At 38.4% G+C, this 72,089-nt stretch overlaps 1 protein-coding gene across 1 annotated transcript; it reads right to left on the reverse strand.

Moving 5' to 3' along the window:
- Nucleotides 1-17,860: 17,860 nt before the first annotated feature.
- Nucleotides 17,861-51,985, reverse strand: LOC127212836 (vomeronasal type-2 receptor 116-like). Its single transcript, XM_051173025.1, has 6 exons — nucleotides 51,885-51,985; nucleotides 45,006-45,297; nucleotides 43,422-44,228; nucleotides 42,158-42,385; nucleotides 26,367-26,496; nucleotides 17,861-18,762 (listed from the first exon to the last, which is right to left on the reverse strand). Exons 2-6 carry the CDS (start codon nucleotides 45,267-45,269, stop codon nucleotides 17,861-17,863), a joined length of 2,331 nt encoding a protein of 776 aa, XP_051028982.1. The 5' UTR covers nucleotides 45,270-45,297; nucleotides 51,885-51,985.
- Between the last annotated feature and the right edge of the window lie 20,104 nt (nucleotides 51,986-72,089).

A 72,089-nucleotide genomic window follows, 5' to 3' on the forward strand; every position in this document is an offset into this window, starting at 1 on the left:
TTGTCCTCCCCTTCCTACAACCCCCAACACTACCAAGTATTTCCTTTGAATACAGCAGATGAGTAGGTTAGCAAAACAAGCAACACACAGCCATCACACTCTGAAAGTCTAGACAGGCAACATAAACCAAAGAACAAAACACCCACCAAACAAAGACAAACCTAGGAAGAAGCATTTACAGTTATAATCACCCCAAACTCAGATACATAGACCACAGCACAAGAATATAATCAATAACATCCAGGGCAACAAGTCTCCACCACAGCCTGTTATTCTACCACAGCAGGCACTAATAGCCCAATATAGCAAAAGCACAAGATAAAAACCTTAAAACCAATTATATGAAGATTATGACATTCTTAAAGAAAAAAAAAGATAAATCCCTTAAAGAAAACCAAGATAAAACAAACAGTTAAATAAAATGAATAAATACCTCAAAGGAAGCCAGGAAAACACAAACATACAGTAAAAGGAAATGGATAAACCCCTTAAAGAAAACCAACCATACAAAAAGTTGAAAGAAACAAAACTGGTCAAGATCTGAAAATGGAAATATAAGCAAGAAGAACAAAACAAAACAAAACAAAACAGATGAGGGAATTCTAGAAATGAAAAATTTAGGAATGCAAATAGGAACTGCAGAGGCAAGCTTCACCAACAAAATATACGAGATAGAAGGAAGAATTTCAGGCATGGAAGGGATGATAGAAGGAATGAATACATCTGTCAAAAATGTAAAGTCTATCCAAGGATCCGAGATGGTAGTGTCAACCACACACAGTATTTGATCTTCAGGTTGGAGCCTAGGCACCCAGTGGAGAACTACAGACCACAGGACCTGGTGAGAGGGGTCCACATAATGCAGAGCACAGGTGGGTCTGGCCTTGTGCTATCCAACTGGTCCATGAAGAACAGATGCCCAGTCAACAGAGACTGGCTGTATACCCATCTGATAGCTTCAGCCATACTCTATATCACTGACTCAGCATCTATATCTGTTGGTCTGGGAAGAACCCAGGAAAAAAATACAGGAAGATGCAGACAAACAGATTGAGGTCATTAATGAGGCCATGACAAAAGCATATAAAGAGGAAATGAGGAAATCACTGGAAGAAATTCAGGAAAATGCAAACAAATGGATAAAAGAAATCAATAAAATGGTTCAAGATCTGAAGATGAAAATGGAAACAATGATAAAAGAACAGACACCAAACAGCTAGGAATAAGAGAATTTAGGGAAGAAACTAGGAAATGCAGAGGTAAGCTTCACTAACAGAATTTAAGAGATGGAGAAAAGAGTCTTGGGTGTAGAAGATACAATAGAAGAATTTGATTCAACTAGCAAAGAAAATGTTAAATCTGAAAAATTCCTTACACAAAATATTCAAGAACTCAAGGACATCCTGAAAAGACAAAACCTAAGGATAAAAGGAATTGAGGAAAAAAGATTCTGGCTCCACAACCCAGAAAATGTACCCAATTTAAAGAAATAAATGCAAATAAACCTACAAGAGGCCTACAGAACACCAAATAGAATAGAGCAGAAAAGAAAATCCTCCCATGACACAATAAGTAAAACAAAATGTACAGAGCAAAGAAAATATTAAAAGTGGCAAGGGGAAAAGGTCAAATAACATATAATGGTAAACCTGTCAGAATTACACTCGACTTCTTAGCAGAGACCATAAAAGCCAGAAGGGCCTGGGCAGAGGTCCTGCAAACCATAAGAGAGCACTGCTATACCCAGTTAAACTTTCAATAAACATAAATGGAGAAAAGAAGATATTCCATGACAAAAACAAATTCAAACAGAACTTATCCACAAATCCAGCCCTACCAAAGTTACTAGAAAGAAAACTCCAACCCAAAGTGAGAAAATACAATCAGGATAATACAGGAAATGGATAATTTAACTGCGGCAAAACATAACGAGACAAATACAAAAACACTCTACCACAACCAACATGAACACCAAGGGACTTAGCAGTCGCTGGGCATTAATATATATCAACATCAATGGTCTCAATTCTCCAATGAAAAGACACAGACTAACAGAATGGATACATAAACAAGACACAATATTCTTCTGCATTCAAGAAACACATCTCAGCCACAATGAGAGACATTGCTTAAGGGTAAAAGACTAGAAAAAGATATTCTAAGCAAGTGGACATAAGAAACAAGCTCGTGTGGCCATTCTAATATTTAATAAAATAGACATGAGGAAGGACACTGCATATTCATCAAAGGAAATCTTGACCAATGCAACATCACAATTCTGAACATCTACACCCCAAATACAAGGACACCCACATTTGTAAAAGATACTTAAAGCTCAAACCACACATTGATCCCCACACATTAATAGTGAGAGACTTCAACGCCCTGCTTTCATCAAAGGATAGGGTCAGTGAAATAGAAGCTAAACGGAGAAATAATGACCAACTAATGCCATGAATCAAGTGAATCTACAGAACTTTTCACCCAACAAAAAATTATACCTTCTTCTCAGCATCTCATGGAACCTTCTCTAACATTGACCATATAGTAGGTGACAAAGCAAGCCTCAATAGATACAAGAAGATTGAAATAATAACTTGTATCCTATCTGACCACAATGGACTAAAGCTGGACTTCACAACAACAACAGAAAAACAAAAAGCCTACACACATGTGAAAGTGAACAACTCTCTACTCAATGACAACTGGATCAGGGACAAAATAAAGAAAGAAACTAGGCACTTTATAAAATTCAATGAAAATGAAGGTACAACACACCCAAATTTATGAGACACATTGAAAATAGTGCTAAAAGATAAGTTCATAGCACTAAGTGCCTTCATAAATATATTGGAAACATCTAATATAGGCAGCTTAAGCCACAGAAAAAAAGAGGCAGAAACACTCAAAAAGGAGTAGATGGCTAGAAATAATCAAACTCAGGGCTGAAATCAATAAATTAGAAACAAAGAGAACAATTCAAAGAACCAACAAAGCCAAGATATGTGTTTTTGAGAAAAACAACAAGATAGACAAACCATTAGCTAAACTAACTAAAAGACAGAGAGACACTATCTAAATCAACAAAATCAGAAATGAAACAAGGGAGACGTTACAACAGACACTGAAGAAATACAAAGAATCATTAGGTCATTCAAAAGTCTATATGCCACAAAAATTGAAAATCTTAAGGAAATGGACAATTTTCTGGATGGATTCTACTTATCAAAGCTGAATCAAGATCAGATAAACAAATTAAATAGTCCTATTTTTCCTACAGAAATAGAAGTAAACATCAAAAGTCTCCCAACCAAAAAAAGCCCCGTGCCAGATGGTTTCAGTGCAGAGTTCTACCAGACTTTCAAGGAAGAGCTAATATCAATTCTCTTCAAACAAATCCACAAAATAGAAATGAATGGAACATTATCAAAGTCAATCTATGAGTCCACAGTCACCTTGATACCTAAATCACAGAAAGACTCAACAAGCAAAGAGAATTTCAGATTAATTTATCTTATGTACACTGATTCAAAAATACTCAATAAAATACACTCAAACTGAACCCAAGAACACATCAAAGATATAACTCACCATGATGAAGTAGCCTTCATTCTAGGCATGCAGGAATGGTTCAATATATGAAAACTCATCAATCTAATCCACCATATAAACAAACTGAAAGAAGAAAAACCCCACATGATCTTATACTTAGAAGCAGTAAAAGTATTTGACAAAATCCAACACCCAATAATTTTTAAAGTCTTGGAGAGATCAGGGATACAAGTCACATACATAAACATAATAAAGGCTGTATATAGCAAGCCAATAGCCAACATCAAATTAATTGGAGAGATAGTAATGGAAATTCCACTAAAATCAGGAACTAGAGAAGGCTGTTCATTCTCTCCATATCTCTTCAATATAGTACTTGAAGTTCTAACTAGAGCAACAAAAGGAGATCAAGGGGATCCAAATGGGAAAGGAGGAAGTTAAATTATACCTATTTCCAGATGATATGACAGTGTACACAAGTGACCCCCCAAATTCCACCAGAGAACTCCTATAGCTGATAAGCACCTTCAGTGAAGTGGCTGGATACAAAGCCAACTCAAAAAATCAGTAGTCCTCCTGTACACAAACCACGATAATGCTGAGAAAGAAATTAAGGAAAATACACCCTTCGCTATAGCCACAAGTAATATAAAGTATCTAGGTGTAACTACAACCAAGCAAGTGAAAGAATTGTATGAAAAAAAGTTCAAGTCTCTGAAGAAGGAAATTGAAGATGACATCAGAAGATGGAAAGTTTTCCCTTGTTCATGGGTTGGGAGAACTAACATAGTAAAAATGGCCATCTTACCAAAAGCAGTTTACAGATTCAAGGCAATCCCCATCAAAATACCAACACAATTTTTTAAGGACTTTGAAAGATCAATTCTCAACTTCATATGGAAAAAACAAAAAGCACAGAATAAGCAAAACAATCCTGTACAATAAGAGATCCTCTGGAGGAGTCTCCATCCCTGATCTCAAGCAATGGTAATTAAAACAACATGTTACTGGCATAGCAATAGGATGGTGAAACAATGGAATTGAATCAAAGACTCAGAAATAAATCCACACACATATGGATACTTGATTTTTGACAAATAAGCCAAATCTTTACAATGAAAAAAAGGACAGCATCTTCAAATGGTGCTGGTCTAACTGGATGTATACATGTAGAAAAATGCAAGTAGATGCATATTTATCACCATAACTCAAAACTCACACCCAAATGGATTAAAGATCTCAACATAAAACCAGAGACATTAAATCTTTTAGAAGAAAAGGTGGGGAAGAAACTTGATCTCATTGGCACAGGAGACAACTCCCTGAACAGAACACCAAGAGACCAGGCTCTAAGGTCAACAATTAATAAATGGGACCTCATGAGGCTGAGAAGCTTCTGTAAGGCAGAAGACACTGTCAACAGAGCAAAGTGACAGCTACAGACTGGGAAAAGATCTTCACCAACTCTACATCTGACAAAGGTCTAACATCCCAAACATATAAAGAACTCAAGAAATTAAACATCACCAAACCATATAACCCAATTAAGATACGGGTTCAGAGCTAAACAGAGAATTCTCAACAGAGAAATATTGAAAGGTTGAGAAACATTTAAAGAAATGCTCAACATTCTTAGTCATTAGAGAAATGCAAATCAAAATGACTCTGAGATTCCATTTTTACACCCATCAGAATGGCTAAGATGAAAGACATGCTGGAAAGGATTGGAGAAAGGGAAATACTCCTTCATTGCTGGTGGGAGTGCAAACTTGTACAGCCACTTTCGAAATGAATTTGGTGCTTTCTCAGAAAATTGGGAATAGGATTACCTCAAGGCCCAGCTATTCTATTCCTTGGAATATACCTGAAAGGTGTTCCACAAAACAGCAAGGACATTTGCTCAAGTATGTTCGTAGAAGCCTTATGTGTAATAGTCAGAATCTGGAAACAACCTAGATGCCCCTCAGTCAAAGAATGGATAAAGAAACTGTGGTACATTTACACTATGGGATACTACTCAGCTATTAAAAACAAGGGAATCTTGAAATTTGCAGGCAAATGAATGGAGCTAGAAATGATCATCCTGAGTGAGTTAGCCAAGACCCAAAAAGATACACATGGTATATACTCACTTATAATTGGACACTAGCCTAACGTGGATGTCATCTCAGAATCTTCACTCAGTAGGGGATTGAGACAGATCCTGAAACTTCCTATTGGAACTCCAGGTGAGTGAGATATGGGAGAATGGAGAAACAGATGGACCCAGAGGGCCATTGAACCCTACAAGGAGAGCACCAAGGCTGTCATATCTGGACCCAGGGGGCCCTGTACAAACTACTATACCAACCAAGGACAATGCATGTAGTAAATATAGACCCCCTAATCAGATTTATACAATGGACAGCACATTCTCCACAGTTGTGTGGAGAGTGGGGACTGCTTCTGACATGAACTCTGGTGTCCTATATTTGACCACTTCCCCTTGAAGGGGAGACCTGGTGGCACTCAGAGGAAGGATAAGCAGGCTACCAGGATGCGACCTGAAATGCTGTGATCATATGGTGGGGGAGGAGGTCTCCTTCTGTCACAGGGCTAGGTGAGGGGAATAGGGTGAAAGAGGGAGGAAGGGAGGAATGGGAAGATACAAGTGAGGGGATAACAATTGAGATGTAATCTGAATAAATTATTAAAAACTGTCAAGTCTAAAAAACTTCTCACGCAGAACACCCAGGAAATTGAGGACACCATGAAATGACCAAACTTATGCATAATAGGAATACAGAAAAAGAGAAGCTCAAAGGTCCAGAAAATATTTTCAACCATTTCATAGAAGGAAAAATTTCTATCCTAAAGAATGAGATGCCCAGAAATGTGCAATAAGCATGCAGAACATCAAGTAGAAAAGAAAGCCCCCTGGCCACATAATAATCAAAATACTAAACATACTGAAAGAAGAAGAATATTAAAAGCTGTAAATGAAAAAGGCCAAATAGCACATAAAAATAGCTCTATTAGAATTTACCTGATTTCTCAGTGGGGATTCTAAAAGCCAGAGGGCTTGAACACACGTGGTGCAGACTCTAAAAGACCACAGATACAAGAGCATATTACTATTCCCAGGAAAATTTTAATCACGGAGATGAAGAAAATGAGATATTCCATGATACATTCAAACTAAACAATATTTATCTATGAATTCATATTCACATAAGGTGATAGAAGGAACTGACAAACCAAAGTTAACAATATCTGAGAAAATACAAGAAATAATCTCACACCAGAAAATCTAAAAAAATGGGAAACACACACACACACACACACACACACACACACACACACACATGCGCGCATGCACAGATATCGCCACTACCACCACCACAAATAACAATACTGCTCATTGATATCTCTCAATCAATGGTCTTAAGTCTTCAGTAAAGATACATATACTAACATAATAGGTGAGGATTGTTTAGTCTCCATGACTTTGTAGGCATTTTGTTATTTCTGTTGCTATTGAAGTCCAGCTTTAATCTATGATGATCTGATACATTACAATGGGTAAATTCAATATTCATGTATCTGTTGAGGCTTGCTTTGTGACCAAATATAGGGTCAGTTTTGGAGAAGGTTCCATACAATGCTGAGAAAAAGGATATTTTTGTGTGTGTGTGTTTGGATGAAAAGTCCTGGACATCTATTAGATTCATTTGATTCATGACATTTCTTAGTTTCGTTATTTTTCTGTTTAGTTTCTGTCTTGATGGTCTGTCCCTTGCTAAGATTGGGTGTAGTGTCTCCCACTATTTTATTTTTTATTTATTAATTAATTAATTTATTCACTTTACATCCCAATCATAGCTCTCTCCCACCTCTCCTCCCAGCCCCACCCTTCCCCCATTGCACCCTCCCCTATTCTTTGAAAAAGGAGATCCATCCTAATTGCCCACCCCAGCTCATCAAGTTACATTAGGATTTAGATTGTCCTTTTCCTATGTGGCCTTGCAAGGCAGTCCCATCAGGGGGAAGTGATTGAAAAGAAGGCAATAGTCCATGTCAGAGACAGCACCTACTCCTTTACTAGTGCATCCACATGAAGCTTGAGCTGCCCATTGGCTGAATCTATGTAGAGGACCTAGGTCCAGTCTATGCATGGTCTTTGGTGCTTTAGTCTCAGCAAGCCCCTCTGGGCCTTGGTTTGTTGGCTTCTTGTGGCACTCTTGTCACCTACATGTCCTTTTATATTTCTCCTCTACTTTTCCATTAGACTCTATATGCTTTGCCCAATGTTTAGCTGTGAGTCTTAGCATCTGTTTGGAAGTGCTGCTGCATGGAACCTTTCCATGAACAACTCTAGTAGGTTCGTTTCTGCAAGCATAGCAAAGTATTCTTAATAGCATCAGGGCTTGGCTCTCTTCCATGGAGTGGGTCTTGGGTTTGACCAGGCACTGGTTGGACATTTCCTCAAGCTCTACTCTATTTGTTCTATCATTATCCCTGCATGTCTTGTAGGCAGGGTGAGTTTTGGATCAAAGTTTTTGTGGGTTGGTTGGTGTTCTTGCCTCTGCAATAGGAGTCTTGTATAGTTAGAGGTTGTCCTCTTCAGTACCCATGATCTCTGCTAACAGGATTCTTAGCTATGGTTCCTGTCATATCCTCCAAGAGGACTATTCTGATATAGGTCTCCAGCTAGTCACAGAGATGGCCTGACCTAGAGTCTCTCTTTTCTTTTCAGTCCTTCAATTCTCCTGCTCCAGTTTTCTCAGAGCAGATCTCAACCCTTATTTCTTTCTGCACTCTATCTCCTACCTTTCCCCCGCTCTTCAACCACTATCTCTGTATATTCTCTTTTCCTTTCTGAGTGAGATTTAAACATCCTACCTTGAGTCCTCTCTGTTACTTATCTTCTTTGTGTCTGTGCATTTTAGTATGTTTATCCTGTACTAAATGTCTAAAATCTGCTTTTAAGTGAGTACTGGATTTGCTGTGGTAGATTAGTTGGGGAGCTTCCCTTTTCTGAGGAACAGGGGAGGAGGTATAAGGAGAAGAGGGATAGATGGAGGGGAAGGACCAGAAGGAGAGGGGCTAGGGAACTACAATTGAGATGTAAAGTGAATAAATAAAAAGAAACACACACACCTAAAACATACAAATATACATGTATATATGCATATATACACATAAATTATATATATATATATATATATATATATATATATATATATATATATATATATATATTTTTTTTTTTTGGTAGTGACCCAAGCCTTTAATGGTGGTGTAATCTTTCCAGCCCCAAAGAGAAATATGATTATTCTCTTGTTCAGCCATCATCAAGGAAACTTCTTCCTGCAGAAGATGGGAACAAATACAGAAATCTGTAGCCAGACATTATGCAGAGTGAGAGTCTTTAATTCTATTTCTGCAATAAATGCTTCCCTTCAGGCTCAGGAAACCTTGACAAGGATGCAGAAAGACTGTAAGAGCTAGTAGGGGGAAGGATGAAGGACACCAAGGAAACAGGGCCCTCTCAATCAAGATAATGAAAGATCATATGAGCTCACAGAGACTGCAGCAGCATACCAAGAGCCTGCTGGGGTCTGCACCAGATGGGCTCTCTCTCCCTCTCTCTCTCTTTCTGTTTCTCTGTCTCTGTGTCTATTTCTCTGACTGTCTCTCTCTCTCTCTCCCCACCCCCCATCTGTCTTCCAGATTTGTGTTTATGGGATTCCTTAGTGTGGGAATGACTGAGTTTCTGTTTGGTTTCTTTTTACCAAAAACATCTTTTTTTTAGGTTTAAAACTACAAAACTCTTCTTTTCCCAAAATAACCATAACTAGCTTAGAAAATTGGATGTATATCTTCAAAATATTTCCTTTTAATGGAAAATTCATTTTATAATCATACACAGACACCCATTTGCATATGCAATGAAAGCTGTGCTCCTGGAGTCAGGACTTGAGTTTTGGGCAGAGTGATAGATATGGATGTATTTGTGTTCTATATGTAGACATACAGTTAAACCAGCACCATTTCCTGAAGTTGCTTTCTTTTCTTTTCTTCCATTGTACGTTTTTAGATTCTTTGTAAAACATCAGGTGTCCATAGGTGTGTGGATTTACTTGTGGGCCTTTGACTCAATTTCATTGATATACTTGTGTGATTTTATTCCAGCACTATGTGGGCTTTTATTACTATTATTCTGCAGCACAGCTTGAGATCAGGGATGATGATACCTTCAGAAGTTCTTTTATTGTACAGGATTGGTTTAGCTATACTCCCTGCCCCCATTCTTCCTTATGAAGCTGAGCCCTGACCTTCAATGGCTATAAATAATTGTGTTGAAAATTTTATGAGAATTGTATTGAATCTGTAGATTCCTTTTGGCAGGATAGTATTTTGCTATGTTAATTCTACTGCTCCATGAATGTGGGAGATCCTTCCATCATCTGATATCTTCTTTAATTTCTTATTCAGAGACTTGAAGTTTTTCTTTCATGTCTTTCACTTGTTTGGTTAGAGTTACACTAAGATACTTTATGTTTTTTGGTAGCTATTGTGTGGGGTACTATTTCCCTAATTTCTTTCTCAGCCTATTTGTCTTTTGTATAAAGGAGGGCTTCTGATATTTTGCATTGATTTTGTATGCAGCCACTATGCTGAAGATGTTTATTACTTGTAGAAGTTTTTTGATAGAATTTTGGGGTCACTTATGTATACTATCATACCATCCATGAGTAGTAATACTTTGACCTCTTCCTTTTTTATCTGTATCCCCTTGATATCCTTTAGTTGTCTTATTGCTCTAGCTAGAACTTCAAGTACTATATTGAATAGCTATAGATAATAGACAGTCTTGTCTCCCTGGTTTCAGTGGAAGTGATTTCAGTTTCTCTCCATTTAGTTTGATGTTGGTTATAGGATTGTTGTATATTGGCTTTACTATGTTTAGGTACATACCTTGTATCTCCAATCTCTCCAAGATTTTTAACATGAATGGGTGTTGGATTTTGTCAAATGTTTTTTTCAGCATCTAAGGAGATGATGATGTGTTTTTTTCCTTTCAGTTCGTTTATATGGTAGATTACATTGAAAGATTTCTGTATATTGAATATCCTTGCATGCCTGGGATGAAGTTCATTTGGTCATGGTGGATGAGATTTTTGATTTGTTCTTGGATTCAGTTTGTGAGTGTTTTATTGAGTATTTTTGCATCAATGTTTATAAGGGGAATTGGTCTGAAATTCTCTTTCTTTGTTGGGTCTTTGTGTGGTTTAGGTATAAAGGGGACTATAGAGTCATAGAATGAGTTTGGTAATATTCCTTCTGTTTCTATTGTGAGGAATAGTTTGGAGAGAATTCTATGATGTCTTTAATTTATTTTTTATTTAATCCCCTACTCAGAGGTCATTGAGTATGGAGTTGTTCAGTTTCCATGAGTTTGTAGTCTTTATGTTGTTTCTATTATTGTTGAGTTTCAGTTTTAATCCATGGTGGTCTGATAAACGCAAGGGGTTATTCCAATCTTCTCGTATCTGTTGAGGTTTGCTTTGTAGCCAAGTATATGCCCAATTTTGGAGAAGGTGCTGAGAAGAAGGTATATTCTTTTGAGTTTGGATGAAACTTTCTGTAGATATCTGTTAGGTCCATTTGATTCAGGATGCCCATTAGTTTCATTATTTATCCTTTTAGTTTCTCCCTCGATGATCTATTTATTAGTGAGAGTGGAATGTTGAGGTCTCCCAGTATTAACATGTGGTGTTCTGTGTGTAGTGTAAGCTTTAGTAATGTTTCTTTGGTGAATGTGAATGATACTGTGTTTGGGACATAGATGTTTAGGGTTGAAATGCCCTCTTGGTGTATCTTTTCTTTAATGAGTATGAAGTGCCCTTCCGTATCTCTTTTGATTAATTTTGGTTGAAAGTCTATTTTATTAGATACTAGAATGGCCACTACCTGTTGCTTCTTGGGTTCATTTGCTTGAAATACTTTTTCTAGTCTTTTACTCTGAGGTAATGTCTATCTTTATTGTTGAGATGTGGTTTTTGTATTCAGCAGGATGATGGGTCCTGTTTTCACATCCATTCTGTTAGCCTGTGACACTTTTTGAGATTTGAGGCCATTAATATTGAGAGATGTTAATGATCAACGGTTGTTAGCTATTGATTTTTTGATGTGGTTGGTGGTACAGTGTGTGCATGGGTTCTCTTCTTTTGGTTTTGTGAATACGGGGTTATTTATTTACTATGTTTTACTGAATGCAGATAGACTCCTTGAGTTAGAATTTTTCTTTCAGTATCTTCTGTCAGTCTAGATTTGTGGCTAGGTACTGTTTAAACTTGGTATGGTCATGAATGTCTTGTTTTGTCCATTTATGGTGATTGAAAGTTTTGCTGGGTATAGTAGTCTAGGTTGGCATCTGTGGTCTCTTAGTGTCTGCATAACACCTGTCCAGACCCTTATTGCTTTAATAGTCTCAATTTAAAAGTCAGGTGTAATTTTGATAGGTTTGCCTTTATATGTGACATAGCCTTTTTTTCTTGCAGCTTTTAATATTCTATCTCTGTTCTGTAATTTAGTGTTGATTTTATGTGGTGAGAGGGTTTTCTTTTCTGGTCGAATCTATTTGGAGTTCTGTAGGCTTCTTGTATGTTTATGGGCATTTCTTTCTTAGGTGAATTTATTTTTTTATGTTTATTGAACATGGTTTCTGGGTCATGGAGCTTGGAGTCTTCTCCTCTTCTATTCCTGATATTCTTATGTTTGGTCTTATGTTTGGTCTATAAAGTGTGCCAAATTTCTTGTGTCAGGAATTTTTTATTTTTAACTTTGTCAGTAACTTTAACTGGATCTTCTACACTTGAGAGTCTCTCTTCCATCTCTTGTATTCTCTTGGTGTTGCTAATGACTGCAATTCCTGTTCTTTCCCTAGGTTTTCCAACTCCAAGATTGTCTCAGATTGTGTTTTCTTTTTTGATTCTAATTCTCTTTTTAGGTCTTAAATAGTTTTACTCATTTCTTTCTTTTCTTTATCCTATTTGATTTTATTTTCCTGTAATTCTTTATAGGATTTATTCAATTCCTACATCTGTTTGAATGTATTTCTCTGTATTTCTTTGAGTGATTTATTTTTTTCCTTCAAGGCTTCTATCATTTTCATCATCTCAGATTTAAAATATTCTCACACTTTTTGGGTGTTAGTATCTCCAAGGCTTGCTGTTTTAGGACCACATATTTTTGGTGGTATCACATGAATCTGAGTTTGTTGATTGTGTTTATGTCCTAGCCTCTAGCCATATAGTTGTCTCTGTCGTTGGCAGGCCTGGAGGTTCCTCCAATTGAGTCACTGTGTTCCAGGTTGACCAGACAGGTTGAGAGAAGGCAAAGAGAGTTATAAGACAAAGGCTGTTTATTAAGTTTCCTCAGAGGTTTCCTCAGGATGGTGGAAATTGGGTATTGGGGTCTGCACCCCGCTCAGCTCTGCTGGGTTCCCTGTCTATATCCCAGTTGGGTCAGGCAGGAGATCAGCTCCAAGCTGAAAGCTACTTGGTTGCCCCTCAGGCCTCCTTGGTATGGTGGATAATGTGGGTTGTGGCCAGAGCTTGACTGACCTCTGCTGGTTCATCTTTTGTGACCCAGATGGGCCAGGTCAGTAAGCAGTTGGCAGAGAGAGAGATAGAAGCTCAAAGCTGCTTGAGTGTACCACAGGCCTTTTTTGGAGAGCAGCTTTTGTGGATTGTGCCCGGTGCCCCATTCACCTTTGTTTGTTAGTTCTCTGGGTCCTAGATGGCCCAGGCTGGTAAGTAGCTGGTGGGTGAAGAGAGATATAAGCCCAAATTTGCTTGTGTGTCCCACAGTCCTTCTCAGGGTGGCAGCTAATGTAGGTTGTGGCCCATGGAAGACTGAGCTCTTCCTGTTTGCTCTCTGCATCTCAGATGGGCTAGGCTGGTAAGCAGTGGGCAGGTGGAGAGCAATTCAAGTCAAAACTGCTCAGTTATCTCACAGGCCTCTTTGGGATGGCTGGTATTTCTTTCTTTCTTTCTTTCTTTCTTTCTTTCTTTCTTTCTTTCTTTCTTATCTGTTGAGACTTGACTTGTGAACAAGTATATGTTTGAATTTGGAGATGGTTCTGTGAAGTGCTGAGAAGAATGTATTTTCTATCATGTTTGGATGAAGTGCTCTGTAGGTATCTGTTAAGTCCAATTGAGTCATAACATCTATTCACTGCAATTTTCTCTGTTTAGTTTTTGTCTAGATAACTTGTCAATTGGTGAGAATGAGTGTTGATGTCTCCCAATATTGATATGTAGCATTTGATATGTGATTTAATCCTTAGTAATGTTTCTTTTACAAATGTGGGTGCTCTTAAATTTGGGACATAGATGTTCAGAACTGAGATTTCATCTTAGTGGATTTTTCCTTTGACACGTTCCTCATCTCTTTAGATAAATTTTAGTTGAAAGTCTATTTTGTTAGATATTAGAATGGCTATACCAGTTTTCTTCTTTGATCCATTTGCTTGGAAAATTTTTCTCTAGCCCCTTACTGTGAAGCAATGTCTAGCTTGAATAGTGAGGTATGAATTTTTCCACACATCAAAATGATGCATCCTGTTTTTGCCTCCATTCTGTTAGTCTGTGTTTTTTTATTGGGTAATTGAGTCCATTGATGTTGAGATATGTTAATGACCAATGACATTTATATCGGTTATTTTGATATTGCTGGTGTGTGTGTGTGTGTGTGTGTGTGTGTGTGTGTGTGTGTGAGAGAGAGAGAGAGAGAGAGAGAGAGAGAGAGAGAGAGAGAGAGAGAGAGAGAGAGAGAGAGAGAGAAAATGAAAGGTTTGCTAGGTATAATAATCTGGTCTGGAAGTTGTGATCTTTCAGAATCTTTATGGCATCTGTACAGGCCCTTCTGTTTTTTTGGGTCTCTATTGAGAAGTCAGATGTAATTGTAATAGGTCAGACTTTATATATCATTTGTTTTTAATATTCTTTTTTGTTCTGTACATTTTGTGTTTTGATTATTATGTGATGGTGGGGAGATTTTTTTTCTTATCCAATCCATTTGGTGTTCTTATATATTTATAAGCATCTATTTCTTTATGCTAGGTAATTTTTCTTCTATGATTTTATTGAAAATATTTTTCTGTTTGCTCAAACTGGAAGTTTTCTCATTCCTCTATTCATATTCTTTTTAGGTTTGTTCCTTTAATACTTTGTTCCAAAATTTCTGGATGGTTTATGCCAGAATTTTTTTATATTTAACATTTTCTTTGACTGATGAACCCATTTCTTTTATCATGTCTTCAATGTTTGAGATTCTCTACTCTATGTCTTTTTTTCTTTTGGTGATGCTTCATCTGTAGTCTTGTTCACTTATTTAGGTTTCCAATCTGCAGGATTCCTTCAGTTTGTGTTTTCTTTATTGCTTCTATTTCCATTTTTCATACATTGAACAGTTCCGTTTATCTGCTTGTTTGTTTTTCCTTTGGTTTCTTGACATTCTTTAAGGTATTTATTGGTTTCTTCCAAAAATTTTGATAGTCTTTCCCTTTACATCTTTAAGGGATATTTCCCTTTTTTTAAAAGTATGTCTATCATCTTCTTAAAGTTAAGTGTGTGTGTGTGTGTGTGTTTGTGTGTGTGTGTGTGTGTGTGTATGTGTTTTAGCTGTACTGGAATATTAAGACCTTGGTGTTGTAGGATAGCTAGCCTATGATGCTGCCACATTACTGGCTGTTGTTAATTTTGTTTCTACATTGATGTTTAGGCGTAAGAGTTTGGGATGATTATTGGCTTAGGTGTTGATTTCTGAATATGTTTGTTGAAGGGATGTTTCGTCCCTTAGTTTCTTTTTCTTCTTGGTCTTTTTGACTTAGTGGCCTGAATTTCTTGGAGCTGCTTGACCTATAAACCACTAGGTAGTCTCTGACTAGGTTGAGGGCTTGACTTCTGACAACATTTTTGGCCTTTGATGCAGTAAAGGGTCTCTGTTCTTCTGGCTGGTGTAGTAGTGCACATAAGCTGCTGGAGTCTGTTCTTTTGACTAGTGTGACCTACATCTGAGAATGTGTCACTTCTGGAATTTGGATCATGGACCCAGTCATGGGACAGATGTTGAGGTATGTGTAGGGGAGGCTGTGGAATGGGTCTTGTGGAACTGATCCTAGGGAGTGGGGTAGTTCAGCTGGCCGGGCTCACTCATCTGTCCTTCTGACTGGTTTTGCCTGCATCTGAACAGGGGAGTCTACCAGAATTGGGGGCAGGGGACAATCTGTAAGGCAGGCAATGAGGTGGAGTGGAATGCAGTAGAATGGGTATTGAGAAACTGAGTATAGAGAGTGTTTCAGTTCAGCTTGTAGCATCCTCACTTGATTGTTCTTCTGACTGGGTTGGCCTGCACTTGAGTAGCTAGAGTCTTCCAGAATTTGGGTAAGGTGTCCATCCATATGGAAAGTAGTGGGTGGTCTTGGTGAAGCAGAAGAATCAAACAGTTTTTTTATAGAGCCTGTTACTACTCTCTGTCAGCTCATGAGATGGGCCTCTGCTGTTTGCATGGATTTTGGTATCCTCATATGCTAAACTCTACCCAAATGACCAGTTAATTTCTGTGTGTCACATTTCAGGACTTCTGTATCTTGAAGCTCCAAAACTATTCAAAATTCCTCTCAGAAACCAGTTCCAAAAGCCTAACAGACACAAATCCAGGTTTATCAACAAGACCTCACTACTCACAGCCAGTGTTCTCTATGAACTTCTGCTCTGTTTTCTGTGAATAAATACTTAGTGAGAGCAAGTTCAAGAACAAGGTTGGTATTGAATAACCAATTGATGTGCTCTGTCCTGAAGACTATTTCTCCCACTTTTAGCATTCCTCAATTGCCTCTAGTTACTTGTGTAGATTTGAGGCCTCCTATACTTTACCTCATCTACTTTGGCATGTCTGTTTTTGTCATCCTTACTCAACTCTTGTTTAGGCAGTCTCATTGGTGAGACTCTAATGGTATAGCTCTGATTTTACTAGAAGACATAATCTTACAGCAAACTTCTCCATTATCTGGCTCTACCAAAGTTTCCACACCTTTTATACAATATTCCCTGAACCTTAGATATAAAATTGATTTGTAGATGTATCTGTTGGGACTATGCTCTAAAATGAGCAATTTGATTGGTTGTGGTTTTCTGTAATGATAGCATACATACAAGTAACATTATATCAGTTGAGAAGGGTATATTTAGAAATATAAATTTATGTTCATGTACATAATTTATACAAAAAGAAATGATCAAAATAGATGCCAAGGATGTGAAATATAGCAAGGACCTGAAATATAAGAATACTATGCTATAATTTCAAAAAAATGAAAGACAGAATTTTTAAAAGGACCTCAATATTGGGAGAAGTACATTAAAGTAGGAATATTATGGCAGCAAGAGTCTAAAGGAGATTGTTCTGTTGTATATAGGTTAGGAAACAGAGATTCTTGAATACTGGTGCTTTGGTTACTTTCTCTTTATATTCTCCAGATGACTCTTGCCCATGGAATATAGTTCCCCAGATTTAGGACGAATTCTTCCCATTTTAGTTAATCTTATCTTTCAATACAAGCATAGATGCACCAGACTTGTGGATTTATGATGATGTTATGTTATAGCTAAACTAATAATCGGGAGTAGTCATCACTGATGGTACAGTTCATATCCTATCACCACCCATGAAATATTTCATAATATTTGAAGGGAGAGCTAATTTATTTTTTTACTTAGTTGCTGATGTTACAAAAAGACAAACAATAACATAGACAAACGTGCTGTGGTCATTTGTGAGTGCCCATGGGCTGAGAACACAAGTTACCACAAATACTAGCCTAAATTATGACGATGCTTTCATGAAGTTGTAATACCAACGGAACAATTTAATCCATAAATCAGACACTTTGAAAATATATTTCGTGGGAAAGTATTGAGGCTGAATTTTAGCAAATATACCTAGGAATTCTATGTTACAATAAATGTCTGGTGTTATCCTGTAATGTCTTGACCTTTGGTTTAATGTTAAAAATATTTATATGAAAGTCACATTCAGAGAAGAGTTATAACTGGCTCATTAGAAGGCTAAAACAGCCAAATATTATTTAGCTCTGTACTTAAAACATTCCAGTGTAACACAAACACCAGATATCTAACTAGTCAATCATTGTTGTGGGATATCTAATGTATTTGCAGCAGGCTAACCTGAGAATTTTTGTTGGCACTACTCAAAAGCCTAAAAATATTACATGAGATATTTTAAAGACCATTTATTTTCACTGAACTCTATCTCTAATGGTTTTGAATGAGTTCTTATCAGGTCTCATGAGAATAATATAGCACTTGGGGATAAATATACATCCTAGGAGCCCCATACTGGAGGACAAGATGGAGAAAACCTCCACAGCTACCATGACCTTCCCTTTAGTACTGTGGTAGACAGGGAGAAAGGTTATCCAGACACTGCAGAATACCAGCATGCTGAATGTCAGGAATTTGGTTTCATTGAAAGTGTCAGGTAGATTCCTGGCCAAAAAAGCTACTGTGAAGCTTCCTATGGACAGGGTCCCCAGGTATCCTAGGACACAGTAGAAAGCTATGACTGAGCCCTTATTGCACACAATGGTGATCTGACCATGCTCAGAGTATACATCTATGTCCACAAATGGAGGCGATGTTCCCAGCCAGATTCCACAGAATGTAATTTGTATGAGTGTACAGATAGGAATGATGAATTTGGGTGCTCCTGATATAAGCCACCCCTTCATCCTTCTTGCTGGAGTTGTGATCTTGAAGGCCAGGACCACTGTAATGGTTTTAGCCAAGACAGTAGATACAGCCACTGTGAAAACAATTCCAAATGTAGTCTGTTGCAGGATACAGGTGGCTGTGTTGGGATGACCAATGAAGAGCAGGGAACAAATAAAACAGAAGTTGAGAGAGATGAGCAAGATATAGCTAAGAGTCCTATTATTGGCCTTCACAACAGGAGTCTTTTGATGCTTTACAAATATCCCAAGGACAAGTATGGTGAGTGTAGAACAGCACAGGGCTGTGCTGGCCAGTGTCATCCCCAAAGGATTTTCATAAGCCAGAAATGTCACAGCTTTTTGGATGCAGTACGTTCTCTCTGTGTTGGCATACTGATCATCTGGACACTTGACACACTGATCATTATCTGGCAAGAAATGCAATGTGACATCAGTAAACTTTCAGTGAATTTCTCTCATTTGTCACACACTCCACACTGTGAAAATTAGGTCAGGTTTTCTTCTTGTCATTGTATAAAATTAATAATGAGCTACTTCTTTGAATGTTTCAGCCAGTTAATATTACATATCTTCTTTAGAATTCAGTAAATAAATGATGTTTTCTTTTGTCTGGTATTCATGACTCCTTGTATTATGTCCATATAAAGACAACATATTTATTATCATAGTATATTTTGTATTCTATGATAATTTAGTCTGGGGATTTCACAAAAGCAAGCATTTATTACTCTATATCAAGAACATTAAATGTTCATGGTCTCCTTGAATCATGAGTCTTTGTGTCTGTTGAACAATAGTACTCTCTCTTCCCGTGGCAGAGAAAATGAAAACGCTCAAAACATGCTGAGAACTGTGTGAATGCCTCTGATGGACGTGAATGCATTCTCAATTAACATCATCTAAGTTTATGTTTTAAAAATATCACCTCTGTGTTGGTTTATTCCATTTAATGCAAACTGAAATCATGTTGGAAAAAGGAATTTCAAGTGAGAAAATATCTCCATGAGAGTGGCCAATGGGCAAGTCTGTGGTGGTATTTTTAAACTAATGATTGTTATAAGAGGATCCATCCATTGGTTGGCAGTGCCAACTTGGGATTTTTTTCCTAGTTTGTCTTAACAAAATAAGATAAATGAGACATGGGGAGCAAGATAGTAAAACAACAACAACACCAACACCATTCCATGATTTCTGCTTTATGTTTTGCATCTAAGTTTCTGCCCTGGATTCCTTCAAAAACTTTTCTTCATGATAGACTATAAGTTGTAGGGTGAAGTAAACTCTTTTCTTCTAAAGTTGTTGATACCCTATGAGAATATATAGGGGGACGTAATCCCCCTCAGGAACAGTCATAGGGGAGGGGAATAATGGGAAAATGGGGGGGGGGAGGAATGGGAGGATACAAGGGATGGGATAACCATTGAGATGTAACAAGAATAAATTAATAAAAAAAAGTTATAAAAAAAGTTGTTTTTGGCTAAGGTCCTTACAAAATTAATGGAATGTTAATTAATGAGTCACCTTTGGTGCAAGACAAAGTCTAACAGAAAAATTTGGAGAATGTTGAGCACATTTATATTGCAGCAAATCAGACCTCTGGAACCTATACCCTGGTTATTTCATTTACCTAGTGTGTAGTCATCAAGACCATCCCATGAAAGATGATTTGAAAATTACCAAGAAAATATATAATCATGATATACAGTATGATTTCTTGGGTACCATGACTTTTATGTTTTAATTTCCACAACAAAAAATGTTAAATATTTGAATTTAGTCACATAGAAACAAGGTTTTCAAAGCTTGTTTATCTTTCCAGCTTTCCTGTTTCCTGGTTTCAGCTTGCCACAGTTCTTTGTGTAGGGCTGAGACTTCCTGTGCTGTCTCCTATTTACCTTAGTATACCCATTGGTGTCATCTCATTTCAGTTCACATTTGATTGGCCATGCTGATGAGCATTTATGGGTGCTCATAAGATGAATTTTCACAACACTTTTAGTTAAGATTCCTCAGATGCTGAAAGTAATTTAAACATAATTAAAATTTTTCTATTAATATGTGTTTCATCTTCTGATGAAACCCTGTGTTTAGTTCCTTGCTACAATTTTAATTGGGTTGTTTGTTCTCTTGATTTTAGTTTTTAAAGTTCTTTGTACATTTTAGATACTAACCTTTTGTCAAATGTAATATCCATAACATTTTCCACCATTCTGTAGGCTTTCTTTTTACTAGAATAATGGTTTTGTTTGCTTCACAGAAATAATACTAACCTCTTTAAGCCTGGACTAGTCTTCTCCCCTGTCAGCAGTAAATAAAGATTCCCCACTGTGCAAATTCCCATCATAATCTGCTGTTAGTTATTTTTTTTTGAATGACTGCAATTTTAGCTGGTGAAAGATGGAATGTGAATGAAGCTATGATCTGCAGTTATCTGACTGCAGTTGTCTGAACATTTTCCCACTGTTTATAAGTAATTTCTAGTTCATATTTTGAGAGAAATTATTGCTTCTTCAATGAACCTATTTCAGAGGCTAAGAGAAAGAAGTAGTGACAATATTTCTGGATATTAGTTATGGTCAGTAGTGTCAACTTAATACAGGCCAGGGTAATTTGGGATAAAGAACTCTCAAATGATAAATACCCTCATATTTTTGTCTATTGATAAGTCTGTAGTGTATTTTATTCACTAATGGCTTTTGATGGAAATTCCAGCCTTGCACTCCTCCATGGCTTCAGTATCAGTTTGTGAGTTTCTGCTCAAGCTTCTCACCATGGCGGGCTATAAATGTAAGCCAAGTAATCCTTAACTTTTTGAATTATTTTGGTCATGCTACTTTATCTTAGGAATAGTAAATTTAACTATGACGTACGCATGAGTCTTTTCAAACAGACTTGTAACCACTCATGAAATCCTTCCAGTGACTAACAGCAGGACCTGATGAAATTATGAAGACAGTGCACAGTAAAGCAGACAGTGGATTTAGTGAAGAGACATCTTACAGAATGTGAGAAAACCTTAGCTTGATGTATATCTGAGAAGTTAATACCTGGAATGTATAAAGAACTCAGAAAAATTAAGAAGAAATGAAAAACTCAGTTCATTTCAGTCAAGAAATTGTGTGCGTGTGTGTGTGTTTCAGTAATTCCTGGATCTTAATGTGGGTTATGAGTAACCAAACCCAGGTTGCAAACTTGCATGACAAATCATTTCTCCAGCAATGCCATCTCCCCATGCCCTACAGTAATTGAACATTTGTTTCTTTCTTGATGGGAAATTTCATAAACAGATAATGTGTTTTGATCAAACTACTTCCTATTTCCTCCCATCCACTTAATTTCTATTCTCCCCAAGCCTTTCCCCTCTGAACTTCATATGCTGATTTTTGAACTACACGGGTTTATTTAATGCTTTTTGTATATACCTGGATCATCCACTGGAGCATTTATGGCCTCTCAGAAGCCACATGTGCAAAGAAACTGACTCCCTGTTTACCAGAAATTGCTACTCATGTAGTTATGGCTCTTCATGACCCATGCAATAGCTCACCCATTCAAGTAGTTTGCCTGCCTGGACTATGTCTTGCCTTGTGCATGCAGTCGCAGCTAGTTTGAGTCCATGTGTGCAGGACCATTGTAACACTTGACAAACAGTCTTTTGCCATGACAATGGCACCAGATATAAATTTCTCCTTGTCATCTGAGCTTTCCATGCCATCAGAAAATGGTTAGCTACTTCTATCACTATTATATATCAATGAACTTATCTTCCAAGGCCAATCATTATTCCAGCTCAAAGGATTCAAAGATAGATATGTGTTGTGTGATAATATTACAAACAAACAAGCTACTCATCACAGATAGGGAACCTCTGGCAGATGCAGTTAAGGATAGCACCAAAATCTATGTTGGTAAACCAGTGAGCTTTACTGAGGCCATTAACATGAGTGACTGCTTACAGGAGAAGATAAGAATAATAATGGATTGAGTGAAAATGGGTTCCATAGCTGAATGCTTGGTCTGTGCTTAGTGATATTATTTGGGTTTAGCAGATGACACAATGGCAGAAGAGATGTGTTACTATGATGGTCTTCAGTTTTAAAAAGATCATGCCATTGAACATTTCCTCTGTCTCTATCTCACTCTCTCTATTTCTCTTTTTATCCACTTGCATGTAGAGCAGATATACGCTCTTATCCATGACTAGAAGTTTGTGACAGAAGCATACTTCTTGCTGCTCAACATGTTCATGGACTCACTAACCCCTGTACCATGAACCCTAAAATTAAATTCTTACTGTTATAAGTTGCCTTGGAAATGGTATAATATCTCAGCACTAGGACAGTGACTAAGGTAGGACTCAAAGTTATCTACCACTATAAACTGAGCCCAATAGGGATGATCTCTTACAAAATCTCTGTCTCATAACACAACTTTCAGGCAGTTTCACAGATGCTTCATGCCTCAGGCATCTTGACTTTCCACTTTTTTCTAGAAAGTTTGTCTTCTTTTATATTTTCTCTCAATATTCCTTCCTGCTTGTATTTACTTTGAGAAAGAGGTCTCTAGTGAATCTGCTCAGTGTTGGGGAATTTCTGAAGCCTCTGTGTACTTTCCCTCCTAAATTTAAGGAATTTTGCTGTGTGATGGGTCTTTTACCACCTTTAGAGCATTTTTTTTCTTCCCTCCATGTTGGCACTTTCATCTTGAAAGAAACTGTTGCACTACATTAAGTCTATTAATCAATTATATCCATAGTATTATGCACAAAACCCTTCCAACTCCCTGTCAGCTAATAAGTAGAGAAAAAGTATGCAGGTCAGTTCCTATTTGCTTTTTGCATCTCTTATGACTCAGATATATGGTGCCCACAACAACAATTGCATCTTATAGTCAGGTCCTGGAGAATGACCAAGAATCATAGAAATCACTTGCTGTATTTGGAGTTATCTATGTGATCTCATTGACAAATATATTGAAACAAGGTAGCACATGTCTGGGACTTGGCTTTTTATTTTAATTCCTGTGGTGAATCAGTGAGGTGTTATCTCTCCACACAGTGTCATTCATCTGAAACTCTCCTCATGTCTGCAAACTACAGCTTTTGACTCTTCTACAGGAGTAAGCTTCATTATGTTATTGTCAAATGTCTTCAGTATTAACAATCCCACCTCAAACTCCTTCCTAGACTCTGACCATCAAATACTGACTCCACTCACTCAATATTTCTTGTTCCATTATCTCCCCTTTTCAGCTTTACAGCATCTATATTCTGTTGCCTATTACTTAAGTCTACCTGCTCAGGGACTCTTTCTAGATTTCTGACTTCTGTTGTTATCCCAATTTAAAAACATATCTAAATTTTCAAAGGTAGTGTCTAAGTATAAGAGAGTGAATCCATGTTATTTTTTTGGATCTGTATTATCTTTCTTAATATATCCATTTCTATTCATATACCTAGGAAATTAATAATTTAATTTTAATAGCTTAATAATTCTCTGTTGTGTATATGTATAAAATCTCCTCATCTATTCACTGGTTGAAGGAAATGTGCACTATTTCCTTTGCCTGAGTCTTGTGAGTAAAACAGCAATAAACTTGGATAATGAAGCATACTTGTAGTAGGGTATAGATTATTTGAGTTCTGTTGCTTTGGTAAGATAGCTGTGCTGGTTGGTTTTTGTCAACATGACACAAACTTCGACATATTAGAAAGAAGTATCTTAATTAAGAAAAAAACTTTTAAAGATTGTTCTGTAGACAAGCCTGTGGTGCATATTCTTGATTGATGTGGGATGGGACATATCAGTGTGTTTTCGGTCACTCCTGGGAAGTTGGTACTTGGCTGTTTAAGAATGCATGCATGGCAATCTATGTAAACCAGTCTGTAAGCAGCATTGTTTGTGACTTATTACCTCCAGCATTATGATTTCAATTTCTCATTGACTTCCCTGTGTGATGGAGCTTAAGCTCAGAGCTGTAACCTGAAATAAACCATTTCTCCACTTAGTTGCTCATTTAATGTTTTATCACAGCTATAGTATCCTAAAGCAATTTTCACAAGATTGAGGGAGCTATTTCCGTCTTCTGTTGTATTTTTCAATTTATTTATTTAGTGTTTAAAAGGTTTCAGTGTACTAGTGTTTCTACTCCATGGTTTGATTGATTATAGTATTTTTTTAGTGTAATAGTATCATTCACCAGATTTCTTTCTTGGTGTGCTGGTTGCTGGTATTTTCTTTTTTTTCCACTTTATTATTTTATGCATATTACATCTCGATTGTTAGCCCTTCCCCTGTTTCCTCCCATTCTTCCCTCCCTCCCACTTGCCCCCTTCTCCCCTCCCCTATATCTGTGATTGAGGGAGACCTCCTCCCCCTATATATGCTGGTGTTTTCTAAGACCTTCCTGAATTTATTTCCTTTTCTGTTACCTTGCTGGCTCTACTCATCAGCTGTAGGATTTTTGTGGTGAGATATTTATGGTCTTTTATGCATACAATCTTGTCATCTGAATGTAAAGATACTTTTACTTCCCTGTTTCCATTTCACAGCCCCCTTATTTAATTCCTTGTCTTATTTCTCTGGCTAAGATTCAAGCACTATGGAACAAAAATATAGATTGTGTATAACCATTCCTAGTTAGAGAAAACACTTCAAGTCTTTTTTTCTGTGAAGCTCATGTTTGTGACAGGCTTATATTTTTGCCATTTTTAGGTAGATATATATCTTTTATATGCCTACATTCTCCAGAAATTTATCATGAAGAAATTTTGTGTTATTTCCAATACATTTCCAGTCCCCAATTAGATGATTGGCAATTTCTGTCCTTTAATCTATTTATTTGATGAATTTCAAATAACAACCTTGTATTGTGAAGCATCCCTGTCTATATCTCAGAGAAGAAACCAACATTATCATGTTGATGATAGTTTTCTACATGCTTTTTAATTGATTTTGTAAAAGCTTCACTTAGATTTATTGTTCATATGTTAGTCAGGATTTCTTATTATCTATTTGGGGGGATTAAATTACCTGATTTTGGACAAATAACCCCAAGTAACTCATTATGCACTGGATATTACATGATGTGGTAGTTCATATACCCAGCAATTTCTAACAGTACCAACAACCATTTGCCCTGCCCTTTGCTCATCATAATTTTTGGCACAAATATATTTAAATATTGATGATTAACTCCCAAAATATATTTAGCATCAATGATCTCATCCTGCATAACTTTGGGCATATAGTTATTCAGCTTTATGGCACAGTCCTAAATGTACATCTCAGATCTTGTTCTCTATCTGTGAACTAGAGATGAGGAAACATAATTTTTCCAATTCAACACAATATATGCCACATGATTTTAGAAACGAGACACCTGAATTTCTTACCCTTTATGTGGTTTTTTTTTTTTTTTTTTGAGTATTTTGCCTGCTTGGAGATCTGTATAACATGAGTGTGTATTGCACACTGACAATAATGTGTTATCAGATCTCCTGGAGAACTGATTGGAGGTACAGACAGTAACAATTATGGGAGCCAAACTCAAGTCTTCTGAAAGGACAGTCTGTGTTCTTAATTAGTAAGATACATCTCCAGCCCTTTAATTTCTTAAGACAAGTCGATTAATATCTGATCTATTTCAATAATAGTTCTGGGCACTTTGAAGCTGGTCCTTTGGCAGATTAATGGATTCAATGTGAGGTTAATATAGCTCCAAAAGGATTGGACATAGATATATGGATAAAGATTCCACATGTTAAATCCTGTGGAAGAAATGAATCATAGTTCCTTTCTCTTTATCAAAAAATACTATGTGAATAAAAAAATAGCTTGTTTTCATGTAAACCACCAAATATTGATGATTGCAAGGAGTTATGTTGTTGATTATAACTATAATTATGAACACACAATCTTAAGAATATAGTCTGTGTAGTTCTCTTGTCCATAATTTCTACTTCAGTATGTGGATTAAATACAGTGGTGTGTACCTCATTTGTATTGCACACACTTGCCTGTTCCATTAGAAATTTCATTTTCTGGGCAGAAGCTACAATCAAAACAGCAGGCAGCCTTGCCTTCTTGAAGAGATTTTCTGAATCCAGGACCACAACTTTCACTGCATACAGAGATGGGAGTCTGAAAAAAATCAGAGATGTGGGTACATACAAGGATTAATCTGGAAGACCTCACTCGAGCCCTTGCATGCAAATTCCTTTTAAAGCACACCCAACAGCATTAAACTGCAACTCAACTGCTAGACTTAATTTTCAGGTCCCAGACTCCTGCTGATATTAAGAACAACCAGGGAAGCACCCACCTATCCAAATCACTTGTCTGCTAAATTCTCCAAAACACACAGAAGAGTAGAAACTCTGCCCTGTCCGCTGTGCTCCATTTTCAGCCTACATCTCTGCCAGTTTTTTAGGAGGCTGCTAGCACCAGAGTCAGCTAGGTAAGGCCAAACCCCATGTGGTTGTCTGCAATGTATCCTTAAAGGAAACCCAACAGTGGTTAACTGAAACCTGTTTCTTGTGATCCATTTTCTTATTTACCACTCTGCCAGCTTCTCTGGAGGCCTGAGAGTACCAAGAAGTATAGCAAGTCATGCTGGTGCTAGGGATTCTGGAGGCTAAATTGGCATCCCAAACACTGGAGGCCATAAAAAGTACAGAGGAGACACCCAACTGGACCTAAAGTCTTAGTAGTCAGAACTCAAGAGGGTAGGCAGACAACTCAGGACAGAAGATAGAGAGGAACCATAAATGAATGTAAGAAAACACTGACAAATACCCATAAAATGAAGAAAAATTGAGACCCCAATTTCATACCTTCAAAACCAAAAGAAAGGAAACACACACACACACACACACACACACACACACACACACACACACACACACTTTTACCACCACCATCAAAATACCAGTAATTAAAAATCACTGGCCTTTAATAACTCTCAATGTCAATGGACTCATTCCCTAATAAAAAGACACAAACTAATAAAATGCATGCAAAACCAGGATCCTTCATTTTGCTTCATATTAAAAAACACACCTCAAAATCAAAGATAGAAATAACCTCAGAGTAAAGGGGAGGAAAAAGATTGTCCAAGAAAACAGACCAAAGAAACAAGCTGGAGTAGCAATTCTAATATCTAATAAAATAGACTTTCATAAAAAAGCAATAAAAAGATATGGAGAAATACACTTCATACTCATCAAAAGAAAAAAATTACCAAGACAAGGGCTCAATCCTGAATATCTGTGCCCCAAATGCAAGAGTACCCACATTTATACTAAATTTTAAATCACACATTGTACCTCATACACTAATAGCGGGAGACTTCAACACCCTATTTTCACCAGTGGAAAGGACATCCTAAGCTAAACAGAGAAATAATAAAAATAACAGATGTTATGATACAAAAAGATCTAACAGATATTTCCATAATATTTCACCCAAACATAAAAGAATATACCTGATTCTTAGCACTTCACAGAACCTTCTCCAAAATTAGTCATATACTTGGTAACAAAGTAAGTCTCAACAGATAAAGAAAACTGAAATAATCCCCTGTATCTTATCAGACAACCATGGATCAAATCTCGAGTTCAAGAATGACAGAAAAACATAGAAATTCATGGAAACTTAATAAGGCACTATTCAGTGACTACTGCCTCAGAGAGGAAATAAAGAAAGAAATGAGCAATTTTCTAGAATCCAATATAAATGAAGGATACGGGAGAATCCAAGTTTGCAGCACTGATCATACACTGTGCCTGATCAGCAGGACAGCAGTGACTGCAATGTGACCTAAGGACCAAACCAGGAGCTACAAAACACCAGTGCTGGAGTTGTCCACACTGTGTGGAGCACAATTGGGCTTGGCCTTTGGCCACCTAGTGAGTCCACAGAAAAGTGTCTGGGTCTCTGCAGGTGTTTTCACCGTCTCCAAATTCTAGCCCCTTGTCTGCCTGCATATGGGTCTAGTGCTCTGTGTCTCAGACTGAACTGTGGGCTTGAAAACATCAGTATCTTGAATTTCTAGCCCAGATGAGACCCCACAGACTGGAACACTCATGGTTCTGACCTCAGGACACCCAGACAGTCCATGGACATTTCCTGGGTCAAAGCAGGTGAGGGTGCTGCAAAGCCCCAGGTCTAAGCCCAGGCATTCTTGCAGTGCACAGCATGTACAGTCTCTGTCTCAGACAGCACAGTGGGCTACAAAGCACCAGTGACTGGGTCTTTTAGTCCAGAGGAGACATCATGGGCTGGAGTACAAGTGGATCTGACATTAGGACACCAAGCTGTCTCACAGAAAGTTACCATCTGATCTCAGATCACTAGCCTGATCTACTGGAACAGTTTTCTGATCCCCTCAGGTGAGGAGTCTCAACCTATAGCCATTCAGCTATGAGCTGCTCTCAATTCCCAGTGAAGGACACCAGAAACTACCACCCAATGCCAGAGACAGCTAGATGATTGCTAAAGGACAGTGTAAAAACACAAACCACAAAATCCAAAATAATATGGCAGCTCCAGAATCCAGTTATTCCAATGCAACCAGATCTGGACATTCGAATACAACTGAAACTCAAGAAGATGATCTCAAATCTTTATTTATGAAGATGATAATGGAGGAAACGAACAACATCCTTAAAGAAATAGAAAATACATCTAAATGGGGCCTTTAGAGAGGCATGACAGTGGTATGTAGAGAAAAAAATAATAAATCACTGGATGAAATTCAGGAAAATGTGAACAATTACATGAAGGAAATCAATAAAAACAGTCCAAGATTTGAAGAGTCATATGGTGATGACAATAAAAGTACACATTGAGGAAAGCCTGGAGAGAGAAAACTTATAGAAAAGAACAGGAACTGCAGAAGTAAGTTTTGACATCAGAGATAGAGGAATAAATCTCAGGTACAGAAATAAAATAGAAGAATTTGAGGCAACCATCAAAGAAAATGTTAAATTAAAAAATCCAACATAAAACATCAAAGAAATCAAGGACATCATAAAGAGATGAAACCTAAGGATATTAGGAATCAAGAAAAGAGAAGCTACCCAGCTCCAAGGCCCAGTAAATATTTTCAACAAAATCATAGAAGAAAACTTCCTCAATGAAAAGAAAGAGATGCTGATAAACATATAAGAGGCTTACAGAACACCAAATAGAGTAAAACAGAAAAGGAAATCCTTCTACCACATGGTAATCAAAACACTAAATGTACAGAACAAAGAAAAATATTAAAAGCAGCAAGAAAAACAGACCAAGTAACATACAATGGGAAACATATCAGAATCACACCCAACTCTTCAGCAGAGACCATAAAAGCCAGTATGGCCTAGAGAGTAGTCTTACAAATCCTAAGAGACCAGAGATGCCAGTCCAGACTACTTTACCTAGCAAAAATTTCAATAACCATTGATGGAGAAAAGAAGATATTCCATGACAAAACATATTTAAAAAATACCTGTCTGCAAATTAAGCCACAGAGATGATACTAGAAGGAAAACTCAAACCCAAGGAACCTAATTTCACCCAGAAAAACACAAGAAATAGATAATTTCACTTTAGAAAAATGAAAAGCATACAAGTACACAAACATGCTACAACAACCAATATCCAAATAAAAGGGCTGAACAGTCATCAATCTTTAATCTTTCTCAACCTCAATGGTCTCAACTCTCCAATAAAGAGACACAGAGTGACAGGATGGATGCATAAATCGGACCCATTAGCATGATGCTTATAAGAAACACACCTCAGCCACAAAGATGGACATTTTCTGGGAGTAAAGGGCTGGAAGATCTTCCAAGAAAATGTGCACAAGAATCAAGCTGGAGTAGCTATCCTAATATATAGTAAAATAGACTTTCAAACAAAATTAATCAAAAGAGATGAAGAAGGATACTTCATACTCATCAAAGGAAAACTCAACCAAGATGACACCACAAATTTGAACATCTATGCCCCAAATATAAGACCATACAAAGTTGTAAAAGAAACATAAAGCTTTAACCACATATCTATTCCTCACATCAATCGTGAGAGACTTCAATAACTCTCTTTCACCAAATCATAGGTCAATGAAACAGAAGCTAAACTGAGAAACAATTGACACTAAGAGATGACACGAATCAAATGCACCTAATAGATAGCTACAGAACATTCCACCCAAACACCAAAGATTATACCTTCTTCTCAGTACCTCACAGAATCTTCTCCAAAATTGACAATATAATATGTCAGAAAGTAAGCCTCAACAGATACAAGGAGATTTGAAGTAATACTGTGTATCCTATCATATCACCATGGACCAAAATGGACTTCAACAATAGAATAACAAAAAACCTAAACACACATGAAAACTGAACAACTCTTTATTCAGTAACAACTGGGTTGAGGAAGAAATAAAAAAGAAACTGGGGATCTTGTAAACTTCAATGAAAATGGAAAATGAAGGTCCAACATATTCAAACTTATGGGACACAATGAAAGCACATCTAAGAAGACAAAACTATACAATGGAAAAAAGATAGCGGGGATTCCAAGGTGGCAGCGAGCGGTGTGGACCTTGTTTAGAAGCCAAAGAAATCAAGTCAGAAAAATTGGACTTATTTCTTAAACAGGAACACCAACCCCCCACACCACTACAGTTGGAGAAACCATAGTGCACAAGGAACAAACTAGGGACAATCTTGTGCACTCCCAAACATGGGAAAAAGCACGAACCCACAGGGGAGCAGACCATCTGCAAGGAAATCCAAAGAATCATTAGGTCTTACTTCAAAAGCCTATATGCCACAAAATTTGAAAACCTAAAGGATATGAACAACTTCCTTGATAAATGCCACTTTCCAAAGTTGAATCAAGATCAGGAAAACAAATTAAACAGTCCTATATCCCCTAAGGAAATAGAAGCAGTCATCAAAAGTCTCCCAACCAAAAAGAGCCCTGGGTCAGATGGGTTCAGTGCAGAATTCTACCAAACCTTCAAAGAAGAGCTAATACCAATACTTTTCAAACTATTCCACAAAATAGAAACAGAAGGAACACTACCAAATTCATTCTATGAAGCCACAATCACCTTCATATGTAAGCCACACAAAGACCCAACAAAGAAAAAGAATTTTAGACCAATCTCCCTTATGAATATAGATGCAAAAATACTCAATAAAATTCTGGTAAACCGAATACAAGATCACATAAAAAATCTCATCCAAGTAGGTTTCATACCAGGCATGCAGGGTGGTTCAATATAAGAAAATCCATCAATGTAATTAATCATATAAACAAACGGAAGGAAAAGAATCATATGATCATCTCGTTAGATGTGGAAAAAGCATTTGACAAAATCCAACACCTTTTTATGTTAAAAGTCTTAGAGAGATGAGGGATACAAGGCACATATTTAAACATAGTAAAGGCAATATACAGAAAACCTATAGCCAACATCAAGCTAAATGGCGAGAAACTTAAGTAAATCCCACTGAATTCAGAGACAAGACAGGGCTGCCCACTCTCTCCATTGTTCAAGGGGATACATATAGGAAAGGAAGAAATCAAAGTTTCACTACTTGCAGATGATATGATAATATACATCAGCGATCCTCAAAAGTCAACCAAAGAACTCCTACAGCTGATAAACAGCTTCAGCAAAGTGGCAGGATACAAAATTAACACAAAAAAGCCAGTAGCCCTCCTGTATACAGATGAAAAAAAGGACGTAGAAAGAAATTAGGGAAACCGCTCCCTTCACAATAGCCTCAAACAATATAAATTGTCTGGGTGTAAATCTAACCCAGCAAGTGAAAGACATTTATGAAAAAAACTTCAAGTCTTACAGAAAGAAATTGAAGAGGCTATCAGAAAATGGAAAGATCACCCATGCTCATGGATAGGGAGAATCAACATAGTAAAAATGGCCATCCTACCAAAAGCAATCTACAGATTTAAGGCAATCCCTATCAAAATACCAATAAAATATTTTGCAGAACTGGAAAGATTAATTCTCAGCTTCATATGGAAAAACAAAAAACTCAGGATAGCTAAATCAATCGTATACAATAAAAGATCTATGGGAGGAAAGTCCATCCCCGGTCTCAAGCTGTACTATAGAGCAACAGTAACAAAAACAGCATGGTACTGGCATAGAAATAGGCCAGTTGACCAATGGAATCGAACTGAGGACCCAGATACACATCCACACACATATGGCCATTTGATTTTTGACAAAGAAGCCAAAAGGATACAATGGAAAAAAGAAAGCATCTTCAACAAATGGTGCTGGTCCAACTGGATGTCTACATGTAAAAAATGCAAATAGATCCATATTTTATCACCCTGTATGAAACTAACATCCAAGTGGATTAAAGACCTCAACATAAAAGCAGACACACTAAATCTGTTAGAAGAAAAAGTGGTAAGACCCTAGAACTCATTGGCACAGGAAACAAGTTCCTGAACAGAACACCAACAGCTCAGGCTTTAAGAACAACAATTAATAATTGGGACCTTATGAGGTGGAGAAGCTTCTGCAAGACAGAAGACACTGTCAGCAGAACAAAGTGACAGTCCACAGATTGGGAAAAAAATCTTTACCAACCCTACATCTGAGAAAGGGCTGATATCTAAAATATATTAAGAACTCAAGTAATTAAACACCACCAAAGCAAATAACCCAATTAAAAAATGGGATACTGAACTAAACAGAGAATTCTCAAAAGAGGAATATCGAATGGCTGAGAAACACTTAAAGAAATGCTCTACATACCTACTCATCAGGGAAATGCAAATCAAAATGACCTTGAGATTCCATCTTACCCTTATCAGATTAGCAAAGATCAATAACTCAAATGGCAGCACATGCTGGAGAGGATGTGGTGAAAGGGGAACACTTCTCCACTGCTGGTGGGAGTGCAAACTTGTTCAACCACTCTGGAAAGGAACATGACGCTTTCTCAGAAGACTCAGCTATACCACTCTTGGGTATATACCTGAAAGATGCCCCCACCATCCAACAAAGACATTTGTGCAACTATGTTCATAGCAGCCTTATTTATAATAGCCAGAACCTGAAAACAATCGAGATGTCCTTCAATTGAAGAATGGATAAAAATTCGTGGTACATCTACACAATGGAATACTATTCAGCTATTAAGAACAAGGAAATCTTGAGTTTTGCTGGCAAATGAATGGAATTAGAAATGATCATCCAAAATGAGATAACCCAGACCTGAAAAGACACGCAAGTATATACTCATTTATATGTGAATTTTAAACCAACATAGACATCATAGGAGAGTCTCCACCCAGCAGGGTATAGGGCCAGTTACAGAGACTTAATGCTGAACACTGGACAGAGTCCTGAGAGTGTAGGGTGGCCCTGTCTGGCCACAGAGGAAGAGGTCATATATAGTACAGAGGATACTAGATAAACTAAGGGCAGATGTTAGTGGAGGAGAGCTCCCCTATCTAAGGACTAGGGAGGGAGGGAAAGGGGCTGAGAGCAGGCATGGGATCGGGGGTAGATGAGAAATGATGTGGGATCAGAGAGGGGGCTACAATTGAGATGCAAAGAACTCAAACTACAGAACAAGCAGGTAATTTAATATTCTTAATCCCACTACATGGGAATAGTTCTGAGACTGACAGAGATATAAATGTAAAGGCATAGAGAGGCCTCATTTTGACCACAGATTCTCTGTAACTTAGTATTAGAGGCCACTGCTAGTAAGGCATAAAGGAAGATGTGTAAATGCCTTACGTCGACCCATACAATGACCAGAAAACTAGCTTTAATTGTTCTGTGCATCCCGCACACCTCATACAATTATAATGTTAGAAATGTATAATGCTTGTGAAAAATTATGTTCTCAGAAAAAAATAACCAGCTGATCAGACCTGACAGGAATCATTCCTCCCAGCACAATGGACACTGACATCCTGCATTCTCCTAGTTCCAGCCCCAGATGATTCTATTGCTTTTACCCATCAGATTTGGACAGCTTCCTAGACAACATTGTAGAAAACTTCTGATCCAATTTGGACCACTATTTCAATCTTCTACTCAGCCTGGAATCTCTCAACATTTAGAAACTGAACCACAAACGCAATCACTAGATTGCTTAACCATTCTCTCCAATTTTGGGGGGCCCATTCCAAGTTATTATTTGCCCCAATTGAACCTGAAGAAACCTTAAGAGAATGATGCCCCATTCTCTCAAAGGGGGAGTTTATATGGGTTGCTGTTTGCTTACTTAATCTGCAAATGCTTATTCTCATTGGGAGATGGTCATAAGTCATGATTGGTCTTATACAGAGAAAAAATTAGGGTAAATGCAGGAATGTCTCTCTTTGCCTTTATCTTGCATACTTGGGCAAGGAGATGGGAGCTTAAAGGAAAGAAATGGAGATTTAGGAGCATAGTGGAAGGATAGAACAAAAGCCAGATTATTGAATCTACTTTTTAACTCAAGGCCTTAATTGTTCCTTATATGAAGGTTATGTCTAAGTCATTGCTATAGAATTTATTATACGGATACAAAATATGGACATGTCAAATACTTGGCATGTTTTCACACAAGAATATATATCCTAAGTCTAACAGATAGATATGAGTCTATCAATATATGTGGTAGATTAGTTGAATAAGGTCTTCAAAAGCCTCAGAGACACACAGAATATGGCATTTAAAGTTGTTCTTACAATGCTAAATTTCTTTGACAACAAGATAAGTTAACTCCAGACAACATCCAGCCAACCTCAAAGAAGATGATGAGCATCAAAGAGCCTCCTTATGGACATGGCTTAAAAGATGGCAAAATAACCACTGGGCAAAATGTCCTCGTTCCTGCCACAAACAGAATCTGTCTAAAAATGGGCAACTTAGATCCAGGCAGAGTCGACGGCCGCACTCTGCCAAGTTAGAGCAAACAAGTTCTCAATAGTTTCTGACCTGTGAACAATTCTGGCAGAAATATTAGGCCAAAAATCTGAAGATGAGGCCCCAATGTTATAAAGTGTGTTGGTGACTGGTCAGGCAGTAAACTGTCTTAAGTCAATTTGTACATTTTGGAAGCTGCTAACGCGCACTGCTGGTTACTCAGGAATTTAAGTTTTATTCCTTTTAGAGTCTCTGAGGGGCACTGAAGACAAGCTAGTAAAGTTTTACAACCAAGTTTAGTTGGCTAGAGGACAAGATCATTTTAGATCGAGATAAAGAAGTTAAGCTATTAGAGTTGAGATAGGATAGATATTGATTTTCTTTCAGAAATTTAGACCCAACAAGACAGGAAAGACACTTACTTCAAATGGGATGAAAGCAGATGGCCAATTCACTATGAATGTAACATGTATAGAACTCATTATTCTCATGATTGTCACATAGTTCTCCCTGCTGTATGAAGTTTGTTTTATACATGTGTAACAAAATAAAAGTATTAAAAAAAGAAAAAAGATAGCATCTTCAACAAATGGTGCTGGTCTTACTGGATGTCCACAAGTACAAAAATGCAAACAGATCCATAAGTATCATCCTGCACAAACCTAACGTTGAAATGTATTAAAACCTCAACATAAAACCAGACACAGTAAATCTGTTAGAAGAAAAAGTGGGGGAAGGGTCTTGAACTTATTGGCACATAAGACAACTTTCTGAACAGAACACCAATAGCTCAGGCTCCACAATCAACAATTAATAAATGGGATCTCACGAAATTGAAAAGCTTCTCTACAGCAAAGGACACTTTCAACAGAACAAATGGACAGGCAATAGATTGGGAAATGATTTTCACCAACCCTACATCTGACACAGGACAAATATCCAAAGAAATGAAACACCATGAAACCAAATAACCCAATTAAAATGTGGGGTACAGACCTAGAAAGAGAAGTTCCAGAAGAGGAACAATTAATGGCGTAGAAACTCTTAAAGAAATGCTCAATGACCTTAGTTATCAGGGGAAATTCAAATAAAAATCACTCTGAAATTCCATCTTACACATCCCAGAAAGGCTAAGATAAAAAACCCAAGTGACTTCACGTGTTGGCAAAGATGTGGGGGGAGGGGAAAACTCCTCTATTGTTGGTGGCAACACAAATTTGTACAACCACTTTGGATATCAACCTGGCACTTTCTCAGATAATTGGAAACAGTGCTACCCCAAGACATAGCTATTCCTTTCCTGGGTATATACCTGTATGATGTTCCACCACACAAGGGCATTTGCTCAACTATGTTCATGGCAGGTTTATTCATACTAGCCAGAATCTGGAAGCAAACTAGATGATCCTTAACTGAATAATAGATAGAGAAACCGTGGTAAATTTAAACAATTGAATATTACTCAGCCATTAAAAAGAAGGAAATCTTGAAATTTGCAGGCAAAGGGAAGAATTTTAGACCAATTTTCCTTATGAATATCAATGCAGAAACTCCCCAGAAACTATTCACAAACTGAATCCCAGAACACACAAAAACGCCATCCACCATTATCAAGTAGGCATCGTCACAGTAATGCTGGGATGGTTCAACATACAAAAATCCATAAATGTCATCTACCATATTAAAATACTGAAAGAAAAAAAAAACTCCATGGTATTTTCATTAGATGACAAAAATAGATTTGGCAAAATGAAACACCCCTTACAAAAAACTCTTGGACAGATCAACAATATGAGGCACAAAGCTGAACATAATAACGACAATTTACAGCAAGCCAATAGCCAAGATAAAATTAAATGGAGAGAAACTTAAAACAATTCCACTAAAATCAAGGACAAGCCAAAAATGGCTACTCTCTCCACATCTATTTAATATAGTACTTGAAGTTCTAGCTATAGCAATAAGAAAGCTAAAGGATATCACAGAGATTCAAATTTGGAAGATATAATTCTAAGTATCACTATTCACAGATGATATAATAGCATACAAAGGTGACTTCTAAACTTCTATCAGAGAACTCCTACAGCTCATAATCACCTTCAGCAAAGCGGCTGGATATAAAATTACCTAAAAACATCAGTAGCTATCCTATTACCAATGAAAAAAGGCTGAGAAAGAAATTACAGAAATGATACACTTCACAATAGCCACAAAGAATATAAAACACTTTGGTGTATCTCTAAGCAAATTAAGTGAAAGTCTTCTGACAATGACTTCAAGTTTCTCAAGAAAGAAATCAAAGAAGATGTCAGAAGATGAAAAGATGCACATGGATCCATAGGATTAACATGGTAAAAATGGCCATCTTACCAAAAGCAATTCTCATCAAAATTTCAACACAATTCTATACATATCTTGAAAGTAAAAAATTTTCAAATTTGTATGGAAAACAAGAACAACAACAAAAACTAGGATAGCTAAAATAATCCTGAGCAATAAAAGAACTTCTAGAGGTATCACCATCTTTAATGTCAAGCTGTACTACAGACCAAGCGTATATAAAAAGTGCATGGTGCTGGCATGAAATCAGACAGGATGAACAATGGAATGAAAGTGAAAACTAGAAGTAAATCTGCACACCTATGGACACTTGATTTTTGACACAGGTGTCAAAACTTTACATTTGAGAAGAGAAAGTATCTTTACCAAATGATGCTTTTGTAACTGGGATGTCATCATGTAGAAGAATGAAAATATATCTATATCTAACACCCTGCACAAAACTCAAGTACAATTGGATAGATGACCTCAACATAAAACTATATACAATAAATCTGATAGACGTGAATGCGGTGAATATCCTTGAACACATTAGTATCGGAGACTACATTCTGAACAGAACACCAGAGGCTCAGGCATTAGGACCAAAATTAATGAATGGGATCTCATGAAGCTGAAGTCTTCTGTAAGGCAAAGGGTGCCTTCAAAATCACAAAAACACAGGCAACAGAATGGGAAAATATTCAACTCCACCTCTGACAGAGGGCTGATATATAAAAATATACACAGAATTCAGGAAATTAAACACGAACAAGCAAATAACTGAATTAAAAGTGGGTACAAATAGAAATAATCATGGAAAGAGAATCTCTAATGACCGAGAAACAGTTAATGAAATACTCAACATCCTTAGTCATTATAAAAATGTAGTTAAAACAACTCTGAGATTTCATCTTATCCTTGTCAGAATGGCTATGATCAAAAATATAAGTGACAGCTCATGCTGGCAAAAATACGGAGTAACGCTCCTCCTTTGCTGGCAAGAGTACAATCTTGTACGGCCACTTTCAAGATCAATATGAGGTTTTCTCAGATAATTGGGACTATATCTTCCACAAGTCCCAGCTATACCTCTTGTGGACACATACCCAAAAGATGCTCCACCATTCCACAAGGACAGTTGCTCAACTACACACATAGAAATTTTTTTTTGTAATAAAGAGAAACTGGAAACAACCTAGACATTCCTGAAATGAAGCATGGACATAAATATGTGGTATGTTTGCTCTTTGGAATATTACTCCGCCATCAGAAACAATGACATCATCAAATTTGCAGGGATATGGATGGAACTAAGAAAGATAATTTTGAGTGAAGTAACCCAGACCTAGAAAGGCAAACAGTATTCTGCTCAAGAAGTTGTGTCCTGTACCGTGAGTTCAAGATTCTTCCCCACTTGTTCTTCTAACAGAGTTGGTGTGTCTCATTTTCTGTTGAGGTCTAGAACCAGCTCGGACTTTAGTTTGGTGCAGAGTAATAGATATGGATCTATTTGCATTTTCTACATGTAGACACCCACTTAGAGCAGCGTCATTTGTTGAAGATGCTATCTTTTTTTTTTTTCCGTTTTATGGTTTTGGCTTATTTGCAAAAAAATCAAGTGTCTATAGGTGTGTAGGTTTCTTTCTGGGTCTTCAATTCATAGCTCAGCCTCAAGAATAAAAAAAATTAATAAACGTGTCTTCATGAAACTGAAAGACTTCTGTAAGGTAATGGATACTTTCAACAGAACTAAAGGACAGCTGACGGACTAGGAAAGGACCTTCACCAACCCTAAATCTGACAAAGGGCTAATCTCCTAAATACATAATGAACTGGAGAAATTAAACACCACCAAACCAAATTATCCAATTAAAAAGTAGGGTACAGAGCTAAACAGAATTCTCAACAGAGGCATATTAAATGGCTGAGAACACTTAAAGAAATGCTCAACATCCTTAGTTATTATGGAAATGCAAATCAAAATGACTCAGATTCCATCTTATACCTTTCAGAATGGCAAAGATAAAAAATCACGAGACAGCACATGCTGGTGGAGATATGGAGAAAGGGGAACACTACTCCATTGCTGGTGGGAGTGTAAACTTGTACAGTCACTTTGGAAATCTATCTGGTGCCTTCTCAGAGCATTGGGAATAGTGCTACCTCAAGATACGCTATACCACTCCTGGGAACATACCTGAAAGATGCTCTACCTTAAAAAAAAAAAAAACAAAATTTGCTTAATTATGTTCATAGAAGCTCTGTTCATAATAGCCAGAATCTGGAAACATCATAGATGTCCTTCAGCTGATGAATGTATAAAAAAAACTGTGTACAATTACACAATAGAATACTTTTCAGCAATTAAAAAACCAAGGAAATCTTTAAATTTGCAGGCAAATGCATGTAACTGGAAATGATCATCCTGAGTGAGGTAACCCAGACCCAGAACAACACAAATGATATATACTCACTTATAATATATTATAATATAATATATACTCACTTATAATATATAAATACATTATATATATTAATTAGACCAACACAGATGTCCTCTGAGACTCCACCTGGTGAGGGATTGGGACAGATGTTGGGATTTGCTGCTGGATGCTGGGCAGAAAGCTGAGCATAGTAGGGGAAAAATGGAGGCATGGAAGGACTCAGAGGGTTCAAGAGCCCCACTTGAAGGCCATCAAGGCCAGTTATCTGGAAACAACAGTGCCTCACAAACTGTTGCACTACACAAGGATAATGCATGCTGTGAACCTAGACCCCCTGTTCAGAATTAGACAATGGACAGTTGTGGAGGAAGTTAGGAATGCTTCTGACATGAACTCTGGTGCCCTAGATTTGATTACTTCCATTTGGAGGGGAGGCCTGGTGGGCACACAGCGAAAAGGAAAACAGGCTATCCAGATGAGACCTGATAGACTGTGGTCATGTGGTAGGGGAGGAGGTCCCCTCATGTCTAGGGAAGGAAGTAGGTTGGATGAGAGTATGAGAATATACAAGCGATGGGATAATAATTGGGATGCAATCTCAATAAATTATAATAAAATAAAATAAAATGAAAGATAACCATGTATACATTCACTCATGAGTATATATTAGTTACAAAATACAGGATAATCATGCTGCAATCCACAAACCAAAAATAGCCAAGAGAGGATGCTTGAATCTCACAAAGAAGGGAAATAAGATAGACATTTGGGGTAAAATGAGTGAAGAAATTGCCTGAGATTGGGTGTGGGGAGGGGAACAAGAGGGATCAAATGTAGGGGACATAGAGAGTACTGGGAGAGAGAAGTGGATATGGTGTCATCTTTAGGGTGTCCTAAAATATAGGGCAATGGAAACTACCAGGAATCTACTAGGGTAACACTAGCTAAGACTCCTAACAGTGGGGGATATGAAGCCTCAACGAGCTATCTCCTGTAATCAGGCAGAATTTCCAATGGAAGGTTTATGACATTAACCCAACCAGTAAACCTTAGACCCTCAATTTGTCCTGTCTAGAAGTTGGACAGGGGTAAAAGATGGAGCAGAATTTAAAGGACTGGATAGCCAATCCAGCTTAAGAACCGTACCACAAGATGAAGCCCATACCCGAAATTATTAATGATATTCTGCTTTTCTTGCAGACAGGAGCCTATCATAACTGTCATGAGAGAAGCTGTATCCAGCAGCTGATGGAAACATATGCAGAGATTCATAGCCAAACATTCAGCAGTGCTTGTGGAGTCCTGTGGAAGAGGAGAATGAGACAGAGGGTGCAAGGGCCTAACAACAATTTGTACAGAATTAACTATCCTGGCCACATATGGGCTTATAGAGACTAAACTGCCAACCAAGAGAATGCATGTCCAGACCTGGGCCCCTGTCCATATGTAACAGTTATACAGGTGGGTCTCAGTGTAGGAATCTTAAAGGAGGTTCAGGGGCTGTGTCTGACTACATTGCCTGGCTTTGGATAATGTTTCCCCTAACTAAGCTGCCTACTCTAGCCTCAAAAAGAAGATAAGTTTAGTTGTATGGCAACCTGATATTACAATACTGTTTTATATCCATGAGAGGACACCCCTCTTCTGAGGAGAAAGGAAGAGGATGGGTTGGGGGAAGTGACATGACACAGAAGGGAGGGAAAAGAGAGGAGGGAGGGGAAGCTGTGATCAGTATATAACAAAAATAAATAAATTTATTAATTAAATCTCCAGACTTCTTATTAAAAAGAATTAATTTTATGAGACATATGATGACATATATAGCATTCTAAGCATTAAATTTAATATGTTATATAGTACTAAATATTATATATAATAAATATAAATTCATAATTACACACACACATATATATATATATATATATGGGTAAAACCATGTATATACATTGGTGAAGAATATGTTAATTTGTGGCTAATTTTTTTTATAAAGAAAATGTTGGAATGTGAGAAGTAAGTGTGTAAATATGCCAGTGAAGTTTTCTTTTAATTCAAGAAGAGACATGAGTCTCATTAAAGGTTGCTTTTAAAACTTTTCCCTTTTGTGTAAAGCATAATGTGAGATTCCACCCACCTGTTTGTCTCCTATGCTCCACTCTATCCTGTCCTCTGACAATGACAATTGGTGACCATGTGGCAAATGTGGTGAAAATGTTCCTACTTTGACTTTATATCCAAAACCTTGTGGGAAATTCTGAAAGTTCAGAATGTCATAATCTTCATGCCTTTTTTCTGAAGGATTCAGAGATACTGGGTATCCGCCGGAATTTATGAATTGAACATTCTTCAGCAGTGGGTTCAGCTAAGAGAGATGCATGATTCATGATGGGCATGCTCACTGTTAATATGAAAAAAACCTGAATTCTGCCATGTCCACATTTTCATTAATTCCACCCTCAAAAGGAAACATCATTTCAGGTGTACAACAGCAATATTAACAATGAATGCTTATGGTGAAATAACATCCTAACTGTCCTTAATAGTATTCAGCTAAGCCACAGGACAGTTAGGAATTTCAGTGGTTTTCATCACTAATCAGTACAGTTTGTTATGGTTGGTATTAACTGTGAATCTAACAAAATCTAGAATCACATGGTTATGAGGTCTCAGTGAAGAACTGTCTAGATTAACTTGGAGTCTGAGCACTTGTACAAAAGATTTAGGAACGAGCGTTAACTGATGTGTGAAGAATCACACTACGCAGAATTGTTTACTGAGCTGGGCCTGAACTGAGTGACGGAGTTGAGTGATTGTATTCATCCAGTAACTCACTGATCCTTGCGTTTGATAGTGGATGTTCACATGGCAAATTGCTTCAAGTTTTTGCCGTCTTGAGTTCCTCATGATGACATACCATAACCATATAATCTTGAGTAAAATATTCCCTTTCTCGTTTATGGGGCTTTTGTCTGCAAGTTTTATCAGAGCAAAAGGAAACAAACCTAAGACAGTGTCTGTGGTAAATACTGTTTTATGAGATGTTCTAAAATTACTTTATTTGACGGAACACTATACTCTTTTTTATCTTCATTGTTTGTTCATACTTAAGACCTTCATGGGAGTATATTAGGAGTTTCTGTTGTGAAGCTTAAAAGGGCAGGTACTGATGGCCTCTTTATAACAACAGCCTTTCAATCTCAGGACCTAGGTTTTTATGTCTATGATATTGGCCTATTAATTTTAATGGTGACTAGGTTTATATTTTTGCTTTAGGCAACAAGCCATCAAGAAAACTTATTATTGCAAAAAGAACCCAAGGTATTTGTTCAGAGCACCTGTGGGTCACTTAGAAAATTTACCTTGGAGACCCTCTACACCTTCAAAGAAAGAGACATTACCTTCCAGGGAGGAATCTTCATTTTTCCTCTTTGTTTCATTCCTTGCATATCTACTAGTTGCACAATCATCTTGTGGAGGGTGTGAGCCACAGCATACACAGCATTGTATATATGGTAACTGCCATCACTCATGGCCATGTCAAATTGGTACCAAGGTAGCCATTCCAAGGAACCTTTAGATGAGCAGTTTTTAAATGATTTACAGGTAGCATTAGACACTTCACAACCAAAATAAACTTCCCACACTTTTGCAAGGAAAATGTCATCTGGGAATTTAGAAGGGGTGACTGTCTTTTCAAATTCTTTAAAAGTAGGAATCTCACCATGTTTTTTTGAAAAGATGAGAGTCCCATGGAATGAGTCAAGAAAGAAATGTCTCATAGAAGTAAAGACTTCCCATTGTGAAGTAGTCACCCAGATTCTCCATGGAAGTATAACATCCCATCTTCTAAAGAGCACACCTAAAGAAGAATCAGTGTCACCATAAATGATAATAACTTTTGCTGAATTCTTCACAATTGGGCTATTGGCAACATAATCATAGCTCATGTAGAACATAAGGGTGACTGGTATCAATTGCGTGAAGGCTACACAGACTCTGTTTCTTTCCATCTGTGGTATCAAGTCTGAGACAAAATTAACAGCTTTCTCATCATCGGATATGACCAGGCCCACCCAATTCCATCTGAAATTGACAAACAATGAGACCATGCCTGAAGCCAGAGAAGAGTCTTTGGTGGCCATCTGATACAGAGAAGGAAACTTCACAGGGTCTTCCATATTTGGTTCATAAGGACCAAATGTCAGCTAAAGAAAAGAGAACAGGGAGTGACATGAAGAATGAAGAACAAAATTTTAGTGAAAGTAGCTAAAGTTGTAGAAAGTCAAATTTGTATTTAAAGACATCTCCAATATCCAGAGACAATTACAGAAAATGAGTTGAAAATTTCACTTTTGTCATAAACATTTATGTGTATCTTATGCTCTTCATGTATATTTCAAACAAAAGAAATGTGGATATGCTAATGATGTCAGAGTTCATATCCTTAAAAACTGTACATGTCAAATGATTCATTGGCTTGTTCTCTCTCTCTCTCTCTCTCTCTCTCTCTCTCTCTCTCTCTGTGTGTCTGTCTCTCTCTATCTCTCTGTGTATCTGTGTATTTTTGTTTGTGTAAATATCCACACAACTGTAAATGCTCATGTTTTATAGGTATACACACATATGTGTGTATGTGAGACCTAGAATACGGTATCCAATGTCCTCTGCTTTAGTCTACACAGTTTTCTTGAGGCACAGTCTCTCTAGATTCCCATTTTGTGCCTGGATAAGAGACAGGAAGCCACAGGGATCATCCTATTTCTGCGGTGTTATCATGAAGACATGGGTGGTAGTGGCATCCAAATTCCCATCCTCATGATTATACTGAAAGCACTACTGACTCCTGGGCTATCATCCATCCCAAGACTATGTTATGTAAATTATACACAAAGAAAGTCTTTTCCCTTCATGCATATTTTTGGTACCCAAAAGTTGACATCAATGTAGAATTCTTTTATTTTTTCCTACCAATACAGTCTCACCTGTGGATATTTATCAAGTCCCAAAAATGTGGCAATTAGGGAAGAAATTTCCCCTGTTCTTCCTGTGATTGCAGCCACAGAGTTTTCTTTTCTTCTGCAGGTGTAGTTTGTGAGGTATTTGCTCTGCCCCATGAGCCACATGAGGAGATTATGTACTGTATCCCTTTGAGTTGGCCCTGCAGTGTAGATATTGTATCCCAGAGATACATTAGGTAAAAAAAGGAAATTTCTGTTGATCTCTTCAATGGCAAAAGTCAAGGCCATCACAAATTGGTAGTTGCTGAGACTGATCCTGTGCAGAGGACATAAGAATCATACAGAACAATCTTCAGTCACCATTATCTTTAAATGAATACTTTAACTGTCATGTCTTGAATAAAAGGTTCCCCTTACAGCTTCAAAGTTGAGGCCATACCTTGTTATTTGAAGCTGCTGCAACATGTGATCTGTAGGTCTGGTTGTGTTCATGTGTCATAGCTCATACAGAGACTAATACCTTAAAAATTCATACTACTTCATTCATCTGTTTACTGCATGAGGGCAGGGGAAGAAGACTATCATCCATTTAGGAAGTGGACAGTCACTACGTGATGGTCACATGCCCTTAACTTCAAATCCCTAAGCTTCACAAAAGTGAAAAATATACTTTGTGTGGTTCTGAGAAGGGATAGTATACATATTGTGTGGAGCTTGACTGAATCAAGAATTTTTAAGAGACCCCGGTGAAAGGAAAATGGAAATTTATTTGTATGTTCCTGTCCAAGGTTGCACTTGAAAAGGCCTCTGTGGGGGTAGAGCCAGTGCAACAAAGGTTTCTGACATGGGTCTTGTTCCTGGGTTGTGCTTTTCATTCCAAGGTATCTATCTGGTTCTGAGATATCCTTAATTTTCTTTTCCAACATTGTCTGACTTAGCTCTCTGCCGACATTGGCCATTTTCTTACTACAGGTCTTACATAGGATGCTATATTTTATAAACTTGTTGGGCATAAGTCATCAGTTCATGCTAAGCTTTTTGGTCTCAGTTATTGCTTTTGTAATCTTTACTCTTCATCTTTAGTTCTTCTGCTTGACCCTTTACAATTTGGGCTTCCTGCAGGTTCAGGAAAATATAAATTGTGTGTATAATATATATATATATAATACATGTGTTTGTTTCATATATGTGTGTATATGTGGTGTGTACATGTGTATGTGGTGCATATATACATATATAGTGTATTAGTTTGTATGTATTTCGAGTAGTGTGTGTGTGTGTGTGTGTGTGTGTGCGTGCCTGTGTGTGTGTGCGCACGCAAATGTGGTGTATCCAGATGTTTGAGGCCAGAGGTGTATGCCACATGTCTTCTTCTATCAGGGTCTTATTCCATTAATACAAAGTCTTTCAATAAACTTTTATCTAGACTGACTGGCCAGAATGTTTTTATGAAAACCACTCTTATCTGCCTCCAATCACTGGAGTTACAGGTCCATGCAGCAATACCCTGCTTTTAGTCAGTATTAGAGACCCTATCACAGGCACTAATGCATGCACCAGATGCTGTTCATGTTCCCAGCTTCAAGACATTTTTTTTTCAGGGTGAACTAACAAGTCACTCTACTTGTGGCGATGTCTCAGTCACATATCCTTCATATTTTACTTAAGGAAAACAAAACACAATTTCTTCACCTCATTCTTTTATCCCCCAATTTTTTTTCTGCTTTCATGTTATGTATTGACAGAGCATTTAAAATAGAAATTATAAGATTGCTGCTCTGTTTTATAATAAGTGAGTGACTTGATTCTTAATATGAATTTTACCTGTATTATAACTTCCCTGTATTCTTTGACCAACTTGTGTTTCATTGGTATCCATCAGAGATCCCCTGATTCTTCCATATAATTGAATATTGCATAAAGCTAGGATATGCCCACACCTGGAATTCCTATGTAATTCTAAAGTCTATAGGTATCCATGGTATTTATTTGCATCCACTGTAATTTTTATATTTTATACACATTCTGTGTTATGTATTTAAATTCATCATCGTGATCATATATGTATGTGAGCATGGTATATAATGCATATTTAAATATATATTGGATTTGCATTTGTGCATGTTCACAAATAGGCTGGACTAGAATGTTGTGTCCTTATTTTTTCCTGTGCCCCTTAATCCACTTGCATTGAATTTCTTACAGAACCTGGAACTCCTGTAGTAGCAAGGAAGTCTCAGTGATCCTCCTTTGCCCACCCTGACATGCCATGCTTTTACACGGGTCCTGGGAATCTAAACTCAGGTTCTCATGCTGCTAAAGAAGGGTTGTTACCTACAAAGCCAGCTTCCTTAATCTCTTGTAATATAGCTTTCCACGCACATGACAGTGCACTGCAAGTCTAGATAAAAAAAACACCCTCTGTTGCACAGTTCATAGTTGTTTAATTTTTGTCTCTCCCTGAAGAAATAACTTAGTTTTCTTGAACCATATATAATTTTATATTTCTCATTCTCATGTTTAATGTAGCTTCGCTTTAGTGAGTTCCTAGTCTTAACATTCTAGATTTCTGTTTCATCTTGTATTAAGCTTTAGTTGTCAGTATTCACTTTGTATATAGTACACATCACTGGAAAAAATTTTAAATGTTCCTTTAAATTTTGAATTGCAATATAATTACACCACTTTCTTTTTCTTTTTTCTACAAAACTTTTGTATACACCTCCTTCTTTCAATTCATGGCCTCATTTTTCACTAATTGCTTTATACACACACACACACACACACACACACACACACATGGACATATACATGTCTATATGTATGTATGTATTTAAGAATATATAAGAAGAATATATGTACATACACAAATATTTGTACATAAATTCTGTATGTGTATTCTGAAATGCATAAATACAATCTGCTATACCTGTATACCTTTCTTGTATGTATGTTTATGTTTCATGATAAGGTCAATAAAAATGCTGATATGGTCAGGGAAAAGCCCACAATTCTTTATCATTATAAAAAGAAACAGAGGTAAATGAGGGATTCTGAGAGCAGGAGAAATAGTTTATCCTTGGAAAGAGCATACCAATTGGTTATGGGTTATATACCCAGTCTTGAAAATGTTAATAGATAAAAGCTTGTTGTGTTTTTAAGAAGTTTCTACCTTAATGTGATTCCATCTTTCTGGGATCATTCTCTATATGGTAATTCTGCATAGTGAATATGGTCCATTGTAAAGCTGAGGACTTAGGTGTTTAATTCTATCATGTTGCATTCAGTGTTTTGCTCTACTACAATAAATAAGGTTGTATTTATATGTGTGAGATTTTATATATTGTGAGTTTTTCCTTGAAATATTTACTCAGTGGAATAGTTGAAGACTGGAATTATTATCTTTTCCTCTGAAGAATTTCATTGGAATCTTAATCCCATCCATGTGTTGAGTCCATGTAGAGTAGTTTCTTTTCTGTCTTTCTCAGTTAATATAAGAGACCGAAAGGGCAAGTGTTTTGAGTTCTTGATAATCAAGTGACAATTCCTTAATTGTTGTGATTATATTGGCCCTTTACAATGTGATTTCATTTATTTGATTATATCTTGTAGACTTTTATTTATTTAAATTTAAATTAATTTAAAAATTTAAACACTAACTTTCTAAAGACTTATGAGCATTTAATAAAAAGGGAGGGTTATATATTTTCCTCAGTGTGGTTATAATTTTGAATTCAGAAAAAATACAAATACTACTCAGCTATTAAAAACAAGGAATTCCCAAAATCTGTGGATAAATGGATTGAGCTAGAAATGATCATAATGAGTGAGTTAACCCAGAAGCAGAAAGAATCAAATGGTATATACTCACTTATATCTGCATACTAGCCCAAGGGGCATGTCCCACGAAAGCCTTCACTTACCAGGAAACTGGGACAGAGGGGAAGGCATCCTATTGGGACTCTAAATGAGAGATGCAAGGGAGAATAGCAAAATAAAAGGATACAGAGGGTCCTAGAAATCTACAAGTAGAACAATATGATAGGCAGATTTGGGCCCAGGGGTCCCGCTCAAACTAAGGCACCAGCCAAGGACAATACAGGAGGTAAACTTTAAACCCCTTCCCAGATCTAGCCAATGGTCAGAATATTCTCCACAGTTGAGTGGAGAGTGTGTTATGACTTTCTCACGTACTCTGGTGCCTCACATTTGACCATGTCCCCTGGAGGGGGAGACCTGGTGGCACTCAGAGAAAGAACAGCAGGTTGCCAAGAAGAGACTTGATACTCTATGAGCATATACAGGGGGAGGTAATCCCCCTCAGGAACAGTCATAGGGGAGGGGAATAATGGGAAAATGGGGGGGGGGGAAGAATGGGAAGATACAAGGGATGGGATTAACATTGAGATATAACAAGAATAAATTAATAAAATAAATTACGTTTATAACAGAAGTTAAAGAATTGGACAGGAATGCTATATGGGAGGGATTAGATACTGATATAAACTAAAAATTAATAGAGTGTTCAGCAAAAAATTAATAAAGTGTTGGGTACAGAGCTCAATGGGTAAAGTGCTTACAGCGCAAGTATTGAGGATGTGAGTTTGAATCCTTGGAACCAACAAAATCCTGGATAGTGTAGTTGGCTCATCAACCCCAGCATTTCTACAGTACATACGAGTTGGATACAGGATAACATAATTGTCCAATGAACCTGGCATATACAGCAAAGAATAAGAAACCATGGCTCAAGGAAGGTGGAGGTCAAGGAAATAAATAAGGTTGCACTCAAGTGTGCTGTGGCATGCACATGTCCTCACTGACACACAAAGACATACAGACAAATAAAACACACACACACACACATACACACATGCATGCATGCACACACACATACACACACATGCACGTGTGCACACGTACACATACATATACACACACACACAGGGGGGGGGGGAGTCAATAAAGACCATGACACACTTGAGGCTAAAAATAAATGACACGCTCTTATAAAGCTTAGTGTATATATTAACATTTCATGAAAGATTAATGCAAGTATTTCTAAGTAGTTTATGAGTTAATGCTAGAATTAAACCACAGCTCTTTGTTAAACTTCCAATTGAGTAAAGTATATCAAGAATAGGTAGAGATTGAGTAGTCTTAATAGCTGCTTAACAAGAGGCAAACTCTGCCTGGTATAGAAACCAAGCCAACATCTCAATCCTAGTGAAGCCATGGGTCTTAGATGAGAGCCTACAATACCACTTTACTTAATAAGAAGACTTTTTAACTATACACATCCTTTGCTCCTTAAACACACTCACACCCAGAAGTGTGTAAAACAAGCAATCAAGATATAGTCATTTTATAACCCTTGAAAATCAATGTGAAACATGTCATTTGAAAATAAAATATAAAGAAATAGAATGAATAACAAGCATGAAATACACACACACACAAACACACACACACACACACATGTATCCATAATATAATATGCACAGATATAGTCAGCTCAAGCATCAATAAAATATTGTAAATATAGATAGCAATAAGAGATGTTCCCACTCAAATCAGTAAAAGTATTGTAGAGACATTATGAATGTAGAGTGCCCTCCATATTTAGTAATGCAGTCACTAAGGCAATGCCATGGTATTAGAGAAAATACGATTGATACAATTTCCAATTATAGATTTTGCCAAAGGTCTTATATCTTAAGGTAATAGATTTTATGAAGTTTGATTAAATTACACAGTATTTTTCACACAGCACATCACTTTGTACCCCCTAAAACTTAGAAAAAATGCGTTCAACTTTATACCTGGGTTGATTACATCTCAGCTTTTGAGTAAGTGGGTTTGCTGTTTGCCCTCCACACTGGAAAGGTAAATTATTACCGAATTCAACACATGCCATTAATGACTGTTCTATTAAGACACCCTGTCACTGGATCAGAACCTACCAGAATGAACCTGAAGTTTGGATCTCTCTAAAGAACAGGCAAGGAACAGCAGCCATGGGAGTCAAAGCAGCAAGGTAACATAGTGACGACAGCATGCATATAAGACTGGAAGAGTTACATAAAGTGAAAAGGAGACAAACAGGAAAAAGTGAAAGAGAATGGAATGATATTCACAAATAGCAAGGAATTGGAGAGAGATGAAGTTGCTTCTAAGCAAAACAGATGCCTTTCCTTCTTGACACTTATCTTTATCAGTGAGGGCAACATATACGGGCAGGCAACACCTATTACTTCAGTGTCTGACAGAAGGTGATCTCAGTGGCATGGTTTCAGTTCACAGGAGCAAAAGCCACCTGTTTAAACTCTGTTCATCTGTGTCATTCTTTTACTAACCAGTCCTTTTATTGCAGTAAGATTGTTTTGTCAAAAGGGTTTCCCAGTATTTTCATCAATTATATCTGGGAGGGAGTGGAAATTTCACAGAAGTCTGATTATTGTCCCTGGGCTGCTTGTGACACCAAAGGGAAGAAGCACACTTTGAAGGAAATAGTGATATGCAAAGAGTTTGAAATAATAACCAAATGTAGTAGGTGCTTTCCCCTGGAATGTGGCACACACAGTAGCAGAAAAGAAGCAATCGTTAGACTGACCCTCATTTTTTAGAAGATTCATTGTGTTGTTACCTTTTGGTATTGAACTGAGCACATGCCTAGAGTTATATTTCTGAGTTACATCATTTGGCTCCTGCATGGCAGATGTCAGAGGAACTGTTTGGAGAGTGGTTTTGTGTTCAGCCTTCACTCACAAAAGAAAAGACAATACATGAAAATTAAAAACTCATACCAGGTTGGAAGACAACCCTTTCAAGAAGAAAATAAAAGACAGAGTAAGGGTTCACCCTCAAAAATTGGGCTCCAAAGAGAGTGCAGGCAATACTTACCATTCAGAAATGTCCGTGTTTTCTGACCCTTCAGTATGTGGGGAGGTTTGATAGGTATATAGCGGTAAGAAAGCACTGATCACAATGTCTCCATCCTGGTATATATTGCCTATCAAAGACGCCAAGCATCTAAGAATATCATGATTGCACAGGAACATAGGAAACTTCACCACCAAGATGAAAGAAATCAATGTAAGCATTGTGAGTGTTCCTTTGAACACAGATAGACCTTGCAGTGATTCCAGGTACACGGCTTCATCAGGTGAATGTTTGTTTGTGGTTTTATAATTGTTGCAGACAGTAAAGGGTGCTCAACACTCCATTCATTCGAAGTCATCATCATCCTGCCCCAGTCCCCTTGGGAAATCATCAACGTTTTCTACCTACCCCCAGGCTTTATACCTGAGGTTTCTGTCCCAGTGACAAACACATGTTGGAAAAACATGTCTAACAATGATACTCCCAAGTCCCTGGCATCGTTATGTCCCCATCCATGTCCCGGAATAGTAAATCCACAAGGACCAACCCAAATGGGGAAAAGCGTCCGTAGCCATTTTAACATGATGCAATTGTATAGTTTCTAAGGATTCAAAATGAACTGTAACAAGAAAACACCCATTTAGGAAGAGTTCCCTATATACATAGAGCACATTGTCCTGTAGTGTCCATGATAGTGAGGGTCAGCTCATATATCCAGGGTTTGTGAAGCCACTTGAATTCACTATTTTTTTTTTTTTATTAATTTATTCTTGTTACATCTCAATGTTTATCCCATCCCTTGTATCCTCCCATTCCTCCCCCCCCCCCCTTTTCCCATTATTCCCCTCCCCTATGACTGTTCCTGAGGGGGATTACGTCCCCCTGTATATGCTCATAGGGTATCAAGTCTCTTCTTGGCTACTTGCTGTCCTTCCTCTGAGTGCCACCAGGTCTCCCCCTCCAGGGGACATGGTCAAATGTGAGGCACCAGAGTATGTGAGAAAGTCGTATCACACTCTCCACTCAACTGTGGAGAATATTCTGACCATTGGCTAGATCTGGGAAGGGGTTTAAAGTTTACCTCCTGTATTGTCCTTGGCTGGTGCCTTAGTTTGAGCGGGACCCCTGGGCCCAAATCTGCCTATCATATTGTTCTACTTGTAGATTTCTAGGACCCTCTGGATCCTTTTATTTTGCTGTTCTCCCATGCGTCTCTCATTTAGAGTCCCAATAGGATGCCTTCCCCTCTGTCCCAGTTTCCTGGTAAGTGAAGGCTTTTGTGGGACATGCCCCTTGGGCTAGTATGCAGATATAAGTGAGTATATACCATTTGATTCTTTCTGCTTCTGGGTTAACTCACTCATTATGATCATTTCTAGCTCAATCCATTTATCCACAAATTTCGGGAATTCCTTGTTTTTAATAGCTGAGTAGTATTCCATAGTGTATATGTACCACAGTTTCTTTATCCACTCTTCTACTGAGGGACACTTAGGCTGTTTCCATGTTCTGGCTATTATGAATAAGGCTGCTATGAACATGGTTGAGCAAATTTTCTTGTTGTGTGCTGGAGCATCTTCTGGGTATATTCCAAGGAGTGGAATAGCTGGGTCTTGAGGAAGCCCTATTCCCATTTTTCTGAGATAGCACCAGATAGATTTCCAAAGTGGCTGTACTAGTTTGCATTCCCACCAGCAATGAAGGAGTGTTCCTCTCTCCCCACATCCTCGCCAGCATGTGGTGTCGCTTGAATTTTTGATCTTAGCCATTCTGATGGGTGTAAGATGGAATCTCAGAGTTGTTTTGATTTGCATTTCCCTGATGACTAAGGAGGTTGAGCATTTCTTTAAGTGTTTCTCAGCCATTTGATACTCCTCTGTTGAGAATTCTCTGTTTAGTTCCAAGCCCCATTTCTCAATTGGGTTATTCGGTTTGGTGGTGTTTAATTTCTTGAGTTCTTTATATATTTTGGATATTAGACCTTTGTCAGATGTAGGGTTGGTGAAGATTTTTTCCCAGTCTGTAGGCTGTCGCTTTGTTCTCTTGACAGTGTCTCCTGCCTTACAGAAGCTTCTCAGCCTCATGAGGTCCCATTTATTAATGGTTGACATTAAGGCCTGGGCCGTTGGTGTTCTGTTCAGGAAGTTGTCTCCTGTGCCAATATGTTCCAGGCTCTTTCCCACTTTTTCTTCTAAGTGAGTTAGTGTCTCTGGTTTTATGTTGAGGTCTTTAATCCACTTGGATTTGAGTTTTGTGCAAGGTGACAAATATGGGTCCAGTTTCATTTTTTTACACATAGACCTCCAGTTAGACCAGCACCATTTGTTGAAGATGCTATCCTTTTTCCATTGAATGGATTTGGCTTCTTTGTCAAAAATCAAGTGACCATATGTGTGTGGATTCATATCTGGGTCTTCGATTCGATTCCACTGATCAACCAGCCTGTTGCTGTGCCAGTACCATGCTGTTTTAAGTACTATTGCTTTATAGTACAGTTTGAGATCAGGTATGGAGATTCCTCCGGAGCATCTTTTATTGTACAAGATTGTTTTAGCTATTCTGGGTTTTTTGTTTTTCCATATGAAGTTCAGAATTGAACTTTCAATGTCTTTAAAAAATTGTGTAGTTATTTTGATAGGGATTGCATTGAATCTATAGATTGCTTTTGGTAGGATGGCCATTTTTACTATGTTAATTCTCCCGATCCATGAGCAAGGAAGATCACGCCATCTTCTCAGGTCATCTTCAATCTCTTTCTTCAGAGTTTTGAAATTTTTTTCATACAAGTCCTTCACTTGCTTAGTTAGGGTAACTCCTAGATATTTTATATTGCTTGTGGCTAATGTGAAGGGTGTGGTTTTCCTAATTTCTTCCTCTGCAAGCTTGTCATTTGTGTATAGGAAGGCTACAGACTTTTTTGAGTTAATTTTGTATCCAGCCAATTTGCTGAAGGTGTTTATCAGCTTTAGGAGTTCTCTGGTGGAGTTTTGAGGGTCACTTATGTACACTATCATATCATCTGCAAAGAGGGATAATTTGACTTCCTCCTTTCCCATTTGGATACCCTTGATCTCCTTTTGTTGTCTTATTGCTCTGGCTAGAACTTCGAGTACTATATTGAAGAGATATGGAGAGAGTGGGCAGCCTTGCCTTGTTCCCGATTTGAGAGGAATTTCCTTGAGTATCTCACCATTTACTTTGATTTTGGCTATTGGCTTGCTGTATATAGCCTTTATTATGTTGAGGAAAGTGCCTTGTATCCCCGATCTCTCTAAAACTTTAAACATGAATGGGTGTTGAATTTTATCAAATGCTTTCTCTGCATCCAAGGAGATAATCATGTGGTTTTTTATTTTCAGTTTGTTTATATGATGGATTACATTGATGGATTTCTGTATATTAAACCATCCCTGCATGCCTGGAATGAAGCCTACTTGGTCATGATGAATGATATCTTTGATGTGCTCCTGTATTCGTTTTGCAAGTATTTTATTTAGTATTTTTGCATCTATGTTCATAAGAGAAATTGGTCTGAAATTCTCTTTCTTTGTTGAGTCTTTGTGAGGTTTAGGTATCAATGAGACTATGGCCTCATAGAATGAATTTGGTAATTTTCCATCCATTTCTATCTTTTGGAGTAGCTTGAAGAGTATCGGTATTAGCTCGCCCTTAAAGGTCTGGTAGAATTCTGCACTGAAACCATCTGGCCCTGGGCTTTTTTTGGTTGGGAGACCATCGATGATTGCTTCTATTTCTGTCGGGGAAATGGGACTATTTAACTTGTTTATCTGTTCTTCACTCAACTTTGGCAAGTGAACTTGATCAAGAAAATCGTCCATTTCCCTTAGATTTTCAAATTTTGTGGCGTATATGCCTTCAAAGTAGGATCTTATGATTCTTTGAATTTCTTCAGTGTCTGTTGTTATGTCTCCCTTTTCATTTCTGATTTTGTTGATTTCAATACTGTCTCTCTGCCTTTTAGTTAGTTTGGCTAATGGTCTGTCTATCTTGTTGATTTTCTCAAAGAACCAGCTTTTGGTTTTGTTGATTCTTTGGACTGTTTTCTTAGTTTCTAATTTGTTAATTTCAGCCCTGAGTTTGATAATTTCCAGGCGTCTACTCCTCTTGGGTGTTTCTGCTTCTTTTTTTTCTAGGGCTTCCAGTTGTGTTGTTAAGATGCTTATGTGCGATGTTTCCAATTTCTTTTTAAAGGCACTTAGTGCTATGAATTTTCCTCTTAGCACTGCTTTCAATGTATCCCACAAATTTGGGTATGTTGTTTCTTCATTTTCATTGAATTTCAGAAACTCCTTGATTTCTTTCTTTATTTCTTCCCTGACCCAGGTGTCATTTAGCAGAGAGTTGTTTAGTTTCCACAAACGTGTAGGCTTTTTGTTATTTCTGTTGTTGTTGAATTGCAGCCTAAGAGCATGGTGATCTGATAGGATACAAGGTATTATTTCAATCCTCTTGTATCTGTTGAGGCTTGCTTTGTGACCTACGATGTGATCAATTTTGGAGAAGGTTCCATGGGGTGCAGAGAAGAAGGTGTATTCTTTCTTGTTTGGGTGAAAGGTTCTATAGATATCTGTTAGATCCATTTGACCCATGGCATTGGTTAATGATGTTATTTCTCGGCTTAGTTTCTGTTTCAATGACTTATCCTTCAGTGAGAGTGGGGTGTTGAAGTCTCCCACTATTATTGTGTGGGGATCGATGTGTGGTTTAAGCTTTTTTAGGAGATCTTTTACATATGTGGGTGCCCTTGTATTGGGAGCATAGATGTTCAGAATTGTGATGTCATCTTGGTTGACTTTACCTTTGATAAGTATGAAGTGTCCTTCCTCATCCCTTTTGATTAATTTTGGTTGAAAGTCTATTTTGTTCGATACTAAAATGGCTACACCTGCTTGCTTCTTGTGACCATTTGCTTGGAATATTTTTTTCCAACCTTTTACCCTGAGGTAATGCCTTTCATTATGGGTGAGATGTGTTTCTTGGATGCAGAAGAATGTTGGGTCTTGTTTATGTACCCATTCGGTTAGTCTGTGTCTTTTTATTGGAGAATTGAGGCCATTGATGTTGAGAGATATTAATGACCAGTGACTGTTAAGAGTCTTAATTTTGATGTTGTTTCCAGTCGAGCGTTTGTGTAGTTGTGTTTTTGCCATGGGATAGTTATCTATTTCCTGGGTAGTTTTGGTTGTAGCTTGACCCTTTGGGATGGAGTTTTCCTTCTAGTACCTTCTGTAAAGCTGGGTTTGTGGATAGGTACTGTTTGAATTTGTTTTTGTCATGGAATATTTTGTTTTCTCCATCAATGGTTATTGATAATTTTGCTGGGTAAAGTAGTCTGGCCTGGCATCTGTGTTCTCTTAGGTTTGCAGGATCTCTGTCCAGGACCTTCTGGCTTTTATGGTCTCTGCTGAGAAGTCAGGTGTAATTCTGATAGGTTTACCATTAAATGTTATTTGGCCCTTTTCCCTTGCAGCTTTTAATATTTTTTCTTTGTTCTGCATGTTTTGTGTTTTGATTATTATGTGGCGGGCAGTTTTTCTTTTCTGGTCAATTCTATTTGGTGTTCTGTAGGCCTCTTGTATGTTTATAGGCATCTCTTTCTTTAGATTGGGGAAATTTTCTTCTATGATTTTGTTGAGAATAGTTTCTGGGCCCTGGAGTCTGATGTCTTCTCTTTCTTCAATGCCTATTATCCGCAAATTTCTTCTTTCATGGTGTCCTTAATTTCTTGGATGTTTTGTGTCAGGAGTTTTCCAGATTTGGCATTTTCTTTAATGGTTGATTCAATATCTGTGATTGTATCTTCTAGCCCTGAGATTCGTTCTTCCATCTCTTGGATTCTGTTAGAAAAGCTCACCTCTGTGTTGCTCGCCTTCTTCTCTGAGGTCTCACGTTCTCGTTTTTCTTCTGTCTGTGTGTTTAATCATTGAATCCATTTTCATTTTCAGATCTTGAACTGATTTTTTGATTTCTTTCATCTGATTTTTTGTATATTCCTGAGTTTCTTCCATTGCCTCTTTATAGGTCTTCAGAGCTTGAACCGTTTTAGCTATTTCTTTCATCTGGTTGTTTGCATTTTCCTGCAATTTTTCCAGTTCCACTCTATGTGCTTCTTTTATGTCTCTCACCTGTTTGTCTGCGTCTTCCTGCATTTGATTACGAATTTTATTTGTTTCCTCCATTATCATCCTCATTACTAAGGATTTGAGGTCATTTTCTTGTATTTCCGTTGTATTTGAGTTCTCTGGGTGGTTTTCTTTGGGATAGCTGGAAACTGGAGACGCCATGTTGTTTTGGGGTTTTTTGCGTATGCTTTTTCGTTGTCCTTTAGACATCTTGCCGTCTTTGTTTTTGTTGGGTAGCTTCCAGAGTTGAATGGAGGGTGTCTGATGATAGATTCACTTGTTTTCTTACGATTTCCCTAGGCTGCGAGCTCAAAGCTTCACTGGTGTGGATGTTAGGAGGTTAGCCCTGTTGTTCTGGTCTCTCACAGCCAGTGATCCTCAGTCCCTCTCTGCTGTGGATCCTGCAATTGTTCTGGGTCTCTGAATGAGCGTTGGGTCAGGCCAAGGTATCCACAGCCTTCTGTGTTCCCTGCCAAGTCCAGCCAGGAGCACTGGGACCGAACCACGGGCAGAACTCAGCTAGATTCTCAGGGCCAGAACCGTCTGCCAAGCTCAGCTAGGGATTTTGGGCCCAAAATGCACACAGGGCCCAGCCAGAATTTTTGGGCTGGGACTACGCACCAAGCTCCACTAGGGCCTTTTGGCCCAAAGTGCGTGCTGTGGTCAGTTATTGACTCAGGGCCCGAACTGACCACCAATCTCAGCCAGGAATTCTGGATTCAAACTGTACACTGTGTCCAACCAGAGTCTTAGAGCTGGTGGAACCGAGAGCTCTGTCCAGCCTGTGCCACAGCAGGAGAACTGCGGCTGCTCTGAGTTAGCGCCAGTAGTGGAACAAGTGCTCCGCCCGGACTGTGTCACCGCAGGGGAGCTGCCGCTGAGCTGAGGTGGTGCCTAGGATGGAACCGAGCACGTCACCAAGCCTGCGCCACAGCAGGAGAACTGCGGCTGCTCTGAGTTAGCGCCAGTGGTGGGACAAGTGCTCCGCCCAGACTGTGTCCCCGCAGGGGAGCTGCCGCTGAGCTGAGGTGGTGCCTAGGATGGAACCCAGCACGTCACCAAGCCTGCGCCACAGCAGGAGAACTGCGGCTGCTCTGAGTTAGCGCCAGTGGTGGAACAAGTGCTCCGCCCGGACTGTGGTCCCCGCAGGGGAGCTGCCGCTGAGCTGAGGTGGTGCCTAGGATGGAACCGAGCACGTCACCAAGCCTGCGCCACAGCAGGAGAACTGCGGCTGCTCTGAGTTAGCGCCAGTGGTGGGACAAGTGCTCCGCCCAGACTGTGTCCCCGCAGGGGAGCTGCCGCCGAGCTGAGGTGGTGCCTAGGATGGAACCGAGCACGTCACCAAGCCTGCGCCACAGCAGGAGAACTGTGGCTGCTCTGAGTTAGCGCCAGTGCTGGAACAAGTGCTCCGCCCGGACTGTGTCCCCGCAGGGGAGCTGCCGCTGAGCTGAGGTGGTGCCTAGGATGGAACCGAGCACGTCACCAAGCCTGCGCCACAGCAGGAGAACTGCGGCTGCTCTGAGTTAGCGCCTGTGGTGAAACCAAGTGCTCCGCCCAGACTGTGTCACCGCAGGGGAGCTGCCGCTGAGCTGAGGTAGTGCCTAGTGTGGAGCAGCGTGCTCAACTAAGCCTGCGCCACAGCAGGGGAGCTATGGCCACGCTGAGTTAGTGCCTCAGGCAGAATTGTTTGCTGGGCCGGGCCAATACCCGGGACTCTGGGGCCGAACTGTCCGCCGAGTCCAATCTGGGTCCAAAGGCTCCACGCGACCCAAATCCTGCCCCGAGTCCCCTCTCCCGCAGCAATTCCCACCAGCCACCACACCAATCGCCTCCACCGGAAGGCTATGAGCTGCAAACCTCAGCCGCCGCTGCTGGTGCCGCTGGTGCTGCCGCCTCTACCGCTGCCGCTCCGATCAGAGAAAAACCACGCTCCTCCCGTGTGCAGGGGCACGCAGGTCCTCCGCACCCTGGTCCCTCCGAACCGTGGAGCACTCCCGCTGTCGTGATGTTCGGACCTCGGTGTTCCTGGCTCAGAAATCTGTGCAATTCCCTGAATTGTTCACTGGAGCCTCCAAACGCGGTCCACACTGCTCGCCGCCATCTTGGATCCTCTTGAATTCACTATTAATGCCCATTAATATCTATCTACACAGGTCTCACAGGTGCAGATTACCATTACCTGATGAAAAAATTCAAAATGAAATAATGTCCCAACTCTTCTGAGCGTGACCAACCACTTTTCAATTAAATCTTAAGCCAACCTCACACTTAGGAGAACATGACTGGGACTATGTATCGGGCCAAAGTTTCTGGCTAGTGATGTCATAGACCCTGGTAGAAGAGTAAATTACTGAGTTTTGATAAATAGTTCCTGTGCTTGGTAGTCTTGTGTCAACTTGACACAAGCTAACATCTTCTGAGAGGAAATAGTGTCAATTTTCAATAAATGCCTTCATTATTGGGTTTTAGGGAGGCAAAAAAGCATTTTCTTAATTAGTGATATATGCTTGGAGGACCAGCTCATTGTGGGCAATGTCATCTCAGGGTCCGCGGACCTAGGTTGTATAAGAAAGAGGCCAAGCAATCCATGAGGAGAAAGACAGTAAGCAGCACACTGAAACCAGCATGTGGCTCAAGTTTTCTTTCTTGTTTAAGTTCCTGTCCTATTTACTTGCTGATGAATAGTGATATAGAAGTGTAAGCCAAATGAACCTTTTCCTTTATGAGTTGCCTTTGGGTCATAGAGTTTCATCACAGCAATAGAAAGCATAGACAATTTAGGACCTGTGCAGTGTGGTATTGCTTAGAGAGATGTGACAATGTTGTTTTGTGGAGTAATATGAAAGGAGTTTGAAAATTAGAACTAGAAAACTCATCGATGCTTGATGGCCCAGTGAACTGTTAGTTAATATGATATCACTATCCATAATATACTTCATAATCTTTGAAGGGAAAGACAATTTATCTTTTCCTCAGTTGTTGATGTCACAAAAAGACAAATAATAATGCAAACAAAAATGCTGTGGTCATATATGAGTTACTGTTGGCTGAGAACACGAGTTACCTCAAATACTACCCTAAATTATGGTGATGGTTTCATGAAGTTGTATTAGTGACTGAACAATTTAATCCACAAATCAAGACATTGAAAATATATTTCTAGGTGAGTAGTCTGAATAGGACCAGGCAGGAGCCAGGCTGCTGGCCATGGCAGACCAAGACTGTAAAATTGGGCAGATGGAACCTGTCCTGGCCAGGCCAGTCCCCATGGCCCAGCAGAGTATCCTATGCCCTTAGGAGTCTGCAGGGTAGTCTGAACAGTGGCCACAATTCAGCGGGACTGAACTGCCAAAGGTGGGCTATCTAGACTGGTCTGGGCAGGCACCTGACTGCAGGACACAGCAGCCTGGGCCTGCAAAATAGGGCAGATAAAGCTTGACCTTACCAGTCTACATGGCCCAGAAGGGTCTCCCATGCTCTTGGGAGAGACTGGACAGCCCTGAATGGTTGGGACAGAAAACTAAACAGCAGCCCATTCCCAGGGGGCTGAACTACCACAGTCATGCTGTCTGAACAGGTATAGGCAGGGTCTCCCACACCATCTGGAGAGACTGGACAGTCCTGAGGGATCAGGACAAAAAATTAAACAGTGGCCCCAACACACCTGGTATGAATTACCTCAGTAGCACAAACAAGACCAGGCAAAAGGCTACCTCTGTTGAACCAGTCAGAAGCTTAAGGTGTAGAGCAAAGACTCCTGGAGTGGAAACCAGGTCACCTGCCTGTTCCAGGGAAGAACTCCCTGATCCTCACAGGCAAGGACATGCAACCTATAATCACTCACCAAGTATCCACTCTCAATGACCAGTGAAAGACACCAGAAGCTGCCTTCCAACATCAGAGACAGCAAGATGACTAAAGGACAGAGTAAGAATGCAAAGAACAAAAACCAAAACAATTCGACATCTCCAGATCCCAGTTATCCCAAAGAAAGCAACCCTGAGAACTCAAACACAATTGAGATAGAAGAAAATGACCTCAGATCCTTAGTAATGAAGATGATAATGGAAGAAACTAATAAAATACATAAACAAATGCAGGAAGATGCAAGTAAACAGGTCGAAGGCATAAGAGAGGCACTGCAAGAAATTCAAGAAGAAATCAATAAAACAGTCCAAGATCTGAAGATGAAAATGGAAACAATGATAAAGGCACAGAAAGAAGAAAAATGGGAACGAGAGAGCTTAGAAAGGAAAGGAAGTAACACAGAGATGAGTTTCTCTAACAGAATCCAAGAATTGGAGGGACAAATCTCAGGACTAGAAGATACAATTGTAGAACTTGAAGCAACCATCAACGAAAACACTAAACCTGAAAAATTCCTGACACAAAACATCCAAGAAATCAAGGACACCATGAAAAGACAAAACCTGAGAATAATAGGTATTTTGAAACGAGAAAATGCCCAACTCAAGGCCAAGAAAATATCTTCAACAAAATCATAGAAGGAAATTTCCCCAATTTAAAGAAGGAGGTGCATATAAACATACAAGGGGCCTACAGAGCACCAAATAGAATAGACCAGAAAAGAAAATCTTCCTGTCACATAATAATCAAAACACAAAATATACAGAAGAAAGAAAAATATTAAAAGCAGCAAGAGAAAAAGGCCAATTAACATATAATGGCAACCTTATCAGAATTACACCCAATGTTTCATCAGGGACCGTAAAAGCCAGAAAGGCCTGGACAGAAGTCCTGCAAACCCTAAGAGACCACAAATGCCAGGCCAGACTACTATATCTAGCAAAACGATCAATAACCATTCATAGAGAAAACAAGATGTCCCACGATGAAAACAAATTCAAACAGTGCCTATCTACAAATCCAGTCTTACAGAAGTTACTAGAAGGAAACCTCCAACCCAAAGTGACAAGCTACAATGAAAATTATATGGGAAATAGGTAACTACATCGTTGCAAAAACATAACCACACAAACACTCTACTACAAACCAACATTAAAATCAAGGGACTTAGCAGTCACTGGTCATTAATATCCCTCAACATCAAAGGTGTCAATTCTCCAATAAAAAGACACAGACTAACTAATTGGATGCTTAAACAACCCTCTTCTTCATTCAAGAACTGCATCTCAGCCACAAGGATGGACATTACCTCTGGTTAAAAGGCTAGAAAAAGTTATTCTAAGCAAACAGACACAAGAAACAAGCTGGCATAGCCATTTTAATATCCAATGAAATAGACTTCCAACCAAAATGAATCAAAAGAGATGAAGATGGTTACTTTGTACTCATCAAAGGTAAAGTAAACCAAGATGACATCACAATCCTAAATATCTATGCTCCCAATACAAGGGCACCTTCATTTGTAAAAGAACTATTAACAAAGCTTAAACCACACATCAATCCCAACACATTGATAGTAGGAGACTTCAACACCTCACTTTCGCCAAAGGATAGGTCAGTGAAACAAAAACTAAACCAAGAAATAAGGGCACTAACCAATGTCATGAATCAAATGGATTTAATAGATAACTACAGAACTTATCACCCAAAACAGAAAGGATTACATCTTCTCAGCACCCCATGGAATCTTCTCCAAAACTGATCACATAGTAGGTCACAAAGCAAGCCTCAACAGATTCAAAGAGATTAAAAAAATACCTTGTATCCTGTCAGATCACAATGGTCTAAAGCTGGACTTCAACAACAACAGAAATATCAAAAAGCCTATACACACATAAAAATTAAACAACTTTCTACTTGATGACAACTGGGTCAGGGAAGAAATAAAGAAAGAAATTAAGGACTTCCAGAAATTCAAGGAAAAGGAAGGAACAACATACTCAAATTTTGGGGACACATTGAAAGTGGTGCTAAGAGGAAAATTCATAGCATAAAGTGCCTTTATGAAGAAATTGGGAACATCCCATATAAGCAACTTAATGACACATTTTTCCCTGGGAAAAAAAGAAGCAGAAACACCCAAAAGGAGTAGACATCTGTAAATAATCAAACTCAGGGTTGAAATCAATAAATTATAAACAAAGAGAATAATTCAAAGAACCAACAAAACCAGGAGCTAGTGCTTTGAGAAAAATCAACAAGATAGACAAACCATTAGTCAAACTAACCAAAAGGCAGAGAGCCACTATTCAAATTAACAAAATCGGAAATGAAAGGGGAGACATAACAACAGACACTGAAGAAATACAAAGAATCATAAGATCCTACTTCTAAGGCATATATGCTTCAAAATTTGCAAATACAAGAGAAATGAACTATTTTCCTGATTGATTCCATTTGCCAAAATTGAATCAAGATCAGATAAAAAAATTAAATAGTCCTATTTCTCCTATATAAGTTGAAGCAGTCATTAATACTCTCCTAACCGGAAAAAAAAAAAAAAAAAAAAAAAAAAAAAAAGCCCATGGCCAGTTGGTTTCAGCCCAGAATTCTACCAGACCTTCAAAGGAGAGCTAATATTGATATTCTTCAAGCTACTCCAAAAGATAGAAATTGATGGAACATTACCAAATTCATTCTATGAGGTCACAGTCATATTGATACCTAAGCCTCCCAAACACCCCCCCCCCGAAGAAAAGAATTTCAGACCAATTTCTCTTATGAAAATTGATGCAAAATTACTCAATAAAATACTTGCAAACCAAATACAATAACATATCAAAGCTATCATTCACCATGACCAAGTAGGCTTCATTCCAGGCATGCAGGGATGTTTTTTTTCTTTGCCTTCGTCATTTTTCTTTTCTTTTCTTTTTTTTAAAAAATTTTTAGGGATATTTTAATATACAGAAATCCATCAATGTAATACCCTATATGAACAAACTGAAAGAAAAAAGAACCACAGGATTATCTCCTTAGATGCAGAAAAAGCATTTGACAAAATCCAACACCCATTCATGTTTTATGTTTTGGAGAGATCGGGGACACAAGGCACATACCTAAACATAATAAAAGCTATATACAGCAAGCCATTAGCCAACATCAAATTAAATGGAGAGACACTCAAGGAAATTCCTCTAAAATCAGGGACCAGGCAAGGCTGCCCACTTTCTCCATATCTCTTCAACATAGTTCTTTAAGTTCTAGCCAGAACAATAAGACAACAAAAGGAGATCAAGGGGATCCAAATGGGAAAAGAGGAAGTAAAATTATCCCTATTTGTATATGATATGATAGTGTACATAGATGACCCCCAAAATTCCACCCGGGAACCCCTACAGCTGATAAACACCTTCAGCAAAATGGCTGAATACAAAATTAACTAAAAAATGTCAGTAGTCTTCCTATACAAAAATGACAACCATGCAGAGGAAGAAATTAGGAAAACTACACCCTTCATGTTAGCCACAAGCAATATAAAATATTGAGGAGTTACTCTAACCAAGCAAGTGAAGGACTTGTTTGAAAAAACTTTAAATCTCTGAAGAAAGAGATTGAAGATGACATGAAAAGATGGCAGGATCTCTGTTGTTTGTGGATAGGGAGAATTGATATAGTAAAAAATGGCCATCTTACCAAAAGCAATTTACAGATTCAATGCAATCTCTATCAAAATACCTACATAATTTTTAAAAGACATTGAAAGTTCAATTCTCAACTTCATATGGAAAAACAAAAAACCAAGAATAGGGGAAAAATCCTATACAATAAAAGATACTACAGAGGAATCTCCATTCCTGATCTCAAGCTGTACTATAGAGCACCAGTAATAAAAACAGTATGGTACTGGCACAGCAATAAGCTGGTTGATCAATAGAATTTAATAGAAGACCCAGAAATGAATCCACACACATATAGTCACTTGATTTTTGACAAAGAAGCCAAATCTCTTTAATCGAAAAAGGATAACCTATTCAACAAATGGTCATGGTTTAACTGGATGTCTACATGTAGAAAAATGCAACTAGACCCATGTTTGTCACCATGTGCAAAACTCAAGTCCAAGTGGATTAAAGACCTTAACATAAAACCATAGACACTAAATCTGTTAGAAGAAAAAGTGGGGAAGAGCCTGGAACACATTGGTACAGGAGACAACTTCCTGAACAGAACACTAACAGCCCAGGAATTAAGGTCAACAATTAATAAATGGGACCTCATGAGGCTGAGAAGTATCTGTAAGGCAGAAGACACTGTCAAAAGAACAAAGCAATAGCCCACAGACTGGAAAAAGATCTTCACCAACCCTACATTTGACAAGCATCTAATATCCAAAATATATAAAGAACTCAAGAAATTAAATACCACCAAACCCAATAACCCAATTAAGAAATGGGGCTCAGAACTAAACAGAGAATTCTCAACAGAGGAATATTGAATTGCTGAGAAATGTTAAAGAAATGCTCAATGTCTTTAGTCATCAAAGAAATGCAAATCAAAACAATTCTGAGATTCCATCTTACACCCATCAGAATAGCTAAAATCAAAAACTCAAGTGACACCACATGCTGGCGAGGATGTGGAGAAAGAGGAACACTCCTTCATTGTTGGTGGGAATGCAAACTTGTACAACCACTTTGGAAATCTATCTGGTGCTTTCTTAGAAAACTGGGAATAGGGCTTTTTAAAGACCCAGCTATTACACTCCTTGGAATATATGCAGAAGATGCTCCACCACACAAGAAGGACATATGCTCAACCATATTCATAGAAGCCTTATTCATAATAGCTGGAACCTGGAAAAAGCCTAAATATTCTTCAATTGAAGACTGGATAAAGAAACTGTGGTACATTACACCATGGAATACTACTCAGCTATTAAAATCAAGGAAATCCTGAAACTTGTGGACAAATGGATGGAGCTATAAAGGATCATATTGAATGAGTTAATGAAGAAGCAGAAAGACTCACATGGTATATATTTATTTATAATTGGACACTAGCCCCAAAGGCATGTCCTATGAAAGTCTTCACTTACCAGGAGATTGGGATAGATGTCAGAACATCCTATTTGGACTCTAGGTGAGAGAAATATAGGAGAATGGGAAAATAGAAGGATCTAGAGGGTCCTAGAAATCTACAAGAAGAACATCAGGGTATGTGGATCTGGACCCAGGGGGGATCTACTCAAACTACTGCACCAACCAAGGACAATACAAGCAGTAAATATCAAACTCCTACTCAGATCTAGCCAATGGACAGAATAATCTCCACAGTTGTTGGAGAGTGGGGACTGACTCTGATATGAACTCTGATGCTCTGTATTTGGCCATTTCCCCTAGGCAGGGAGGCCTGGTGTCACTCAGAGAAAGAATAAGCAGGCTACAAAGATGAGACTTGACAGCCTATGACCATATAATGGTGGAGGAGTTCCCACTCAGTCATAGACCTAGGAGAGGGGAATAGGGTGAAAGCAGAAGGGAAGGAGGAATGGGAGGATACAAGGGATGGGATAACAACTGAGATGTAATTTGAATAAATTAATTAAATTAAAAAAGAAATAAAAAATATATTTTTAGAATTTTATTGAGGCCAAATTTTAGTAGAACTACCTAGGAATTCTATGTTACAATAAATATTTGATAGTATCCTATAATGTCTTGACCTTTGGTTTAATGTTGAAAAATATTTATCTGGAAGTCACATGAAGATAAGAGTTATAGCTGGATCATTAGAAGGTTAAAACAGCCCAAGATTCTTTAGCTATGCACTTAGAATATTTCAGCATCACAGAAACACCAGATATCTAACTTGTGAATTAGCCTTGTGTTATATGTAGTGTATGTGCAGCAGTTTGACCTGGGAATTTTTGTTAGCACTACTCAAAAGATTAAAAATATAACATGAGATATTTTAAGGACCACTTATTTCCACTGAACTCTATCTCTAATGATTTTGAATGAGCTCTTATCAGGTCTCATGAGAATAATATAGCACTTGGGGATAAATATACATTCTCAGAGCCCCATACTGGAGGACAAGATGGGGAAAACCTCCACAGCTACCATTACCTTTCCTTTAGTACTGTGGTAGACAGTCAGGAAGGTTATCCAGACACTGCAGAATTCCAGCATGCTGAATGTCAGGAATTTGGTTTCATTGAAAGTGTCAGGTAGATTCCTAGACAAAAAAGCTACTGTGAAGCTTCCTGTGGATAGGGTCCCCAGGTATCCCAGGACACAGTAGAAAGCTATGACTGAGCCCTTGTTGCACACAATGGTGATCTGACCATGCTCAGAGTATGCATCTCTGTCCACAAAGAGAAGAGATGTTCCCAGCCAGATTACACAGAATGTAATTTGTATGAGTGTACAGATAGGAATGATGAATCTGGGTGCTTCTGATATAAGCCACCCCTTCATCCTTCTTGCTGGAGTTGTGATCTTGAAGGTCAGGACCACTGTAATGGTTTTAGCCAAGACAGTAGATACAGCCACTGTGAAAACAATACCAAATGCAGTCTGTTGCAGGATACAGGTAGCTGTGTTGGTTTGACCAATGAAGAGCAAGAAACAAATAAAACAGAAGTTGAGAGAGATGAGCAAGATATAGCTAAGAGTCCTGTTATTGGCCTTCACAACAAGAGTCATTTGATGTTTCACAAATATCCCAAGGACAAGTATGGTGAGTGTAGAACAGCACAGGGCCCTACTGGCCAGTGTCACCCCCAAGGGATTTTTATAAGTCAGAAATGTCACAGCTTTTTGGAGTCAGTGCGTTTGCTCTGTGTTGGCAAACATCGTCTGGAAACTTCACACACTGCTCATTATCCGGCAAGAAATTCAATGTGACATCAAAGCTACTTCTTCGAATGTTTCAGTCAGTTAATATTACATATGTTCTTTAGAATTAAGTAAATAAATGATATTTTCTTTTGTCCTGTGTTCATGACTCCTTGTCTTATCTCCATATAAAGACAACATAATTTTTATCAGAATATTTTGTATGATATGATAATTTAATCTGGGGATTTCCAGAAAAGCTAACATTTATTACTCTATTTCTAGAGCATTAAATGTTTATGGCCTCTGAGAATCAGAAGTTTTGGTGTTTGTTCGAAAATAGTACTCTCAAACTGGGTGTGGTGGTGCATGCCTTTAATCCCAGCACTCAGTAGGCAGAGGCAGATGGATTGCTGCTAGTTCAAGTCCAGCCCAGTTTACAAAGTGAGTCCAGGACAGCCAAGACTACACAGAGAGATCTGTCCCCCAAAACAACAACAACAAAAAAGTCCTCTCTCTTCCCATGACAAGGAAAAAGTGAAACTCTCAAAATATGCTGAGAATTGTGTGAATTCCCTTGCTGAATGTGAACTCATTCTCATTAATAATCATCTAAGCTTATGCTTTCAAAACATCATCTCTGTGTTGGTTTCCTTTTTCATTTTTATGCAAATTGAAGTCATTTTTGAAAAGAGAATTTCAAAACATGGAAAAATGTCTTCATGAGAGTAGTCAGTGGGCAAGTCTGTGGTGGTGTTTTTAAATGAATGATTGTTGCAATAGGACCTATTCATTGGTTGGCACTGCCAACTTGGGAAAATTTTCCTAGTTTTTCTTAAGAAAATAAGCTAAATGAGCCATGGGCAGCAAGGTAGTAAACAACTCACTCCATGATTTCTGTCTCAGGTTTTGCATCTGGATTTCACCCCTGGATTCCTTCCAACCTTTTCTTCAAGATATACTATAAGCTGTAGGGTGAAGTAAACTCCTTTCTTCCAAAGTTGTTTTTGTTTAAAGTCTTTACAAAAATACTAGAATGTTAACTAATGCAACATCTTTGGTGGAATACACAACCTAACATAAAATTTTGGAGAATACTAAGCACATTTTTATTGCAGCAATCAGACCTCTGGAGTAGGTAATGCCTATTTTATTGCTGAGATTTGCTCCTTTTACGCAGCAGAATGTTGGCTCCTGCTTACCTATCCATTCTGTTAGACTGTGTCTTTATTGTAGAGGTGAGTTTATTGATTTTGAGAGATATTGATGGCCAATCAATGCTAGTTTCTTTTCCTATGAAGTTGGTGGTGGCAGTGTGTTTCTGTGCTTGTCTTCTTTGGGTTTTGCTGTTTTGAAGTTATCAATGTCCTGTAGATTTTTTTGCAGGCTGGAGTAGAGTTGAACTTGTTGGTTTGGAGTTTGCCTTCTAGTATCATCTGTAGAGCTGTGTTTTTACGTGGATATGGTTTAAATTTGGTTTTGTCATGGAATATCTTGTTTTCTCATCTATGGTGACAGAAAGTTTTGCTAGGTATAGTAGTCTGGGTGACATCTGTGGTCTCTTAGGTTCTCCATGACATTTTCCCCGACATGTTTAGCTTGCATAGTCTTAGTTAAGATTCAAGTGTGATTCTGATCTGTTTGCCTTTATATGGTACTTGACCTTTTTCTCTTGCAGCTTTTAATATTATTTCTTTGTTTTGTAAGTTTAGTGTTCATTACTTTGTGGCAGGAGGATTTTTTTTCTGGTTTACTCTATTTGGTATGCTGTAAGCCTTATTTATGTTGACAGGGATCTCTTCTCTTTAGATTGAGGAAATTTCTTTTTGGATTTTATTTTCAAACTCACCTCTGCCTGAATAAGCTGGCATGACCACCAGAACCACTATCTCCTCTAATACTTTTCTGCCAGCTGGCCAGCAGCCAGACTCCCCTAAGTCAGAAACACCTAGCAAGTACAGAGTGAACCCAGAGGAGGGGGCTTGGGTGTGGGACCAAACTCCCATTGCCCTCCATCCCAAGAAGGTCGCTGGGCTCCTGGAGTAGTTCTCTTCTTGGTTATTTTTTCCAGCAGTCAGACCCTCTTAGGGCATAAACAGCAAACAAGCAGAGAGAGAGAGAGAGAACTCAGAGGATAGGGCTTGGGTGTGAGACCAAGGTCCTATTGTCCTCCACCCCAGAGAAGCCCCCTGGGCTCAGATATCTGCCCAAATATCTTTCTTCTTGCTCCTCAGCAGCCATACCCTCCTGAGTCAGAAACAGCAAGCCAGAGACTGAACCCAGAGGAGGTGACTTGGGTGTAGACCCAAACCCCGTTATACCTGTCCCTAAACTCATAGACCGTCAGCTACTTCCAAACCTACTTCCAAACCTGCTAGCACCAGAGACATCACACTGGGAAGAGGTTAGTGTAAGAACACTAGCAACAATTCTCAGGGCCATTTGACACCACCAGAAACTAGCATTCCTACATCATCAAGCCCAGGAGATACTACCTCACCTGAGGCACAAGAGAAAGATCTCAAATACGAGGTTATGAAAATGATAGAGGCCACTCTTCTACTGAGGGACACTTAGGCTGTTTCTATGTTCTGGCTATTATGAATAAGGCTGCTATGAACATGGTTGAGCAAATTTTCTTGTTGTGTGCTGGAGCATCTTCTGGGTATATTCCAAGGAGTGGAATAGCTGGGTCTTGAGGAAGCCCTATTCCCATTTTTCTGAGATAGCACCAGATATATTTCCAAAGTGGCTGTACTAGTTTGCATTCCCACCAGCAATGAAGGAGTGTTCCTCTCTCCCCACATCCTCGCCAGCATGTGGTGTCGCTTGAGTTTTTGATCTTAGCCATTCTGATGGGTGTAAGATGGAATCTCAGAGTTGTTTTGATTTGCATTTCCCTGATGACTAAGGAGGAGGGGCATGTCCCACAAAAGCCTTCACTTACCAGGAAACTGGGACAGAGGGGAAGGCATCCTATTGGGACTCTAAATGAGAGACGCATGGGAGAACAGCAAAATAAAAGGATACAGAGGGTCCTAGAAATCTACAAGTAGAACAATATGATAGGCAGATTTGGGCCCAGGGGTCCCGCTCAAACTAAGGCACCAGCCAAGGACAATACAGGAGGTAAACTTTAAACCCCTTCCCAGATCTAGCCAATGGTCAGAATATTCTCCACAGTTGAGTGGCGAGTGTGATACGACTTTCTCACATACTATGGTGCCTCACATTTGACCATGTCCCCTGGAGGGGGAGACCTGGTGGCACTCAGAGGAAGGACAGCAAGTAGCCAAGAAGAGACTTGATACCCTATGAGAATATATAGGGGGACGTAATCCCCCTCAGGAACAGTCATAGGGGAGGGGAATAAT

Source organism: Acomys russatus, chromosome 31, assembly GCF_903995435.1.
Source record: "Acomys russatus chromosome 31, mAcoRus1.1, whole genome shotgun sequence".
Taxonomy (NCBI): Eukaryota; Metazoa; Chordata; class Mammalia; order Rodentia; family Muridae; genus Acomys; species Acomys russatus.

Bases quoted from the DNA above. Each gene is read 5' to 3' on its own strand.
- LOC127212836 (XM_051173025.1), bottom strand. From the start codon at position 45,269: ATGGCCTTGACTTTTGCCATTGAAGAGATCAACAGAAATTTCCTTTTT. The intron at 44,229-45,005 runs GTGAGACTGTAT...TCTTTTCTTTAG, and splicing joins GACTTGATAAATATCCACAG to CTGACATTTGGTCCTTATGA. The intron at 18,763-26,366 runs GTGTGCAATACA...ATTTCTTGCCAG, and splicing joins TTCTAATGGAACAGGCAAGT to ATAATGATCAGTGTGTCAAG.